This window comes from Daphnia pulicaria, chromosome 1 (genome assembly GCF_021234035.1).
Source record: "Daphnia pulicaria isolate SC F1-1A chromosome 1, SC_F0-13Bv2, whole genome shotgun sequence".
NCBI lineage: Eukaryota > Metazoa > Arthropoda > Branchiopoda > Diplostraca > Daphniidae > Daphnia > Daphnia pulicaria.
This window is the reverse complement of record NC_060913.1, coordinates 37,622,753-37,694,841: the sequence shown is the minus strand read 5'-3', so window position 1 is coordinate 37,694,841 and position 72,089 is coordinate 37,622,753. Positions and strand designations below refer to the sequence as shown.

The 72,089-nt window shown below is 39.5% G+C and overlaps 2 protein-coding genes and 3 long non-coding RNA genes across 6 annotated transcripts; 2 read left to right on the top strand and 3 right to left on the bottom strand.

Annotated features, from left to right (window-relative positions):
- Positions 1-44,366: 44,366 nt before the first annotated feature.
- On the bottom strand, positions 44,367-45,290 carry LOC124323945. Its single transcript, XM_046784357.1, has 4 exons — positions 44,948-45,290; positions 44,781-44,879; positions 44,648-44,716; positions 44,367-44,563 (listed from the first exon to the last, which is right to left on the bottom strand). Exons 1-4 carry the CDS (start codon positions 45,159-45,161, stop codon positions 44,367-44,369), a joined length of 579 nt encoding a protein of 192 aa, XP_046640313.1. The 5' UTR covers positions 45,162-45,290.
- Positions 45,291-46,160: 870 nt separating this feature from the next.
- Positions 46,161-48,474, bottom strand: LOC124326227. Of its 2 annotated transcripts, XR_006915522.1 has the most exons (4): positions 47,036-48,474; positions 46,746-46,911; positions 46,572-46,644; positions 46,161-46,512 (listed from the first exon to the last, which is right to left on the bottom strand). It is a non-coding gene; the product is annotated as an uncharacterized LOC124326227 (long non-coding RNA). The 2 variants fall into 2 exon arrangements; XR_006915521.1 differs by having other exon boundaries at positions 46,746-48,474.
- Positions 48,475-51,571: 3,097 nt separating this feature from the next.
- Positions 51,572-51,995, bottom strand: LOC124321011. Its single transcript, XR_006914247.1, has 2 exons — positions 51,942-51,995; positions 51,572-51,866 (listed from the first exon to the last, which is right to left on the bottom strand). It is a non-coding gene; the product is annotated as an uncharacterized LOC124321011 (long non-coding RNA).
- Positions 51,996-53,931: 1,936 nt separating this feature from the next.
- On the top strand, positions 53,932-55,052 carry LOC124321298. The gene is made up of 2 exons (XR_006914240.1): positions 53,932-54,107; positions 54,776-55,052. It is a non-coding gene; the product is annotated as an uncharacterized LOC124321298 (long non-coding RNA).
- A 942-nt stretch (positions 55,053-55,994) lies between these two features.
- LOC124323929 lies at positions 55,995-67,593 on the top strand. Its single transcript, XM_046784356.1, has 4 exons — positions 55,995-58,296; positions 58,414-61,899; positions 61,942-62,164; positions 66,966-67,593. Exons 1-4 carry the CDS (start codon positions 55,995-55,997, stop codon positions 67,591-67,593), a joined length of 6,639 nt encoding a protein of 2,212 aa, XP_046640312.1.
- The last annotated feature ends 4,496 nt before the right edge of the window (positions 67,594-72,089 follow it).

The following is a 72,089-nucleotide window of genomic DNA, read 5'->3' as shown; positions in this document are numbered from 1 at the left end:
GTAGAGTACCCTGCACAAAAAAACGAAAGGCAATTTTTTATGTAAAAGACATCTAGTGGCAAATAAATATATTAACTTCGTACGATCCACAAATGCGAATGGTTATGCAACCAATGCGCCGAGGCTCCTTGGAGAGGTTTTCGGAGGGCTTTTTGTTGTAAAATGTTGTTGTGTAGTAGAGGTGTTTTCGATGCCGAGTTCTTGGTTGTTGGTATTGAATGCAAGTTTGTACAAAATGAATGACTTGATTGAATTGTAAGTTCTATGTAATGGAAATCGATCGTTCGAATCGATATTTCTGGTTACAGGTTGCCACAGGTGGCTGCTGTAGTTAATTAGTTTAATTAGACGCGGTAGGGGAGACCGAGTACGTAGTAGGCCTTTTTTCCACACCCGCTCTCCCAGCTCCTGCACATCGTAATTTTCATTGAAATTTTAAAAAATTTCTAGTTTAGAGTAACCCTTCTTATCTTATCTAAAAAGTAACGTGAAAACATATTAGAAAATGAAAAATTCTTGTACAAAATACGTTTTATTGTGACACTTTAAAATTGGGGCAAGTTTGCATTGCATTTTTACACAGTACTTGGGACGTATTATTACACATACATATGATTGTTCCTCTTTTCACAAATCGAATCACAAAACCAAAATTTTTAAAAATATATATCGAATAGAATTTTTTGTGAAATAACACATGCACCACACCAAATCCTAAGTAAAATTGCTTTTTTAAATTTTGACTGGTCGAAACAGCGTTGAAATCCACGTTACAGTGCTGCGTCAATAGTTTGCGAAATCGAATAATTCTTGTTGCATGCATCGCACTTCAGAGCACTTGCTTCACTGGCAGGGACCAAGCACTGGCCGGTGGCGCATCTTAAACAACACTGTTTTCGCTGTCGATTTTAAGCTGGCCAGCACAATTGACATCTAAGCCGGTCGTTATAGTGTTAGTTCTAAGGGAAAAAAAGATTATTTATTATTGAGAGTATTTGCTTGTGTTTTTTTTCATCGGTAGTCGCTTTTTTACCTGGCGCTGGAACCTCACAGTTAATTGAACTTGACCCGGCCGACAGGCTCTGAGCTGCTTTCAGTTGAGTTTCAATTTGTTGATGTCGGTGAAGCCAAATCAGATTATGAGAATTTTGATTCAAACGGAACAGCTCTTCGATGATCCAAAAATGACCAATGGGAATTCACCACGGTTTTTCAATGGAGCATTAGCCTCACAATCCAAACCCGACGAGATACTCGATAGCGATGTTCAAGCACCGCTCGAAGTTGAGTGCTCCGGCCACTGGGCGACTAGCTCAAGTTTCAAATCAATTTTTTCCGTCTGGAATTTGGTTTTTGTAGATTTCTCCTCCGCGACCTCATGTGAACTTTCATCGAGTTCCGTTTCAGCTTCTTCGTTGTCTGTGGCCGTCATGTTAAATATGGATTGAGAAACGTCGTTGATAGGAAGCTGGTCACAATTAGCCTCGTTGAATTCAACTTTTGCCATCGAATTGCAAAAGCTCTTCGATTGCTTTATGGTCAATGATGTAATTTTTCTTCATGGCGGCGATTTTGGCTTTTTGTATGATATTCTTATTTGTATATTGTTTCGTCCTTGCTGAACTCGGAGGGGAACTTCACTCGGCTGCAGAGAAAGACTCACGAACCAGCGGAGTATCCAATCGATTTGAGTAGATATGACCAGTGATGGACGTTCCTCCGACTTTAGCTGTAAGCTACCAAGTGGCCAGAGTTGTGGAACGGACGAGTGCCGAGTGTCATGTTTCGTAATTGCTCCGGTAACTGACCGAACCAGTTTCCATATGCGATTGCTAATTTAAGAAGGGCGTTCGTTTCAGACAATCATAAAATTTTTTCTTGCAAATTCTCAAAAAAGGCTTGCAGTCGCAATCCGAAAATCCATCAGGTGTACAAGACGACCGGTGCTTTTCTATTCCTCGTGGAGACAGAAGCAATTTTGCAAATCGGTTTCTTTCACTGTGGAAATTTTCAGAGACGTCGTATTGGCGCACCAACTGAGGATGAAGCACATCAGCGTCGCTATTCTTCCCCGTTGGTTGCTACAGTTTTTCGAAAAAAAGCCGTTGGAAGAGAAGTAGATTGAACCAGCGTTGATTAGGAGATGCGCAAAAACTGGTCGCACACACAACAAACTACGTCGCGTTCATGTACTGCAGCGTGAAACAAGCGCATAATCTCATCCAGCTGTTCTTTGGTTTCCGGTTCGGGTAATCCAGCTAAATCTAGTTCTTCGAGTTCTTCTGATGATTGATTTGATGATGTTCCCCTGTAATAAAGTAAACGGACATGTGTTAGCTATTGGAAGTAAGTATTCATCATAATAATGCATTTCTAATTGCAAAAAGGAAACGTGAGCGAAATCCAAATATTAGTAAAACTATCCGATAAAAGAAAAGATTACCTATCATGAACAGCGGAGAGTTGGGCAAAGGATTCTGTTTATCAACAGAAGGAACTCTAGTCGTCCCAAGAGGAACTGTAGATTTGGAAGATAGAATGGGTTTCACAATTTTTGGCTGAATTGTTACATTTGGTAATTCCAAAGGAGTCTCTTCTGGCTCCCTTTCCACTCTACAGAAATACATTAACAAATAGATGCATTACACATTTTTACTTCTTTTTCTGTAAACTTTACTCTGTCTTACCTTCTATCACCAAACAAATCGGTAATAGAAATGTCACTACAGTGTTTTTTAGCAGTGCGATTATTACCACCCAGACTTCTTTTCCCACTATGACTCTGCTCTGAACCATACCTGGACATTGCTTCATATTCAATAGATTCCTTGTCTGATTTTTCAGCTAAAGTAGGTGCAACAGTTTTCCTTTGATTCGGTATATTGACTGAAGGCTTCTCTTCATTGTATAAAGGTGCACACACTCTGCGTTGTTGGCCAAATGTAGCTATTTTATTTTTATGATCAACCTGAAATTCACATAATAAGCTAGATGAAAATAAGTTTATATTGAAGATTTCAGCTTTCATAACTAAAACGACATAAATTTTCCATGAATACCTTTTAACAGGCTGAAAAGTGTCAATATTTGGCAACTGTTGATCTATCGATTCACTTCCCAACATTGAACAGAATGGTAACCTGTGTGGTTCAATAAAAATTTCCTTATGTTTAGTGCACTGCAGAAGTAACAAGTAACAACTCAATACCTTTTAACAGGCTGCAAAGTGTCGAGATTTGTGATCTATCGATTCACTTCCCAACATTGAACAGAATGGTAACTTGTGTGGTTAAAAAAAAAGTGTATTATGTGTAGTGGGCTCTTCCCTAGCAAGACAGGTTTTCTAATACCGAAAAAAGAAAGGTATAGGGTTGTAGATCTCGTTAAGCTGATCATTTTAACATAGGGTTTAGGGTGTGCAAAGGAGCGGAAGTGCCCGTAAAACGCGTGTGATATTGTGATAGTGTGATGTTATGCCACTATGTTGTGCTGTAGCAAAAGAGTGTGGGGCACTAAACTAGACACTAAACTAGACTTTTACCTTGGATTGCAGGATTCGATAATATTTTTATTTGAAAATTTTATAAAAATGATCTGCTATCATGCCTGGAGGACTTGAAATGGTAAGGAACGGATTCTTTTATGGTAAATTAATTTTTATTTTGTGGATTTCTTTTTCTTACCAAATATTTTTTATTTTATTTTTTTGGTGTTTCATCATCCCGTTTGTTGCGTTTTCATTGGCATTTCGTTTTCTCAAGCGGGAGGTTGGAGTAGAATACTTTGATGACATGGTAAAGATTTTAAGCCTAGTTTATTGATTTATCATAGCCAAAAATATGTTTATTTCTTTTAGAGTGTGGAAGTCCCAATTTTAACGGTGGAAGACCTCCACTCCAGCACTCAGTCTCAGAAAAAAACATTTTGTATCTGGAATCCCATTTGGCCAAACTGAGGAAGCAACCAACAGGGAAAAAGAAAATAAATATTCCGATGATTACTATCAATGCAACTCAAATTACCGATGTCCTGCGTTCATTAAAAGACGATGGATGTGAGTGTGCTACAAGGGCTATAACAACGGCCCAAGAAATCGCAGGTAAAATCAATTATATACAGCAACTAAAATGAAAAAAGCTGAAGAATCTTTCATTTGAAAAAGATGTGGCCCAAATAAATGCATCAACTTCTGCGGTCATTCGCGTGCTTAAAAAGCACAATATTCATCCACGTAGGGCGGCCAGAAAATTATATTTATCTCCAGCGCATGCAGAGCAGTGCTTATTTGTTTCCCTCAATTACGTGAACATGCCTGCAGAATGGTGGGAAGATGTCATTTTTTCCGACGAAAAATCATTCTGGTATTATAAGCAATGATTTCATAATGAATTTCCCATTTGATATATTTCATTTTCCCGTCTATTATTTGTAAGTTCGGATGAATGCGGACGCGTATTTGTCTATCGAGAAAACGGAACGCGCTTCAACGAAAATCATGTTCAGGTCAAAGATAGAAGTAGAAGAAAAACTGTGCCTGTTTGGGCTTGGTTTTCCGCAAGTGGAGCTGGGGATTTTGTCCGCATTAATGGAAAGCTGGATAGTGAAAAATATCTTGCTATCATTGGAGATATTCTGCTTCCGTCAATCCAGTTAAGATTCCCGGGAAGGCGACTCAAATTCATCCATGACCGATCCCCAATCCATCAGGCTATCAAAATAAGGGAGTTGTTTGCAGACCATGAAAGAGAAATAGAATTGCTCCCTTGGCCAGCTAAAGGAGCTGACATGAACCCCATTGAAAACCTTTGGGGGGATATAGTCAAAGATTCCGTGTTCTTCCGTCCACGTTCAGCGGATGAAGTGTTTGATCGTTCATTAGGGATATGGAATGGGTATAGTAGAAACCCCACCTATTGGCACAAATTGGCACATAATATGGTCAAAAGACTTGCCTGTAATCGAAAATAATGGTTTCTGAACCAAATATTAGAAAAACGATTACGTGAATAAAATTCATTTCTACCTGTGCTATATAACGTCTTAGTGTATTTAAATTTCCCAGTAATAACACACTATGGATAAAATGCTATATTAAAAAAAATTATGAAATCCCATTGTATTATTCCAGCACTATACGTCAGCACAACAATAAGAAATGATTAAAAATTTTTACGGTTTCTTCATCACATCATCTGTCAATCATGCTGAGTGGAGAAACTAAAGGGGAGGTGCTGACCCGATAGACCGCTACTCGGCGTCATTGGGGTAATCTGACTGCCATCTGGAGTCCTGTCTAAACCAGAAAACGGGAGGGTCAAACCAGGGTAACGGTAAACACCTTTTTGGGGTGGTAAATAAAACAACAAAGTCGATTCGAATCAATCAAACTTTGTCAAAAAATGTGAGAGAACATTTAATTATTATGCCATTATGAACGGAAGACGAATTTCCTGACTGTGATATGGATCTACGGGGAGGCGATGGATCGGCCGGCTGTGGAGGGACGCGAGGAGCAGTTAATTTGCTTCTCGATTGCTGGAACATGCTAAGCACCTGGAGGCAATCGCCATGGCCAATTGCACTTGAAGCTCGAAAAATACACTGCCGAAACCTACCCTTTGGATGCCTTGCTGTTGTTTTTGCTGTTGCTGCTGTTGTTGCTGCTGCAACATCATCATGTGTGACGGTGATCCGGTAATACTGGTATTACTCGAACTGATGGACACTCCTGCAAGGGGAATGGCACCGGGTAGATGCTGGGCACCCTGGTGGCGCACAAACTGGTCCACTCTGTCCAACTGCGGTAGGTCCAGCAGCCTTTGCATTTGAATCCTGTCGACGGGACCCATGTGACTGATATGGTTGAAATTGGACAGCGCCGAGATCATCTTTGAATGGCAATTGTTGTTCCTTGAGGACAACAAAATAAACAGGAAATAACATCCAGTGTCGGCCGGAGAGAAACAAAACAACTGCTGTCAATTCTTTACGCTGGTTTCGACGTTCAGTTGTTCTCGCGGACAGAGAATCGCCTCCGCGTCCATGGCTGATTGCTTCCCGCCCGGCTTTGACCTCCCAAAGTCACTTCGCTCTAAGGGACATCAACGAAGTCGCAAACTATTGAATGGATCAAATTAGAATTTCGTTTCGACGAAGATAGAGTGCAAGTGGATCCTGGGTTGAAACCTTTGTTGATGTTGCGCAAGTAGACGACGTAAGGCTGTTCGGTGGCGAAGGAGGCCGACAGGAGGCCATTTTGGTTGAGTTAGAGGCAGCGCTTCAAATTGAGTGTCTGGACCCAGTCACCGGTGAAACAGTCGATGACATCGACGTGAGTCTCAGAGTAAATCAGCAAATGGCCGTCGTAGTTGACTGGTTGTTGCTCAAAAAAACAAAATCAAAAATAAAATACACGTCGTTAGAAATGAGCTGTTGGAAACGGCTGGATGAAAAAAATCGTACCGATGGCCAAAGGCCATGGATGGATACATGATCTCCTTCTCACGCGATTTGCGCCCCTGGATGTCGACGTAAATGGCCAGCGTGGAAAAGCCCAGAAAGAATTCTTGGCTGTTGATTTCGACGGCCTACAGGGCGTACAGCGGGTGGTGGGCAATGAACGAGATGCTGGGATGCTCCGATTGGACGAGCGACATCGGATGCTGGTCGCCCATCAGATTGTAACTGGCGAAGCCCGATGGGTAGCCCACAACGAGCCGCCCGTCCGATATCACGATGAGGCACTGGGCTGGCGTCGATAACAGGATATCCCGTAGTCTCTTACCACGCGCCTTGGTCCGTGTGATCTCAGACAACAGAACCTGGGCGACGACACGTTTCAAAAAAAGTTTAAATATGAAAAAAACTCAAAACTAAATGGGCGGGCCGCGGATAAAAACCAACCTGTCGCTGATGTGATGAGATGATGGCTGAAGTGATGACCAACCTGTCACATCATCTCACAACTACAGTGGGCCTAATAGGCAAGAAGAAGGAACGGACAAAGAAGTGTTGCATACTGCAACTGCTTTTTTTGTCATGGTATGATAGTAGCCTTGTGAAATGGAAGCCTAATAAAAACAAAAGAATATTTTGTTACTTCAGTGATTGGTTGTTTACATGGTTAGTCGTAATCATACTTAAACAATTTCAAGCTTATTGTAATTGTAACGGTCTCTTCATCAAATTTTATTCCTATACCATCTGACAAGTGCAGTAATAGGAGTGAAGGAACGGACACAGAAGTGTTGCACTACAAGTGGCTTTTGTTGTCACTGTGTGACAGTGGATTTAGGAATGGAAGAGCCTAACAAAAACAAGAATACCTTGTTAATTAAGTGATTATGTTGGAAGTAGTAATCATACTTACACCATTTTCAAAATATGCACATCAATCATTCCTTCTGTATGGAAGTAATAATAATTCTTAATAATAATACTTATTTTCAACTCTCCTGCATAGCAAGGTCAATTCAGGCGAACTTCAAAAAATATTGCAAACACTAAAACGAAAGAAATAAAATCAAATTATTCTATAATTAAAGAATATTGATAACACCGACACACTAAGATTTGTAGCAGTCTACAAAGTCCGTAGCTAAATTTCAAGTTCTCACCGATGTGGCTGTCTAACAAAATGTCTTCGATTACGTTTACACAAGAGTAACAGATAACACCAAACAACGCAAACAACACCACAAAATCAAATCGAAACTGGAGGCCGTAACCATGGCCTACTCTATGGTTAAGGCCTGTAGACCTGTATCTACTGCAATGAAGGCGAGAGGTGTGTCCAAATTCCCTAGCCTTGCCCGGGCAAGAGCCAATGAGGAGAAAAATCGGATGCCGTCTTGTTGTTGGCAGTTGTTGCTGTTGTTGTTGGAGTTGCTGCTTCTGCAACAACAACTTCTGCAGGTGATTTGTGGCAACGACGTTGAGATGAGCGTTTCGAGTTGCGGTGCAGACGCGTATTGAAACTGTTTGTGCGTGACGTCATCACGGCGGAGGCGGAGGTGGTGGTGGACTGACTGGCGAAGGTCACACGGAGACTGGCCTTCGCCCCGTCTTGGCCGATCAGCTCAATCAAACCGCCGTCCATCACCCGGTTGGCGTCAAGCAGCTGGACCAGCTCGGTTAGCAAATCTAAAGCGTCCGACGTTGATGAAGCGGATTCAGATTCCAGCAGCACGTCTTCTTCTCCAGACGATCGGACGGCCTTGCTGACCTCATCGTCCAGCAAACTGTGCAGAAAGTGGTTCTTGGCCGAGTCCAGGGCTCGCCCGTCACTCTGCAACTCCTGGTTGACGACACCGTGTCCTTTTTTCGAGATGACTTCGTTGGTCACATTCTTCGGGAACTAGTTTTTGCTGTTGCCGGTGTCCGACGGAGATGATCGCTGTACGCCACCGTAGACGGACGTGTGCAGGAATGATTTCCTTTGCTGGACCGGCTGTTTGCTCACGGAGTCAGCAGCAACAGTTGCGTTGTTCACTTTGTTGTTGTTGACTATCAAGCCGAGTACTCGACGCTACTCGTCTTGTGGTTGGACACTGTCATCGTCGAATGGCCAGAACTGTCGGCTTCCAGGCCGGCAAAACTGCTCACGCTGTCCAAGCCACTTACCTCCGTGTCGTAACGCCACGGATGGGAACTTTTATGATTCCCGCCAGTCGACGAAACGCCAGGCAACAGGTGAGGCTGCTGTGTTTTCGGTTGGCCTTCGCCAGAAGCAGGAGGCGTGGCTTCCGGGCGACTTCCAGATGTGGCCGCCGACGTCTTTGTCGACTCGATCAAATGCTTTTTTTTTCAGTTTACTTCACTTAAAGTTTTTAATTACTTTATTTGGGGTAATTTTGTTTGGAGAGAAACACTTTTTTTTTTTTTTTTTTTTTTTTTTTTTAATTTTCACGATCCAAGTTGTTGCTAGTTGGAAGGCCGACCACTGCTAACCCAGCCAGACACCGTGAACACGCCACCTGTCGCGACAAGAAAAAAAGTTACTAATTAAAAAGCGCAACGTAATACGCATCAAACATCCAAAAAATGTCTGCACCCTAAAAATAAGAGGAGATTTGTGATATTTTACTTATATATACGTTGTCCTTTTGCGAAGATTATTTATTGGCCTGAAAAGCCGTCAGGCCGTTTACCGAATTTTCTTCAAACAAATTAAGTAATCTTTTCAATTATTCCTTAACAGATGGCAATCCTTCTAAAACGATATAAAAAAACGAGAAGTGAAATAGAACTTATATTGAAACAAATGAATTCTATTGTCGCTTTTACACCTCTTGGGTGTGCAGAAATGTTATGTGAAACATTTGGATTCTATTTCTGAAATTCACAAAACATGTCAAGTGGTTTTCGCAGGGAATACGAGGTAGATGTTTATGAATTTATTTAAAATACAGTAACTGTTATTTCTTTTAAATTAAGAATATTATGAAAAAAGAATATATGAAACGAGATGCGCAAATTTGTTTTGAAAAATTAGCTATTGCAAGCGCGGTAGATGCCTTTTATAGGAAAAAAGCGAAATTTCTACAATTGAAAGAAAAATAAAAATTGCTGAAAGTATCCTCGGTAATTTCTTAATTTAATTAAACAAAATTATAACCAGTAATAAAAAATTTTCATAATAGATGACATCACGAAAACTAATCCAGATGAATTTCATTCTGGTGGGCAAGTAGTGCATCACAAAATGTATGGAAGTTTTTACTATAGCGAGAAATCGTATTGTCAATTCTGTGACAATTATTACGATACTACTTCAGCTTTGAGCAAACACATCAAAATCAATCACCCAATGGAATTTTTAAGAGCTGTTTCAAAATACTATTCCATTGCGACAAAATTTGCTACTCCAAACGTCCAAGCAGCTTTGCACTTAATGAAAACTAGCGTTTTGGGGTTAGAAAAATTCGAAGTCTTATTGGATCCAGTATTGCTGGTATGACTTTTAATTTTAATTTTTATAAAGAAAATGCTAACGCTTTTTTCCTAGCATATCCTAAATCAGCACGTTCGCAAAATCGCAGAGCGCAACGACGCGGAGCGCAACGACGCCGAGCACAAAGACGCGGCAAAACTTTCCGGAACGTCAAACTATTCGCCCAATGCCTCCTCGTCACGACAGTCCTCGTTGTCCGGCTATTCACAATTTCGCCAACTTCTGCCCGTCAACTCGTCGGCGTGCAACGACGCGGAGCGAAACCATGTGGCGCAACTATCCGGAATGTCAAACTATTTGCCCTATGCCTCCTCGTCACGACAGTTGTCGTCGCCTGGCCATTCGAAATTTCGCCAACTACTGCCCAGCAACTCGTCGACGTGCAACGACGCCGAGCGCAACGACGCCCAGTGAAACGACGCCCAGCGCAACTCGTCGGCGCGCAACGACGTTTAGCTCAACTCGACAGCGCGAAACGACGCCCAGCGAAATGACGCGGCGTGCAACTGGTCGGCTTGCAACGACACCCAGCGAAACGACGCGGCGCGCAACTGGTCGGCTTGCAACGACACCCAGCGAAACGATGCCCAGCGCAACTTGTCAGCGCGCAACGACGCCCAGCGCAATGATACCCAGCGCAACGACGCCCAGCGAAACGACGCCAAGCGAAAGCAATCGAAGATAACAACATTTTTCTCGAATTCAAATTCGGCAAAATTCCAGGTGCCGCAGTTACCATATCAGTTTCGGCGGCCGCCCAATTTTCAAGCGCCCAGTTACTCTCATTTGAACGAGAGGATTAATATACTAGAACGGGAACTATTCAAAGAAAAACGCTTGCGGTTGGAATTAGAAGAAAATTTACGAAAAAATCTGATACCAATTCAAAACCAACACATGGAATTGGTATGTGGTTCAAATAAAAACATCAACGATTTCCTCAAACGATCAAAGGATCAAGAAAAGTTTCCATACTATCTGACGAATAGTAATGGTAATTTACGTTGCCACTGTGACGGAAATCCACTTGCTTTCTTTGTGGATAACAAGAATTACTGGATGTTCGCTAAAAGGACAAGCAAAGCTGGAAAAATGTTGTTTATTCATCCCAAATGCCCTGATATAATCTTCTTGTTCAATGTAATTTCAATCTACAATCTCTAATCAAATTGTAATCTAACTGCGCTGAAGCTTTTCATCTTCCTCTGCTGCCTAGTGTCCTTTGTGAAAAGTTTGAAATCTTCTCCTGTTTGGAGAAGAACTCCTATTAGTTATAACCTCGTCTATAAATGTGTCCGGATCTATATAGGCTTGATCATAGGCGGTCTACTCTAGCAGATGGACCGGCGCTCCGCCTTGTGTATTTCCTTTTTTTTTCATTCCTGCTGTTCATTTGTATCATGTCGTTCAATCTGCGCGTTTTCATGTTCTCCGATGCGGTTGGACGAGATAGCTAGAGTAGAGAACATCGAGCTGCCGGACAGACACGCTTCCTCCATTTATTAAATGGAGTTGTTTCCCCGGGTCCAATTTCTCCGCCCACGTTACACGAAAGCCCAAGAAAAAGAATATAATATAGATCCATAAAATATTTTTTGTTTTCTGACCATAAAAAAAACAAACAAACAAACATCTTTAAAAGAAGTTTTGCTCATATATGTGTAAGCAAAATCATTCTTCTTAGTAAACAGTTTGAACGGGAAGTGTAACATCCTGCGGTGTAGAGAAAAAGAAATGTTGACAAACAACAAGACACTAGTCCAAATCAAATGCGAATGATTCATTAAGTCAACAAGCTATGGTTTTATTGTAATCATATGTATGTAGAACCATGTAGATTTAGTTTAGTTTTCGGTCGCTTTTTTTGCCACTCCTGCATTTTAAAATCACAGAAACTTGATAATTTCTTCACAACTATTCTTAATTAATACTATTAAGTTTCAAAATGTACTTAAATGATAGCAATTGTAGCAAAAATGAAAATATGTTCATGCATTTCCAAAGGAAATAGCATGTAGTCAACTTTCACACACGTGTGGTAGCGCTATTCCGCTACAAATTTTTAGTAAAATGAGTGGAGCCCCCTCTTATTGGAAATTGAACATGGAGACTGGAAACGATATCTCCATACCCATGGTCTAGCTAACACTTTGCCTGAATTTCTTTGCAACGGAATTTCAGTAGAAACGGCCAAGTCGATTTCATTCAATCTGGCAACTGAGCCGAGAGTAAGGGAATCGAGAACAAAATGAAAGCCAGTTGCAGACGACGCGCCTTGCTCACTCTCGCTGCCAACGACTGCATGGTTAAGAGCTCTCCCCACTTTTCTCCTTCTCCTAAATGCTCTTGCATAGTAAGACTTGAGCTCACTATGCATGTTCCGTGCTCATAACTAGTCTTGCTACTCCCTTGGCCACTTTTTCTTTAATCTGTTATAATGATAATGTATTAATTCTTTAATGTTAACAAATAATTACCTTGGAACATATTTCACAAATGTAGTCGGATTCAGTAGATTGATGAACAGATGTTGCATGACGACTTCTATTTGCGTTCTCAACGATATTATTAGAACATTCAATTTGGTCAAACTTTGCAAGTTAGAAGGTGTCTAGGGAGCTCACTCTCCACAGCAATCAGCTTCCTTTAACGGCCTTTTTTACGAAAATTTGCCACATATTGTGGCTCCTTAAACTTCCGGATTTCTCAAAAGTCTGAAATGATTAAACAAATTGTTACAGAGAGATCTGCGATATACTAAGAACGCGTCAGTCACTTACTGTATAAATTACAAATAGTTACCTTGGACCATGTTTCGCTAGTAAATATGGCAGATTGTTGAACAGATGTTATCCCGTTTTGTCATCCAGAGATATATATATAGTTATATCACCTCAATCTCTGTCTGACTTCCAGCCTTATATAAACATAAAAATGTTTTAAATCAGAAAATGAATTTTGTCAAACCTTGCATGTGTATTTGTGTTTCGGCGCAGTTGTGACATCCATCATCCTTATTCGACTGTCTTTCTTTGGGAAAATTATGCACTTTATGGCTCCTTAAACTAGCGGACGACTGGAAGGTTTAAAATGATTTGAAAAAAAAATTGTAAGAGAGAAATCTAGAATTATAGGTTATGTTAGGTGTAATTATATTTAACAAATCTTTGCGCCTTTCGATTGCAAAATGACGGAATGAGTTGGGACATGGGAGTTGCTTATCTTCAGAAAAGAAAATAGCCTAAGTAAATCCTTATTACTGGATAAAACATACTTTTTGCGTCAATATTTTCCCCTGTTTTCCTGTTTTTTCTTCCATCTGTTTGCCAGCCGATAACTGAAAATCCTCGTTCTGATGGGCCTGATGAAGCCGGAATGACCAATAAACTCAGTGCAAGTTTTTGAAGACAGGGGAATAAGTTTCTGTTGTTCTTTTATTAAAAAAAATTGAATCGTTGCATAGATTTGGTTGATTTCTTGACGTTGCTGATTGATTTGAATCCCGCACTTTGCTTTTCTTAGCATTTTTTACCTTCAACTTATTTAACATAGTTAGTATACTCTATTTTATTGCGGGGCTTTTCAAATCATTTATTAGGTTTGTTGTGTTTTTCCCACTAATCAATGTCTTGCAGTTTTCTTTCTTGTATTAGTTCTTTTTTCATTGTACTTTACACAAAGAAGTTGTGTATTTTTTTTTATAATTAAAGGGCAGCACTCGGATATCGAGAAGAACGATTTTTCAGAATTAACCACTGAATTAACAAGAAATCGTGAAATAACTTTTGGTCAAAAACACGGGAAAGCGTAAACAACGTACACGAAACAGGTGAAACATTCACGATCTATATTAGACTGAATCGAAAAGATGGGTAAAAATCCGTGGACCGACAAAACATTCAGCGCTCATATTTTCAACAAGGTGAATGTTAGCTTACATTAATACGACGAATTAATGACTAATTAACGGGCGCAAACAGAGAAGGCTGGACAATACACAACTCATAGAATCCAATCGGAACTGAACAATATACTACCTCGGCCGCCGCCTTGTACACAATGCACACTCTAACACGGCACCATATCCAATCATTGTTAAAATAATAATTTAATTAGCTTTGATAAATGTGGTGGTGGTCAATGTCGCTGTCATGTCATGTCATGTCATGACATGATAGGTGGAGACGGGTGGTAGTTGGCTAGTTTCCCTGGGGGGCTGCTGTGGATTTTGTGGTCTTGGAATATACAGTAATTCCAATAACCCCTCATCCGGAAACTGTTAACCGTGATCATACTGGCATAGATCGCCGTACGGGAAGTCACGATTCAATGCGAAATTAGGGCACTGAAACCGCTCGAGAGGGATGAGAGGGAAGACAATGGCTGGGGCAGGTGCTACGACAGGCGGTAAAACCAATACGGGAGCCACGACAGGGGTAGTAGGACGTCTCGGTTGCAACGGTGATCGACTTCGATCAGCCCTGTGTATTAGCACCCAAAATCGGAATATTTTACAACAAAATTCAACATTTACAACCATTTATAGAATGAACACCAGCAGTTGAATTAGAAGGAATTGTAGCATTGCTTGTAACAGGACCAGCCACACTTATTGGTATTGAAGAATCTGGAAAAAATTAATTTTAGATTTTACTCGCGTATAAATTTCAAGTCAAATGCAACACTTACAACAATTTGTGGAATGAACACCAGTCCTGATCGAATTGGTGAGGCCAAGCACACAATTTATTAGAGATCCAAATATCAGGGACTATCCCTAGTTCGGTGGTTGATTTAAAGAGCACTATGGCAAACTTTCCAGTCTTTGAAAAAAACGTGGTTGATATAGACCAAAAAAATTATTTGTTAGATTTAGACAACTACTATAACAAATATGATAATCAATGTGTAATAACACTTACGTCACTTGACCGACTATCATCATTTTAAAAATATTAAAAACAAACATTGAACAGGGACACAAACACAACGACGCACAATTCATAACGAATACGTTGACCATTTTGGTGTTGCCAAGTCAATATATTTCAAGTTGCTAAATTTATCAATTGCGTCTTTTCAAATTTTTTTGGAAATTTGAAATTTTTTTATTTTTACGATCCACTAAATATTTCGTAAATATTTGGCACATATAAACACAAATTAATTGTTGTGAAAAGAATTGCATAACGGAAAATACACTGACCAATTTATTATGAATTGAAAGTAGAATAAATAATTGGAGCCACAAAAAACTCAGTAGTTGTTGCTAGGCCAGTTTGAAGCTCAATAAATTCATCTACGAACAATTCATCAACGAAATCAAACGTGTATATAGACAATTGAAAAATTCAGTAAATGTCAGTGTTGTTTGTTGGGTTTTTTTTCAGACCATGTTCAGTTTTAGCTGGTTTCAATTCATTAAATTATATGGTTGTAGCGTTTCTATCTCGTAATTCCTCGTAAGTTATAAATAGTGTTTCGTCTTAATGTCACACCTTTCATAAACAATTACTTAAGTACGGTTTAGGAAACGGCGCAGTGTTTCATTATTTGTTGAAGAAATTGCAGAAAGAAACGAACTGTTTTAGGAACACGTGAAATTAGATCGACAGAAATGTGAATTAAAAGAATAAGTGTTGCCAACAATATTCAGAGGTAAAACATGTAAAATGCATTATGCTGTTCAATGTATTGATATCTATCTTCTTTTGTAGGAACACCTACTGAGAAATTGACAAGCAAAATCCCATAATAGAAAACAGCCAACTCTTCGATTACCTATCACTAACATCAATTATACAACTCACTACAAACAGTACAGTAAGGAAAACAACAAACATAAAACTGTAAAATACAGTCACACTAGCACTTATTGCGAGCAAGAACAATATATTGAAAACGGTACCACTACTCGTCACTCAGAGAAACCAAATAAAGCTCAATCTTGAAAGATTCTGGAAGCAATGTCATTACAAAATCATTCACTACCACTAGCTTACATAGAAGTGAAATTACCTTCATGTTTCTGGCTCAAGAAACAAGCAAATGGAAATGCGTACAGTTTCTACTTTTTCGAAGTACAGGAGAAGGATTACAGCATGGCCTTTTTAAGAATGTCAACGTTAATTGGGTTACAGACTTTCAAAAAAGTTTCTGTTTCAGTTCACTCTAAAACTGTCCCAGATTTTGATGGAGCAAGTATGCCATGTATACAACTGAAATGGGATATTGAAGAAATACTTATAAGTATTGACAAATAAAGATTGTGTCCTGGTATTAAGAACGATTTTAATAATCCAAGTTTCAATAATCTTTTTTTTTTCTTTAATAGGGAAAACTTGTGTTCAAAACCATTGTCATGAAAGCAAGATGTAAGGATAAGAAGTTAAGGGACATGCATGATATGAGGTTTAATGGCTTTTAGAATATTTGCTGATAAGAGTGAAAAGTTCTGCTACCTACGATAACCCAAGGATTAACAACATACTACCATTACCATGCAAAAATACAATTAGAAAAATGAATTGTCTTTCATCTGAATTTAGGTTAAACGATTTTGCAATTAATTGCATAAAGAAACATTTCAGAAACTTATTGCCACTACATATGAGATTTGGTTCGTTGATGTTGGACGAAATGGCCATCCTATAAGACATACGATTTGAAAAAAACGATTTCCAATTTAAAGGATTTTCCTACCTAGATTCTAGCCCTGATGAAGCCGAGGACGACGAAAATAATTTGTCAGCTCTCTTCGTGATCGGTGGATACAACCCATCTCAGTGTTCGCTTAAAAAAGTGCAGCTAAAGGCAAAGAGCTACATCATGATGAAAACATTAATTTTGCTAGAAAAAGTGGATGTGAGAGTTGTAACTACGATATGTGAAGGGTACAGCCAAATAATTCACTCTGGAAGTTATTGGGAATATCAGGATGCAACACTGACTACGTGACCATGAAAAACTCCATCAGGCGTCCGATTTCTGATACAGATATTTATTTTATGAGAGACGTACCGCACTTGTTTAAGTGTATTCGAAATCGTATTTTAAATTATGGCGATACTGATACTAAATTATATTATGTTAATTCCTTATAAAAATGCCACTGCGTGTCGGCCTTCGAGATTTTATTGTTGTGAGGGTCGTTCGTATTAAAAAAAAGGTGAGATCAGTGGCGCTAGTTTTTTTGTTTTGTTTTGTTTTTAAACGGGGGAAACTCCGCGTGGCGCTAGTTGCTTTTGCTGTATGTTCGTAATAGGTTGTATCGTAGGATTCGTAGCTCTGTTATCGATAGTGTAGGACTGTAGGTGTGTATTGGAGCCATTTTTGTGAGATGATGTTTTTCGGTTTGTTGTGTGAATGGTAGGGATTAAAGATTTGCTGTCATTTTTTGTGTGGAATGTTTGATGTATGTATTAGGTAATCCGTGTAATTTTTTGTTTTTGGCTGTGGAGACAGGATGAGGAATAATTGAAAGTTGTTATTGGGACAATTAATTGCAATTTCATTTTACATTTTTTTATTTCTTTTTTATGTTTGATAACATATTTTTTTAAATGTTTGACAACATATTTCTTGATTTTGAAGATTGAAACACTAGTATGGGAATACTTTTAGTGAGACAATTTTAAAGAAGAAGGTATTAAAAACATTTCATTTTTTTACTATTGACTTCTCCTCTGCTTTTTGTTCCATCTATAGATGGATTGGAAATGCCTGGAGGTGTTGAGAATAGTTTTTATCTGTTGCAAGGAGTAGAGAGTTGCAAGTTTGCCATTTTCAGTTCATTATTCTTATTCACATTAGTTACCTCTATTTTTCCTCCTTTAGCCACTGCGAGGGAGGTTTTTTCCTTAAAATTCTTTACCATTGCGTCCTTTACTACCAGGTTGTAGGCTGTGCTGGGCTTCAGATCGTGGAATTGTTCTATGTCTTCATTCCAAACATCAAAAATTTCCTATTTTTTAATAATGAAATGTAATATTTCTTTTGTTTCTTTTGTCAGGATATATTTACTGTTTTTCCACATTCCATTGATTCATCGTACACCAAAACTTATTTTTTCTTTGCCTTGTCTGATCCTATGGGTAGGAGTGTGGCATCATGGATAATACAATCAATATCTGAATGAGGTAATATATTTGTTATTTTATAAGGCTAACTGGTAATTCATATTATTTCTTTACCTATGATGCTGTGTTGTGGTAGTTGGACGGCCTCAGCTAGTGGAGTTATTCGAAAGTGGAAATTCGGGATGGTCGTGTCCTCGGGAAGTTCGATTATCTAGTTGAATTAATAGTAATTGTAATTTTAAGGAGTTTTAGGAATTGTGTTTTTATTTACCGTTGAGTTTCCTCTGAACTTCAGTTCACACGAATGGAATAAGATGTTTGTTTTTGGTCCGTATCTTGAGTTCACAGTACAGCTCGTAATTTGGTAGATCGCTCCTTCTACGATTCTGTTGGCGATGGTTTCGAAGAGGTTGGAAAACACTGTAGCTTTGATAGTTCCCGTGCTGTCTTTCAAAATGATTTCGATCAGCGGATCTCCTTTTCCTGTTTGCTTTACTGCGCCTTTTCTGATTACGCGAGCTTTAATTGTCCATCTAGGTGTATTTTAACAAGAAATCGCTCATTAATTTAGAGTGCATATTCAAAAACATTTTTTACAAGTGAGAGGATACTTTACCCTTCTTTTCCTGGTGTTAGGTCGCCGATTTTGCAAATGTTTCGGGATGAAGTGTCTTTCTGCAGTTGTAGGTCATTTTCTGCAGTATCTAGTTCTTTAAGTTCGAACGGGGTTTCGGAGGCGTCACTGCTTTCCGGTTGAGAAATTTTTAATTGTGCCTTTTTCGCGTGTTCCAACTCGAGTAGTTGAAACGGCCTTTCTTCAGATTCATTGCCGTTCATTTTGAATCCTGGTAAGAGACTGCTGTGTTTCTGTTTGTGCATGTTGATTCCTTGTCTTTCTTATTGCAACGTTTTCTTTCGACGACAAATCAACGTAACTATTAATAGGAAAATCAACGTAACTATTAATAGGACGTATCTAAAACGACGAGTCCTTTTTTTGTGACTTAAAAAACATTCAGATTTTTTAAAAATAGAAGAATGGATGACGTTTTCGTTGGTTAATCCTTTTAGGTTTCCACGCGTGTGTGAAAATAGTGTCCTTGTGATTGTTTTAGTGGTAACGTTTTTGGGGGTTGTTTTGGCAATCAATTTCATAATGTTATGAATATGTACAAAAGGCGATTCAAATGACCAAGAGAAATTTAATAATTTTACGAATATGAATTCATGGAATCTACATTGTTTCGTGTAGTGTCAAAACGAAGAATTGTCATCCATTATTAACTCATTTTCATCACAAATAATTAAGTTTATCCACCGAGTACCACAAGATCATGTTATTGATAGGTCACATGCAACGAATTAACTAGTTTTGTGAAAGTAGAATTTGTTTTTGTGGAGTAGAACAAAACACTTCTGATTTAAATGAAGTAATATCAATAGACATAGTTTACAGGTGTTTATGTTGAAAATATATGCAATGTGTCGAGATAAGGAAATTTAGCTTTCCTTAAATTATCGATGAGTCGTCTCATGATTTTGATTCCCATTTACGTCATTTTGGAATGTTCTGAAATATATGGAAGAAGACAATGAAATGTTCAGTTTTTGATTTATTACTTTGTTCTTTTATTAACTTGCTTTTACCTACGTTCATTTCATCTGCTTTTCCGTTTTTTAAAGATCCCGGTGTCGGTAGGTGTTTGGTTGGTTTGCTTTCTTTTACTAGGTCGGTTTGTCGTTTCGCTTTGGGAAGGTATGTCATGGTCGTCATACTTTTCGATTAGTTTGGGGTTCCATAGGCCGTTGGTGGAGTATCCTTTGAGCCATTTTAACAATTCTAATGGTGGGTGTAGGGATAGTAGGTGATCGAAATCTTTTTGTCCTTGGTGAAGGGGCATAAATTTTAAGTCAATTGAGCGTCGCACTCGAGACACCGCTACATAGAAAGTTGCGAAAGTTACTTGTGGCTGGAATGGTCTTTTGTTTAAATCTACAATTAGTTTGTCACAAGTTTGCCCCTGAATTTTGTGGAACGTTATGGCAAACCCTAGTTCAATACCGTGAATTTTTTTTGCTTTTAATTTAAAAGGTTTTTTTAAGGGGACCTCAATTGAATATTCTTTGCTTTCACTGGTCATAGCTATGGGTATGATTATTTCATCGGGTATTACGGTTAACCCAATGAAATCATTTGGGTCGGCATTTTTTACTTTCACTAAAATATAAAGAGGATTGTATTTTAGTCTCACGTCGTTTCCGCTTCCGTCGGTGAGCCGATTGATAATGTCTGACATGTCTTCCTCGGGATCAAGGATGAGTGAGTGTAAGGTGACGGGTGTGCCATTAGTCAATCCACGACGAGGGTTGATATTTTCTGTTAGAAAGGCTGGTGCACCCGCGACGAAGACGCCTGTAAATTGCTTGTAATTTTGGTAGATGTAATTCGTGTGGTATGTCGTCAGGCTGTTGGCGATAATCCCATCGATTGGTTTATCCCACAGAATTCTAGGGCAATTCTTCATTGCAGCCATCGCCTTTGATTGTTGTTCATTGATTCGCCATCTCTCTTCATTGCTGGTTACCACCACTGTTGCTTCCGTCCAACTTTGGTCCTTTAGCACATCTTCTTCTCCCAGGGTTTTTATGCTCTTTAGCCAATTTTTTGTAGGCATTGTGGATTTGTCCGATGCCATTCTTAGTGTTTTAATGAATTCCGTGTGAATCAAATCTTCAGCGGCTCGCATCTGCTCCGTGAGTTCGATTTTTTCGAACGTTGTGAATAAATGAATACCGTTGCATCTTGGACCAGACACGGGATTGCTTCGATTCATATATATTTTTTCTGCTTGCCATTTCAATATTGCAGAATAAAGTGTCTCTGCTGGTCGCACAGGGGGTAACTGGAAAAAATCACCCATTGCAATGACCGCTAAACTTCCATAGAGGTCGTCGTTATCCATGATGTGCCTCATTCTATTTTCTATGTGGCCAAACATAACCGGTCCCAAATTAGATATTTCGTCAATTAACAGTAGAGCGAGAGTATTATGTTGGACTCGATTCTGAAGCATAGATAGGTTGGTCGGTGAAGGTTTCTCTAGGTAGGTATCTTTGCGGTGCGTGATTGGAATGCCACAGAAATTGTGTGCTGTCCTTCCGTTTGGTAAATTACTTGCTGCAATTCCTGTTGGTGCGATACAACCAATCGTGAATCGGTACTCCAGAGCTAGCTCATTGATGCATTTTGCCAAGAAGGATTTACCGGTTCCGGGTCCGCCGTGTACCATTAGGCGTATTGGTTTCGGTTTCGTTCCGCATCCGTCTCGGTACTTTCGAAGTTCTTGAAAATAATGTTGAATCCGCATCCATATCGCTTTTTGTGACTTGTTTAATTTTTCTGATAGCGGTCAACTTCTTTCATTTGCGATGTCGTTGATTTTTGTGGACGTCACATTTGTAGTGGATGTGTCATCTGCTGTACTGACGGCAGAGCTGTCTTCTTTTCTTAGATTGTCCATAATTGTACCTAGTATTTTTTCGTCCTCAATACTGTTTTTACAGATGAGTTTTTTGGCTCTTCTTTTATCTAGTGTCCCGCCTTTTTTATCAGTAACTGATTCAAAAATCTTTTTCAAAGCTTTGCTTGTTTCGTGATAGTACTGTAAAGCCCGATTTGTAGTCTCCAAAGATTCTTCGTCCATCATCGTTTCTTTACGCATAATATCAATGGCTTCCTGAGCTACTTTTGCGGCATTGATTTCTTCTTGATTTTTTGCACTATTCTCGTTTGACCAATCATCATTTGGTGTTGAATTTTTTAGTTTGTCGATGCCGCCTGCATCCTTCCAAACGGTGGCACAGCGGCAACGATATTTTTGTGCAGCCATACGATCCGACGCTAATATTCGAAGTCCATGTGCTGCATTGGTGATCCATTTTGCGCGGATGATGTTCAAAAATGACGGTCCAGATGGCTCACCTATTCCTTCCAGTTCGTACATGTATTGGTAAAGTGCTTGCCATGTTGTCCGTCCGGGTAATGTTCCACCGTCTCGCGTTGGTACAGTCCATGGTTTGTAAAGAACAAGAATATACTCTGCGAATTTTTGTGCTAGCCTTTTCCATTCTTTAGTGAGAAGTTTAGGTTTGGCTACGGGCATGTTTGGTGGTTTCCCTACTAGCATAGGGATTTTGGATTTCGAACGAAGTTTTTGTTGATGAGTTCCTAAATGAAGTTCGAAAGCAAAGAAAGAATGCATTTTGACTTATTAACTAATATTGTGAAAAAAATTATAATTTTTTGAAATTCATACCGTGTAATGGGTGACTAGTAGCGAATGGGAACGTTGCGTTCGGATGTCGGCCCGCGCCGCGTGTTCTGTTAGCAGTTGTGTTCTTGGAAGTTGTTTTTTCTTTTATAGGTACAATGTTGACTAGAGCAACGTACTCGTATAAAGACAACATGCCAAGTTTCTCTCCTCTATATGCGTAGTGCACATGTTGTGGAACTGCTTTAATTTTTGGGGGGGCTTACGTATATTTCCGCTGTGGAAATTATACGCTCTTCCGTTTCGTCTCCCTGAGTTACTTTTTCTAAGACAATCGGTTCTGTTTCGTCGGCGTCGTAAGGATCATCATTATCTTTCAACGTCGTTTCCAAGTCTTGAATTGTGTGTGATTCGTTTGTTGTTTCGGAAGCGGAACTATCAGTTTCCCATTTCTCCTCATCGGAAAACACGTCCACTTCTAATACATCATCGTTTTCTATTGAAGTGCTGAAGATATTCTCGTGGTTGCACTTGATGTTTTCGGCTACATCTTCAAACTGGCTTTCGTCAGAAATGTTGGGTAAAGGTGGAGTTTCCGGATGCTCTCTGACGTATTTGATAGAAGCAGTAACGTATGCAATCCAAAAACTATCAGTACACGTCTCACTTGGCATGCCAAGGAGGGCGGCAGCAGCCATGGGTGCTGAAATCTCAACGGCGCCATTTAGCTTGTTGATAATTTTGTTCAAATAGTGTATGGCTGTACGAAGAGTTGAACTTTGATCGTCTGCTACGGAAGGATGATGCTGGATGGCTTGCCTGGCATGATATAATAGAGACAAGGAGTGAGCTAGTTCAGCAGGTGGTTTCGTGACATATTTTATCAAATAACTCAATGCAGCTTTAGCTTGAGCATCGCTGCCCAACACGCTGACATTGGTGTTGCATCCAAGCAGAGTTGATATGAGGGGGTTAAATTCGACAACCATTCCATTTTTCTTTGGGAGAGTCGTATTCAACCATTGCTTTTCCTCTTCAGATAATGTGGCGTAGAGTTGTTGATCTGTATCTGTTAAGTCTAAATCTTGAACTTTTCCTGATTCTCTTCTTTTGAATCCGTACATAATTAGCCTAGCATCACGTGTAGCAATTGGTGTCCGTGAAAAATTACGTTTAAAACTGGAACTTAATTGGGGAGGTTCAATATTCGGCAGGATTTCGTAACTGCTCTCCAGTTTTGTTTTCTTTTTTGTAGTTTTTCTCTCCCAATTTGAATTTGATTTTATAATGCTTTCATCTTCCGGTTTCTCCAAGACATTTTTTCTATATCCTTTGATTTGTTTGCAGCCAGTTTCGTCTTCAATTTCCATAGGTCTACCCAACCGACAGCTGCATAATCCCGTTTTCCCTTTCGTGCAGGTCGCACTGTGTTGATGGACGTTACAGAAATCCACTACACGCTCAACATCCATTTGAAAGAGTTGGGGATACTTAGTTGGGTGATGTGGTGGGAACAATGATGCGTGTGGCACTGTGTCGTTTTTGAGATCACGGAGGAGATGACGGAAATGAGTGATGGGCTGCAATTCAGCGTTAACAATGCTGTCTAATGCTTCAGCTATGGCATCCGCCAACAAATGAATCCCACCAGCTGTTTGTAATAAAGTAGGTGGCAATCCACCCCAAAATACAATGTGCATATGAAGGGATCCGCGGGCTTGTTCCTCAGTACAGCCAAAAGCAGCTACGGGTACACCGAATGCTCCGGACAATTTTCCAGTAAGGGGAATGTTTTTTTTCTTGGATGAATTGTCGGGTTGCAAGCCCATTATGATTGAAAAAACATTGTTCACTGTTTGGCAAAACATTTCTGCGGCAGCAACCGGACCACTCGCCAAAATTTTCCGCAAATTCGACTGACTGATAGGTACAGTTTTAAAGTGATGTTGCTTTTCTCGCAGAGCATTAATGAATCCACTATCTGTAGCAGGGAACGTGAAATTGTTTGCCAATGGTAGTGCCATCCGTAAAATTAGAGTTCCATTAGTGTCGTCAGGGGCAAACGTAAAGAAAACACTGGGAGTTCCGTAAAACCGAGTCATATTGTACAAACGGGAGACGGATGCCTTTCTTTGTGCTGCCGTGTACGGTATCTCGCTATTACACATAGTGATGAAAGGATTAATGCTGCTTAGAATTGCCTTGGATTCTGCTTCATTGGGATGATTTTTTGCGTATTTCAATTTCTTGAGGAAAGAAGGATCCGACACCAAAGTCGCAAATTTGCCAATGCACTCGGGGTCAGATTTCACTCTTGCGGCAATGATTCTTGTGGCTGAATGTCGTTGGTGTTGATCGAATCGCAGGAAAATGAATTCAGAGGCATGCTGCGAAATGACCGTGGAATTGCATCAAGAGATGAACCACACTATTCCTGGGAAGTGATGAACGCGTTCCAAGACCTTTTCCCAGCGGAAACAAATGGGGGAATGCTGTGTAGATAAGTGTGTCGTTCTCTTGAAATTCATTGAACGGTTTCTCACTTTGAATAAACTCGACCGGATTCGATTGGAAATCATTCCGATTGTCTTCATTTTTCTCACTTTCCTCAGCTAATCCATGCATAGAAGTTATCAAACCTATTGTAACAAAAAGAGGTTATATTATTACGCATGTCCTTTGAATGTGAGCGAGTATAACAATTTTCTGTGGAAAAGTAATGTTTTGCCAAACAATGTTTACCATCTAAGATAGTTGAAGAAGTAGTCGGTAAACCAGTGTTCGGTCTGCAAGCTCTCGTCACCAATGACGTCGATGTAGAATTTATGGCTTCGTTAAATAAGAATTCTTGATCAACATGCTTTTGTACACTTGCAACGTACTCATGTTTCTCTTCATTTGGTTCTCCTTCGCCGGATTCTTTGCCTATGATGCGGTCAATGAATATCTCAGTTTTGCCGGTAATTACTGTGGCATGACTGAGTAGCACCTTCGGTATATCTTCCAATTTCTTTCTAATTTCTGGTGTATCATGAATGAGGATATCTTTATAATACGGATTGAGTGTTTTCAAGGCGTGCAACCAATCGTAAACGACATCAGCTCTAATCAAAATGTCTCGGAAACGATGACTAGAAGGATGAGGAACCAGTGCGTCCCATTGTTGACGTGTGCCTACAAACGACACGGACAGACTCTTTTCTAGTTCATCATGTCGCGGAAACACCTCAGCGTTCTTGGGTCGCAAACATCTTCTTAATTCTTTTTCTAGTCGTTTACCTTCTTGTGGGAACACTATTGCGTGGCCAATTTTTCCGGATTGTCGTTCTTCAGCGTACTGTCCAGATAATTTTATCACGGAAACCAATAATCGGCCACGGCTTATGACATATTGTTCAGCTATCGTCAATGGTTGTAATGTTGGCACGCGACTGCTATTTCCGTAATCCACCCCGGCAGCAATAGAATTTTTCGGTATTTTTTAAAATTTCACTGTTGCAATGTAGCACTCGTGGCACAGTGTAACCAATTCGGTTACGTTTCCATGTTCATCTATTTCCGATGTCACCAACTCAGGGTGCAAATGAAACTTCTGGCCGTTTGTGGCTTTGTAGAAACTGATCACCTGACTGCAACGTTTAAAGATATTACAATATTGAAATTGAAAACATTATATGAAAATACGAAAATGAATACCGATATTGTTGAGGGTAGAATTTGTACGTATTCTGTTGATATTTGAAGGCAAGTAACGTCGTTCAATGATACTATATGATGGCGTTCTTCTCCCGTTTGGTAGCTCTTCATACCACACGATGCACATGCCACTAAATCTGCAGTCAAGTTCCAATGATGTTGAAACTCCTCGAAAATGTGACCGTGATCGGCAGTTGTTACATTGTTGCATAATTCCGTCATCAGATTTCTAATATAACTTGGCATTTTCTCCTCTTCACTAAGTGGAGTACCTTGGTCAACCATACCCCATTCGCGTATAAGTTGCGAGCTGTCCAAGAAACGTCCAAGGCCAGAATTCGTTGCCAACGCCATCAAGGCACACGTTGGATCTTGTTCAGCATGGACGAGCATGTCTTTAGACGGCATATGTTTCATAGCTAACGAAAACTGTTCTACATTTAGCTGACCCGTTGAATTACCATTGCTATCGAATTTGGATTTCGAGGACTTTCTCTGTGATCTTCTCTTATCTACTCCTGCATAAGGCTGAAATTGGGAAAACACATTAATAATTAAAATTAATGTTATTTTCAAAATAAAAGTAAATTTTATAATTACCACAAATGGTTGTTCGTTCGTGTTAAAGCAATTAGTAGTACTAACTTCTTTCTTCCTTGCAGTAGTATTTAAAACAACACTTTTGTTTCCAATTTCATGCATTGGACAAATATTTCCTTGAGCAACTGCTACTAGGTTAGTTTAGTTGAAATGTATGTTATTACACATGTTACAAAAATGTAATTACTACATATACCTTTAGTAACACTGCGAGTCGTCATACGATGGTTGTTCACATGAATAGGATTAACAACGGTTATTTTTTCTGTTGGTAATAATGTTGGTACTGACGAATCATTTGAAACATATGCCTAAAATCAAAACATAAATTGCATTGACATTACTTTCGACACTATAAATATATTTTTTATTAACGATATAATTTACCTCTCCACTCTGATGATATTGATTGCAATGTTTCTTGAACTTGATTTCTATATGACGGTTTCTTCCCCTTGAAAAAGTTAAATTGCATGCTTAAAGAATATAGGCCTATCCCATATTTATTTTATCATATTTATGTAATGAAATACCTTTAACTGATCAACAGGAAGGGAAACAGATGCATCATTCCTTTCCTTCTTTCTTTTGGTCAGAATCCATCCTTTTCTCTTTATTTTTATATTGGTAGTAGCACTACGAGTCCTCATATGATGTGTTTTAATACAGACAGGGTTAACATTTGTTTCTTCTGTTGATTACAACACTGGCGTAGTATGCTGTGTATCCTTAATTGATGAATTCTTGGCCTTGCAAAGTTAGAAATTGGATGTATAAGTTTAATCGATTATCTATCCTATTGACATTATAAGCTACCTTGGATTGTTCATAGCAAGGCGAACTAGACACATCATGTAAAAATCCCTGAACTGACACCTCATCTGAAGAACAAACCTATTAATTACAAAAAGCAAGGTTACACTAAATCTAATAAAAACATAATAAGAATTAAAAATTGTGATAGTGAATTTTTTTTTTAATTCTTCCTTCAGCATTACTATTCACTGGTGATTCTATAGACTTGAAAAAGATTCTTTTACTATATACCTCCGATTGTCCAAAATGAAATAAATCCAAATCATCTATTGATTTTTCCATAATACTAATAGCGATAATAACACCGACTATTCGGCTAAATGATTCGTAAGTACTGCGAAACTAGCAGGCGTAATTAATTGTCCTGTTCTTTTTTTGTGATGTAATATCCTGCATTGCCAGATCACGAAATAGTCCGTATCACACTCTGTCAAAGAAACTCCTCCCATTTCACGAAACTCCTCCCATTTCACACATATAAATATTCTTGTAAAATCAACCAAATCAGATGTTGAGATAAAATCTAGCACATTATTTGAATAATTTGATGGGGAATCGGAAGGAATTCACGCAACAACAAACAAACTTGGAATATGAGTCGCAGCTTTAAAAAACGTTTTTTCCCGCCCCTTTTGCACCTTCAACAATTCGTAACTAATTAACAACTTAACTTATCGTTATGAACTTTTGCGCGTTAGTTGGACAAACGTCTAAGGAATCGAATAAAGTTAACGCCAAGGGCTCACATCAATTCATGCGAGCCACACCTGTGCCACAGTTTGTAAACTGTTATTCAGCCAATCACAGAGCGCCATTGATTCCCTTGGGTTTAAATAATAGTTTTTGGCCCTGTGTTCCTCCCCGCCCATTTATGCCACTAAAAGCCTTCTAGATTTTCAATCAAGTTGAAAATCTCTCAGGGATTAATATTTACAGTTGTTTTAATTCATTTTCAATTTCCATTGTTTTGCAGGTTTCTGGTAAACGGCGGTTCAATATTCGCATCTTCTGAAATTGTTTTAGCATAATTCTGTGAGGGGAAGCACAGGACTCAGTGTTCTTCCAAACCTTAAGCTAGTTTATCTAAGCTCTTATAGCTTCCAGAAAATGAGTGTAAAGCTGGCAGTTCAGGTATGAATTAATGTTTTCATAACCATAATTCACCAGTAGCTTCTTTAATATAAGGATGTATTTTCCAGATTTTGTAAAATGCTGTCACCGACGGTCTCAAGCATTACCGTTCAGACGGGAATACAAACTTAGCTAATATCAGTTTAAAGACACTGAAGCATTGGAAGAACTCGTGAGTCTTTTAAATAACTCATTTGACGTCACGAATTCTAGATGTAAAGTGAATGCGACAACAAAAGAAAATTGGTCCAACAGGAATTGACAAATGACCCAATTCTCAGTAAGTTTTAAGTTACGTTTTGCTTGAATTTTTTTAAATAAATGAACTTGTCCCTTGAATAATTATATCTGATCAGACAGAGATGGCTAATAGTAGGTCTGCTATTTTTACTTGTAGTGAAGAAGATTAAAAATTTAAAATGTAGTGAAACTACTCAAAGAAGAAGAGGAAGATTTTACTAAGGTTAACGAAGCAGCAAATTTTCAGACATCAGCTTACGATTCCCTCTCAGCCGATCTATTAGATTCTTCAATTATTTTCTTACTCACTTGGGGTGAAATCATTTTTATTTTGTTGCATAGCTATCACTGACAATTTATTTTCCTCAGGTAAGCCTCACACACATTGAACTTGATTGCTAGTGTTCATAGAGAACTCTCAAATTTTGATAATAAGTCATTTCCAAAACGAAATGCCCTTCATCAAACTTTTTCCTAAATGACTGCTCCTTGGAAAAAAATTGGCAGATCAATCAGTGCATCAGCTGAAACAGTCAAAGAAGTATTTGGTATTACCCTTCCAACAACGTGTCTCACTCGATGGAACTCTCTGTATGATAGTCTGTCTTCCATTTTCAAACACTACAAGAGCCTGGACGCAGCAAGCACTGTATTTCGTTCACGGCATTCCAGTTCTTACGAAAGACGGCTTGGACGCGATTAGATTCTATTTTAGATATTTTTCAAGGAGCTGTTTTCTCGGAATAGGAGTTGTTCTGCCTTTTCTTGCAAAGCTCAAGAAGCAGTTCAACCATATACGTGGTAAAATACTGTCAAGAATTCAGGATAGGTATGAAAGGTGTAACATTTTCTGTGTACTTTATATATTTACAGAATTTTCCTTTTGAATTTCAGGTTCGGTCATCTGTTTATTCATAACACCTATCTTGTTGCAGCTTGCACACATCCGTTTTTTTACTAATTGGATTGAAGACTTAAACAAAAAAAGATCTCTAAACAAAAAGAAGATGTCGTTACCGAGCTAAAGTTAATATTAAGTGATGCCAAATCACACTATTTGAAAAAAGTGCTAGTTCTACAGAGGAATTTTGAAGTTTCACATCAAATAACACCACATTGAAGCCAAACGAGGTAGATTAATTTTTTTTCGACAAAGATGTGAGCATGGAGATGCTTAAAAGGTATCCTCATATCAAGAACATTTTTATAAAACACAATACTGCCATTTCAACTAGGGATCCCCTAGAGCGCCTCTTTAGTCAGGCTGCCCTCATACTTACAGTTAGACGGAACAAATTATCTGATAGCTTTCTAGAAATTTTAATTCTTTAAAAAATTGCCATTGGTGTATAATATATTTATGTTCGAAAATGTATAAATAAAATGGTGATGTATTGATTATGTATCGTCAGACGTTTGACGTTTTTGGAAAAGTGGTTTACGTTGAAGTTTTTTTGACGTAGTACGTATGAGCTTGTATGACGTATGACTTATACGTATTTCAATATTTTAAAGTAAGAATATTAATAACTTCTTTGAATTCCTTTAAGACACTTTCACATTCATAAAAATGTATTGAGGAAACAGAATTATCTGTGTGTGGACAATTGTCAAAAATTGAGCAAAAAGATGAAACTTTGAATGATTCAGTTCCAGAAAATTATTGTTTTGATAGAAACACATCATCACTTACGGGACAGCTCGTTTGAAACATGGGGTTTTGGGTGGGGAAGTAACCAAGAAAGTAACGTAACAATGTAATGTGGAAGTGTAGCAAATGTCTCAATGTAACGTAATATTGTTGACGTGTTCGTTATGCATTACTTTACCACATCACTTTGCAACATACGTAACAGTTCTACAATACAATGTTTCCTCAAAACCACATATGTTTCAATCGATCTGTCCCGTAAGATTGTAAAACTAGAGTAGCGTAATATTATAGTGTAATGTGATAACGTTATGTAGTACTGCTGTGATGCAACAAAAGGTTGTAGATACAAACGACACTTTTCGACAGCGATTTCTGTTGGAATTCGTGTTCAAGCGACCGGACATTTTGTATGTTTGGCAACTCTGTTGTTCTCTCTCTCTCGACTGTGCTCATGACTGGATTATTGTCGTCTTCTATTCTAGCGTGTCCAGGCAATAAAGAAGCTGTGTAAAGAAGCTAGTTTGACTAGTGTTAATTGAATTAATTGTATTAGAATTATTAGGAGAAGTTTACTGTGTTGAAACTGCACAAAGTATATCAGGTAAGCACCAGTATTATTATGTGATTATATTGAGTGTCTTTTGGGCCACAGATGTGATCATGAATCACACGGCATACACTGAGCTCTCCTCTCTGTTTCCAACAATTTCGGCGCCTACTACCTGAATAGCTTGCGTAAGACGGAGTAATACAAATGCTTCACTTGCACAAAAAAGTATTTAAGGAGTGGAAATGAGAGGTAATTATTACAAGCCAATCCCAAACCATCTAGTCCCTGCTGTCATTATCTCGAGAGTTTATTAAGGTATGGAAATCACTTGCTTGCATTTAGTCCATACAGCCCAGCGATCTGTACTTACCTAATACTTCTGGAAAAAATGTCGGGATTCGACCCGAAAATGACCCCAGAGCCATTCAACTTTTCAGCAAAACCCTAGAAAAAATATTCGACTGATTCAAGAAATCGCCAAATAGATTGGCCTACAATCAAGAAAAAGTGGAATTTTTTCCTCCCAATTTTCTGGTGGTAATAAAATTCAGAACCTCGATAGCAAAATTTTTCCCATATTTTACAGGAAATTGTTCAAAATCGTGTAAGTGTCCTCACCCTCCTGATTTCGTTCGACATGCTTGTGGTTTTTTGTAATAATCCTGGATGAAGTTTTTCCGCTATTGAACTATCGAGACCAGAAAGAGTTGGAGGAATAATGCATCTTGAATGTCGCTACAACAAAAAAGACACGCCCACTCTACTGCACGCTGCAATTTCGTATACCCACTTACTACTGAAAAGCATGAACCTGTTTCTTAAACTTTAGACCCAAACGTTACCGATAATTATGGAAGACACAGGAAATGTTATTCCGATCAAATCGCACTAACTAGTATTTCAAACACTGGTGGACGCGGGAGGTCATCTAGAAGCGACAACGTCAGGTGAAACAGTCATCAGCATTCTGAAGAATGCTACATGCGAAGATGATTGTAGGCTTTCCAATTTCGATTTTGTAATCAATGGCATCTTTCCGCTATCCTGGTACTTCGCTCGAGTTATCTGGCAGAATGGAATTCCATTCCACGACGATCGACTTCCATTCACGCTCCAGACTTTCGTCTCTTTTCACAGCAGCGCACGCAGTAAAATGAAGAAATCAAAAATCGTTTTTTTCTTCAACTAATTTTTTTGTTTATCTATTAGGACAATCTGGAACCCAAGATAAACAGTAATTCCACATCTCAATAAAATCATCATTTTGATTGATTTATAACTGTGAATTTCTTTTTGAATAGTTGGTCTACTTCTCAATGTCTTCGTTTTGAAATTTTTTTTGTGTTGCATTTCAAAATCTTGTTTCGTTGATTAGTTGGACATGGAAGTTGGAAGTTTCAGTCTGAATGTGGTTTTTTAGTAGTGTGCAAAATTATCAATACAAAATTAGTTTTTTTTAGTCAAGGATATTTTTTTATTACTTTTTTAAGTACTTTACAATTTGTTTGTGTGTAGATTGTTGAACAATGTATCATTCAAAAATTCCTCTAAATCTTTATCAAGGCCTATATTTTAGGTGCTTTTGTTGGTTTTTTCTGTTACGTTTATAAATTCTTTAAAAATATTCTTGGTTATGTTGGACGTATCCAAGGTTGGACAAATCAATTTATTATAAAACTAATAGGAATTAATTATTTTAAAAAATATAATTATGTGTAGAATTTCAATGCTCATTTCGGAATATAATTTTGGTTTTATAGGTCTACGTTTTATATTTTTGAAGTAATCTTCAATAATAAAAAATGTGGCTTTCTATAGAAGAATTGTTTTAAACATTATTTTGGTTCACAGAACAAGTCGAGAATTTAACACCAAATTAATATTTAATTTACGTACGTACGTACGCCCATTTTGGACAGGAAACAAGGGGGAAAATAACACTGGAATACGGAGCAAAAGCCTGCCTGGGAAAAAGCCCTTTTTTTAGCGGCGTCGCCCCAAATTGTCCAGTTTAACACCCCTTATTTTGATCTCAAAATTTAAGCAACTTATTACTTGAATTTAAAAAATATTTTAAGACAAAAAAACATTATACAAATTGATGTAATGGTGGACGAGCTCTTGGACTTGGGTTTTAGATACGTGCTGACGGAGAAATTCAACCAAGATTGCATATAAGTAGAATATTTACGTCATTTCTTTGGGGTGCAAGCTAAAAATAATTGTTTTAAAAATTTAAATTTTTTAGAAATTTTTTGGGATTATTCGCACTTGCGGAGGGTTATGCAACATACCAACTGTTCCATCATTTCTTCAGCTTTTTCGAATGCTGACACTATACTACCCCACCAAAACTATTATTGGATCAAATGTGGATGGAGTGGAGTGGATATTTCTGCTTTCATCCTACAAGGACCGGCTCAAAAGTTTGTATAAAAATAATCAGAAAGCTTTCGCCACCAAAAGAGCCGAAATTAAAATAAATTTTCTTAAAGGGGATTGTAATAGAGCTAGGACCCAAGGAAGAAGAAAAAGATGACTCCACGGAAGTGAGCGACAACATAGTATATTACATAGTGGGCTACTTGGTCTATTCCTTTGGGAGAAAAAAATGGTGTGCTTATTGCGTTAAGACTATGGCAGCAGAAAACGGAAGTAGCTTGCACGAAAATATTACCACACAAACTCTGACGAAATTGAAATCAAAGTTTTTGCTAAAATGGGCGTCATTAGATATGCTCAACCTTTTGACGATTGTTGAAAAAACAATGATAAATTTTGTTAAAGAGGGAATTATTTTTTTGCATGATGGTTTTAAAGCCTTTTTAAGGGGCTTTATTTACGATAAGGTTCCTCGGGTGGAATGCCATGATGGCAATAAGTTCATGACAGAAATAATTTTCAAAAATATCAATGTTGCGTTTCAAATGTATCGCCAAAAGAAAAAGCATGGAGAAAACGGAGAAAAAAAGCGATGCACACACACCCAAGTGAAATTGTCAAAACCTAATGTTTCCAGTCGTTCAATGATTGCAATAAAATGTGAAAAACCTCCACATTTTTTTCTTCAAAGCCCCGTTTCGGGCAATGAAACGGCAATTTTCATTTCGACGTCAAAACGTCAACGACAACTTTTAAGTTTTTAACACGCCGAAGATGTAAGCTTAACAATACAAGGAAAAAACAAAAAAATAACTCAAACGTATTACCGGGAGTTGACAGCAGACAGTGAAATAATCCAGCAGGTGCAAAAATTGTAATCCATCAGCGAAATATGAGAAATTTGAGTAGAACTACACTAACTACACCATACTACACTCACACACTACACCATAGGACGCGCTTGGTGGGAAAAATGGCGCGACTAAAATAATTACGATCGAAAGCAAGCAATACCCGGCCCCTGATTCCAACTTCGACCACCAGGGACCCAAATCAAAACAAAAGTTTTCTGCTGTTTTTTTTCAAGAACTGTCAATGATTTGTGGCAGTCCAGCTCCAACATACATGAATACAGGCTGGCCATGCTTGTGGCATTCCAGTTCCAAATACATGCTGGCCATGCTTTGGGGAATTCCAAGGTCCAACATAATACAAGAATAAAACAAACACGAAAGACTCAGAAGGGAAGGAGGAAACGGGTATACTGATTTAAGTAGACGTAAACCGGCTGGCACGACAACAGAGAAGACAATACTAAAAAAGAAAGAGAGAAGGTAACAGAGCCAAGCTGGCGACGTCGTCATGTCGATTGACGTTAAGAATTGCACATATGACGACCTGTTTCGAAAGAAATAGAGAGAGTGGAAAAGAGGGAGATCAGCTGAGGGACGCAAATGACCAGGAAAAACGATAAGCGTTTTTTTTTAAGTAAGCCTCCTCTGGTCTTTTCTTTTTCTTGCCAATATCATGCCTTAGTATTGAGTTATCATAAAATAACAACACGTCTTAGCTGCACCGATATTTTACGCCATGTTGCACAAGCACCTAGAGATAAAGAATAACGCATCCCTACACAAATAACCATGCCATTTGTGTCGAAAACGCTTTTTCCAACAAGCAAATAGTGTTCGTGGAGAGGGTAACGCGACTTACTTCTAGCATTAAAACTTTACGATATTATGCAACGTAAGAGGAAATAGTCTGCAAGATTTATTAAACATTGTTTATTCACAATGGATTTGAAAATAAAAAAAGTGACTGAAGCTTACCCCTCCCCCGTGTTTTTGAACGCACTTTTTCGGAATCCGCCATGTTTGTTGCAAATCCTATTTCCCCCTTTGCATTTATTATATGGGAAAATTGTGTCTGGCAAGACTGTTCAATCTAAGTTAACAGTTATCAAACTAACGGATAGATCAAAATCTATACGAGTGGTATTGAGTATTATGACGTCTTCTAACTGGTTTAAAGGAAGAAATAATTTTCTGTCCACCAGAATCCGAAAGTGATGCGAATGTTTCTATCGAGATATGGTTTTATAAATTTTTCGAAGGAATGATTTAATAATAAATTAATGGCGTTTATGTCCTGCAAAACGTGGGTTTCCAAGCTGAATCATCTAAATAAATTATGAAAAAGATGTAGGAATTATAACGAAGAAAGACAAATATTAAGGACAAAATCCGCAATAAATACCAGAAGCGTTTTTTTGAATCTTTTTCTGAACTGAAAATCCGGTCTCGCCATTTGAAATACTATTTTGTTTTTTCGAAAACCGTTAGTTCCATAATACTTGTTTTGGAATTTTTTGGATTGGATCTTTTATTCTGTTCATTGTCAAGAGAAATCACGAAATGGTTTTTACTATGAGTAGAATTTTTCTCGTCGTCAGTTCCCTTTTATGTTGTTCCCTTCTTAGCTAAATATTTTCGAGACTTTTTTGAAACATTTCTAAAAGCATTTGGAAAGGGCTTGATACCCGAACCAGGTTCCAAAATACAAAATTGACCTTCCAAGAATTAGATGATTAATGTGCAAATAATTACTTCTATTAGGATGAGTACTTCTAGACAAGGCCCAAAGTTTCGATAGGTCCATTTTTTCGCTAGCTATATTACGTTATTCGAACTTCTATCAATATTAGATCCTTATCAATAATAGAGGCAAACATTGATACCATTACAAAATTAGTTGAAGAAATCACAAATCACACATTAAAAACTGCATTGCTCAAATGAGAGAGATGAGATCTCTTCGGGAGGTTCCTAGGATTTCGTTCTTAGGATTCAAGCCTGTCGTTGCTCTCCAGCTGATTTTTTTCAAGGTGTTAAGAACCTTATTTACCTCATTTTCAGCTTCTTCATAAAAAAACTCCACATAAAAAAATAAATAATTTTGAAAATAAACTACAGCCCTCACGACGATAGGTAAGAAAAATTCGACAGAACTTACCAGGGAATTCCGAGGTGAGATCCATTATTTCATATTCTACAAAAGACAGCTCAAGCTCAGTGTTCCTGCGCTCTCTAAACTTAATCAAAAACCTTTCCTTAACCATTTAATATAAACTGCTGAGCATTAATGCTTAAAAAAGTCTTGGTTTGCCTGATTTTCACGAGTCGACATCTTGCGCCCCTGTAAACAAATATTGTTTTATACCACTATTGCAATAAAATAAATCTAAACGAATGATTACTTTTTTTTACCTCAGACAAATTCTCCATACTGCTTTGAGATATGTTGTTGTTAGACGGGTTCTATAATTAAAAAGAAAATATAGTCACAGCTAAAAGCAATCATTCAAATTTTAGATACTTTAATAATCCTGATCCTGAATTCTAATCCTGAATTCTCAAGAGTTTCTTGAGATGTGTCATCAGGATGAGACAGCATTGGGACACGAGTTGAGCTTATCTTCTTTAAATAAAACAAATTAGATTCAAAACTCATTCCAATAAAAGAAATAATAAATATATACCCAAGTTCTGTGTTTTTCTGGTTTCTTCTCGTCTCCACTCCATCCCTGTTCCCATCATCTGTAACAGCTACGAAATCAGGATTTTTCAATCTAAACTGCTCTATCAGAGAGTCAGCTTCCTCAGGAGCATTACTTTTCTTAGCTTATCAAATCTGCTTTAAGTTTAAAACAAGAAATAAAATTACTACCATATAATTTAAGAACCACTTCTGGGTAGCTGGACCATCCGTCAGTGGTCCCTTTTTCTTAAGGAAAATTTACGTTGTCCACTACTTAATCATCGTGCAACATATTCATCGAATAGGACGCTCTTTCCAAAATATCAAAGCGTACTTTAGTTTAATTTTTTCTATAATAAATAGAAATTAGAGCTTAGACAGACTTACTATTTTTGACAAACTTGACAGGTTACGTAACGACACCTTTGCCATATCGAGTTCAGATACAACTTACCACGTCCTTTCTCTGCCATGCTTGGGCAGTGTTTTTGACATATTTTCTAGCTCCAAAAGCAGAGTCCTTCACAGATTCATAATAGATTTTGGAATTCTTCGATCAAATCCAACATTCAATCCAATCTCTTGCATCATTTATGAGTTAATTGATAAGTCATTTACCTTTCACTTTTTTCTTTATATCGTATGCTCAAAGGTTTATATGATCGCTTATATTTCAACCATGCTAGACTAGAAGTTTTTACTTTTTGACATATGTTTTACATTATTCCTTCGTATAGATTTAAATTTCTTCATAACATTCATCTTTGAAAACTTTAAATGGACCCGAAGTTTTCAGTCCTATCATCGTTAATTTTTTCAAGAAAAGAAATCAGAAAACAATCCCACCCCAGTCAGTGTTGAGAAACTGGAACTCGACAACATCATCTTGAAAAATAGGGAAAGCATCACTTTCATCCAGGTATATAATAATTTTTATGTTTACGAGGTAAAATGTAAGCTAAGTAACTTTTTATGTTCATAGGATTCTCGTCTGCTACTACTGTCAGAACAAGTCAAGAACAAGACGAACCCATATTTGTGTATACCATTTTGTGAATTCTTCATTCACTCACTCAATTTTGGTCTCATCTTACTGGTATTCATCCCGTGCATTCCGTGTTATACTTTTTTATTTTTCTCTGCACTTGTAAATTCATTTGAATTGTACCCTTGGCCCAACCATCAACATGAGTCAGGGCGACGGTCTTGACCTCCCTGAAAGGCTCGTAAACCAAAGCCAAATAATCTTGTGTTTTCTGCTTGCAAGCGTAAAAAGTGAAGAAAGATTCCAAGTTCTGTACGAAAACCTGCTTTCATGAATTTCAAAAGGCAAATAGCAAGCAAGCATCTTTCATCCTCAGTGGTCTCACCCATACCAGTAGTGACCCTGAGTTTTCCCAACTCCAAACCACCAAGTCTAAACGCCTACTGTCTGCCGATTCCAGCAAAGAGGAGTCTATGTCAGACTGAAAGAATGTCCGGTTTGATGACTACACCAGCCTCACTGATGACTCTGAGCTCTCCGAACTTGAATCTCTTACCAAAGAGGCCTTCAGCAAGAAACTATGAACGGCTATCCAATTTCCCAAACCAAGCATGAGCGTTTCTCCCAACTGGAATCCGATCTTCTGGACGTCAAACTTGCCTTCGTGGATGCGATGACCTTTCGGTTCTTTGATCAGTGTTCTGCCTTGGCCTCTTATCAACCTGCCGATCCGGTCCTCTCCGGCAAACCCATGTACTTGCAAGCCGTCAGAGGCCAGCAAGCTCCAGTCGTCGTAGCCAGCTTTACAACAAGTGCCATGCCTCCTGACTGCATCTCTCTGGCTGGGATGGAGAGGCTCCTTGACTCCAGCGCGGGCGTCTTGATTCCAGTGTCAGTCAGAAAAAAGGACAACATCATATTTGTCCGGCTAAAAGACCCAGCTGACCTTGACCGTACCAACTCTATACTGTAATCCAAAGTTATCCCAGACAGCGTAAATATTTATAACTCTGTATACCGTCCTACCATAATAAGCCTAACTCATCCAAGGGCCACGTCAAAATGCCTTTTAATTGCATAGAGTCCCGAGACCTTGCCGTCCTTAAAGGTTAGGTTGATTTTCACACAAACACCACCCGTATGGTCGGTTTTTGAAAGTTGATAATGAAAAACAATAATTTGGGCAACACGTTCATTACGTGACATTTGACTGGCATGGCATCGATGGGCACTGTAGCGGTCGGCCGAGAAGCGAAAATTCCCACCACTTGCAGGGAAGTTGGGAATCCAGGTCAGTTGCATTTGCAATTTCCGAAGGATCCTTGGTTCCTGCCTCACACGTATGTGAAAGAAATGAATCATTGAAATGTTGTTTAAAAAAAAACCACAAAAAGAGGTAAGAAATATTTAAAAGAATTTAAACTATACAACTCACTAAAGTCAGTTATTCTGTCAGTTAGTCTTTCACTCTGTTTCAGTGATTGCAGAAGATTGTCGAAAAGATCTGTTAGCAATTTATGGGAAACGCTGAACCTTCTGGCGTAGAGAAAAGCCAACGTCATGCTTTTCCATTTTGTCTCGTCTCCCAACAGTGGTAAACATGTTTAGTGTTTCGAATGGTCATTGGCACTTGGTTTTTGCATATACTGCAGATCGCCTTTTCCAAGTTCGTGATGTAGGCGACGTTCCGTTGGCATAGACGGCAATTAGGCCCATTCATTATTGGCAACGGCTTGTTTATCACCACGTGTGGGGACTGCAGAATTGTAAGTAGACCGCAAATCGTAGATACTCACCAGTAATTCCCACAAAATCGTCTGCTTTAGTCAAATTAGTTTATGGAGACAGATTTGATGACATCACATCTGGCTACACGGCACCCATTCCCCCAACCTAAATGTGCCCAACAGAGAGGCTCGCGCCCGCTCAGTTTTCTTTTGTCTCACGTGTAGCGAAGATATTCTCTCTCTCTACGTTTCAATACAGATCTGATTCAGTCAATCACATCCGTTTATTTCACTTCATCGCAAGAGACAGCGAAACAGAGAAAGATGCCCGTCATTTTCGCAAGTCACTTACCAAGGAAGAGTTTCCACCATCTGTTGTAGCGACTTTTTCTCCTATTTTTTGTAAAAGCACTGACCCGTCAACGAATAATATGCCCTCTACCACAGGGATTCCTCGAATGGGCATTTCTCCTGCATGTGATGACTTGAGAGAGACTTAAATGCCACGTTTCCCAAGCCGGGAAAGTTTTTTGGCTCCGCTCTGACAACGAACTGGTCATCACCGGTAGGCTCACTCTGCAACGACGTTTCGTCTTCCAAGAGTAGGCAACCTCGTGGAAAAGGAAAAAATAGAAATGCGTCAAAGACCTGGATAAGGGGGGAAATTTTCAATGAAAATTTTGTCTCCTACTTACGGAGGCAGCGCTCTGCCAGTCATTCTGCGTCTTCGCTCTGCAGAAACCGGAGAAATTTTAATTGCTCACTCGGTAGTCGTTGCAAAAGTCATCAATGTTTTCGTTGCAGAAAGAAAAGTTTTCCCCGTCTGTTGTAGTCTCGGTAGTCTGAGTCTCTCTGTGTATTGCCACGTTGAGGCCACGTAGCGGTAGACTTTATAACACCGTCGGTCGGTATGGTGGCGTTAAAGTAGAAATTTGGTTGCATCATGTGTTTATTTTTTCGAATATTGGCTTCCAAGTTGCCGCTAACGATAAATATTTTTTTATTTATATTATTAACTCCTGATTACTACGGTTTAAGAATGGTTCTAGTTTTTTTAATTGGTTGGGTCCATTTTTTTATTTTTTTTAACACTTTGCTTGATTTTGGATTTTTCTTTTTTTATTCGAGCTTATACTCGGTCTTCAGTAACTTACCTCGACCTCCCTTGTTGTGAGGGTGACCTTGGACGCTCTTTGCCCCCTACTCAATGCTAGAGCCACTGCGGCAGCTTTAAAAGCCACCAACTCAAGTGACTCCGGTTCCTCGAATTCCTGTGCTGGTTGAGGAACTTGGTCCCTTTAGAAGTAAAAAAAATGGACGAAACTGAGGATTCAACCAGTGACATTATTGGTTGAGTTCCACCTGCAGTTTATTGGCGGTATCCCAAGGCTTATACTCGGAGGTCCTAATAAAGTGGACGGCACTTGCCCGTTGAAACCACAAGGTATGAAACGAGAAAGCCCAAACCAAAAAAAAATCCACCTTCACAGCATTAAAAACGACCCGCACATCCTCCTTTAACAATAATAGGTAACAATTAGACTCACAAAGATAGAAACACGCAAGCCGCATTGCTCGTAGAAATCCCAGTAGGTCATGCAATGTGAAGCCAAGATATGACCACAGACTTCCCTGTGACCCGCCGTACACGGCGGAGTATCGATCTTTCTACCTTCCTCTCTTATATCCACCACGTTGTAGGAACAGACAAGCCCTCCTGGCTGCCGGCAGAAACCCGGTCGTTATCGAAGATAAGGTCACCCCTACCATCCAAACGAATGATTCGGGTGTACGTAGTATCCTCAATAACTTCCCTCTCATTAACCCTGCAATTATACACATAGAAAAAAGAAAAAATACGGATCACTTGTAACACACGTCTAAATTCAGTGATGAAAATTAGTTTACATTTTAACAGAATGTTAAATACTCATACTTCATTATTACATCTAGATTTTTGAACCAACCACAGACGAGTTATTTGATGAAGACCGCGCAATCCAATTTGAAACTAAAAATTATTTAGGTTTAGTTGATGTCGCATAAAAAAGCCTACCATGTCTTTGCTTTCCTTTTTATGCATTACGTTGTCAATGTTCTTTTTATTAAAAACACAAAAAACTGATACAAAATCAGAAATCCTACTATTTATTTAGAAAAAAATGGACGTAGCTCCATTAGACGCCAAAGTTAAAACAGTTTTAATACACTCTAAGTTTTTATCTCCTACTTTTTCCCTACTTTATATATGGTAGAGGCGAAAAAGTAGGAAAAAGGTAGGAAATTCCTTCTACTTTCACGAAGTAGGAAACTATTTTATTCCTTCTACTTTTGAAAGTAAGGAAAGGTAGGAAATTTTATTCCTTCCACTTTTGAAAGTTTGAAGGTTTCTACTTTTTAGTCTAGTTTTTTAGGATATGGTAGTACTGTCTACCACAAACAGAAAAAGGAGAAATCAGAAGAACCGAATTGTAAACAATGGATCCCATATTTGAGTCAGACTCCTGGTATTTTTGTCAAATACTTGACGATTGGTGCGAACATTTTGCATTAATTATTTGGAAACAAAAAGAGAATAAATTTGAATCTCGATTCAACTGTATTGATGTGAATAAAATCTTTAATCATCAAATGCTGCTGGATCCGAAAATCTACGGAGAAATAGATGCAAATGTGGTTGATTGGAAGGGATACAATTTATCCTTTTTTAAACAAACTTTGGTTGGGCGAGTATTAACTACAGAAGGTAAAATATTACCAATAAAAATTATTTGTTATGATTTATAATGTTGTTTGTATTGCAGATAACATGGAGTTACTGAGAATTTTGGGGCAGACAGAAATATACAGAAGTGAACGATTATTTTATTCTAAATTTTGATAAATTTGATTTTGTGGTCGCCAAAAAATTTTCGGTGACAAAAATAAAGCCTCATAAAAAAACTTCACAACGTTATTTCTTTTTTTATGCATCCTGTTTCTTTGTTCAAAGATGGAAGTCGATTGGATTTCACTCCTTATTCCATTGCAGTAAGTAAAAGTACATATGGCTGCACATTTCAAGTCATCTGTAAAAGTTTTTTTTCTGTTTTAGATCTGATTGTTCTGCCTAGAGCTCTGCCTAGAAACCGTGCATTTGGCAGTTTCACATTTGTCGTTCTCAATTTGAATCCTGTCTCCTGCCAAGAGACTTGTAATTGTGACTTTCTACTCGCTTCAGTGAACATTCCATTGGATGTTACTCCTCATTCCATTGCAGTAAGTTAAAGTACATGGCTGAACATTTGAAGTTATGTGTAATGTTTTTTTTTTATTTTTTTTTTCAGATTCTACACAGCAGCGGTAAACCACTTAAAGTCAGTAAGATTAAAACACTTAAAGGTGCGGAAAATACTTAACAGGTTTTCTAACTTAAATTTTTTTCTCCACTTAAAATATTAAATTACTTAATTTTACGTAACCTACTTGATGCATTTAAGTAACTTTATATTACTTAATTTACACATAAATTTCTCACTTAAAATTCAGTTCGATATTAAAACAAAAGCAAAAAAGCAAAATATTGTTCCGTAAATTGTATATTAAACAAACAAAAAGTTACAATTATTAAGATTTTGAAAAGAATTGATTAAATTTGGAAAAAAAGTTTGAAAAATGAATTGAATTACTTGAACGGGGTAAAGTCGAAATGCATGTACGGTCTAACAGTTCTAACAGGCCATAGTTGGCGGGATAACAGATATTGAAACAATATAAACACTTAGAATTAACATGAAAATTTTAAAATCTTCACAACGTGCATCGACTTAAAAAACAACTCCCTCGTCACAACAGATTAGGATACTTGGATAAATTACTTGGTTATTGTCAGCGTCTGTGAAGATTTTCAGGTGTGGGTAGATTCCTTTCTGTCGCGGTACGTCGACGTTAGTTCCCACCCACGAGCAATGAGAAAAAAAATTTTAAATATGAAGTGTAAAAATTTCTAGCAAGCGTACTCAACGGAAGTAATTCCATGAAAGTTGCCGATTTTCTGGCCCCTCTTTGTGTAGAACAGCTATTGTTTAGTGCTAGACAGACTTCCACAGAGGTCCAACTAGCATCGTACATTTCTGAAGAAACGATCTGTAGATAAAGCCGCCCGACTTGCACAACTGAAAGAAATTTTTCCTTAAATTGGTCTGCAAGAAGATCAGCAAGTTTGAAGCCATCCCGTAAAACCTGGATATTTATATTGCTAGACAGACTTGTAATTACTTTGAACGATCAATAAATTTAAATTTGAATATTACCAAATTGATGTGATTGTAAAATGGAATTGAAGCAATGATTTGCACTAAAGATGGGTTTACAAGAGCCCCAAACTGCTTCCGCCTGTCCGCAAACTCGTTAATGTAATTAACGTCCATTGTTGTCTGATGCTGCCCAGGAGTTGGCTGATGACCATCAATTTGTGTTAAAACATCAGCCAAACTTACATCTTGCTCTGGAAGGCGCTCCATGAAGAAACGTTTCTTCTGGTTCCTTTTTAATTTCAACCTAGAGGAATGTTTGGCATACCCTCTCTTGTTACCAAGATATTTTCCTATTCTTGATTTTTATTGATTTCCAAAAAGACAAAAAGGGTTTTAATGAAAAGATGCATCGAGATTTAAAAGCATAAGAAATAAAAATTATACCCAAGGAACAACCGTCTTCTTTTGAGATCTCCTAATGCGATCCTCAAATTCAGGATACTGCTCCACCATTAGCTGTCCGTAGAGGTTGAGAGTCGCTTTAGACGGACGGATGTTAGACGGTAAAATGTGTGCAGAGGTTCACTGTGATGTTTCACGAAATCCACATAATGGTTTAGAAGCTTCCCAGTGGCCTTGGCAGCTTTGAGCAACTCTGACAGCTCTGGGAGAGGGACATGACCCTGTACTTCAGGGATAACTACTACATCTGCCAAAGTGAAAAATTGTTAGCTTTTCGAGTCGCACTAAACAAATTTAACTTAAAATTACACGGTAGCACTCAATAAATCACTAAAAGATTCTTCATCTTCATCTGACACAACAAACTCCAAGATATTCTTGGTTGTTGCCAGCAATCCAACTAAGAAATGAAAAGACACAAATAGTGAAACAACAATGAATAAAATAGCAAAAAACTTTAGTACTTGTTGTCGGTGGCTGTAAATCCACAAACTTTGAAGTTGAAATGTTAGCGTCAAGATTGCTGTGTAAGGGCTGCAGGGCAGACTGTATTGCTGGCAAAACTAGAAATCAAAGACTTTAAGAATACAAGCCAAATACTATCATAGTTATTGAATAACTTGGAACTTACTTGGATGTTGTCGGAGCTTGACAACTAGATTGAGCTCTTTGTGTGACAAAACAACTTGGCTATCCATCTCTCCCAGTTCGTCGAAGTATGGATCGTGTTGAAACAAAATTAGATCGGACATTTGGGTTGAACAATTTCCTCCTAGGTCTTGAATAGAGTTATCGAGAATCATTTCTCGATGTAGCTCTTTTTTTATGAACAGCAGGTCAGGCATTTCTTTTTCTGAAAAAGCTGGTAATACTACACACTTTTTTACGTGGGGGGTTAGAAAGAGAATTATAAGACACACAAATTTTACGAACAGATGTCATTGTAACAAACAAATTTTAAGTACCTGAATGCGAAAATGAAACTAGCACTTTTTATATCCATCTCAGTCTTTGTTGTGGGTGGCGGCGTCCATTAATTTCGGGGCGTTATAAAACAATGTTGACAGATTTCAAATCAAATTCTGATTTTATACGACACCGTTTCCGTTAAATCGAACATGAATCAAACAGTTATACACTTATACTTAAACTTATTTGTCCTATTAGTAAAATGGCTAACCATGTAAGGTGCAACATGTGTCCGTATAGAATTAATCTTGAAAAGAAACAAAATGTATTGGATCACATAAAAAACAACCACAGCCTTACGAGCCCGTTTTATGTGCAGTGCCCAATTGAAGAATGCAATTTAGTGTTTGCAAAGTACGCTACTTTTCGACGACATTATTATTCAATACATAATGAGAAAAGAAAACACCAAGGAATTGATCCAATAGTCATGCCGTCTTTTGACGAAAATTTATTGCCATTGCATGAAATAAGTAAGTGCGGACAGATAATTGAGTCTTTAGGCTATTTAGTTATAAAGTAATGCGTGTAATTTACGCTTCTCTAATCAGTTAACGAATAGCTGATATATCGAATGCTGATAGTGATAATAACGTTACGATTTACCACGACGCACAAACTCTAGAACCATTGGATATTCCAGTCGGCGGAAACAATAAAAAAACTGATGATGAATGGAAGTCAGGAATCCTATTGACAGGGAATCAACGATATTTCATGACATTCGAAGCTCTTTCTTTTTTTGATAATTCTATGGAGGAATACGCAGAAAGAAAATTAAACCAACTTAAGGTATATGATTAACATTGTATAATGTATGCAATATATTTGAAATATTGAATGTTACATGCATTTTTTTATGTTTACAGGAAAAGCTATCAAAAATCTTACCTCTTCCTATCCTTGAATCACTAGAGTACATATCTGTAATGCAAGAATCAGAAAAAAACTCAAAATTATGAAGCAACAATTACTCGTCATGCACTTGAACAGTCAGGGTCAAGAAATTTCCCTACTGTAAACCCACTAAAGGTATCATTAACTGAGAAAAGTCGACGTTTTACGTGGAATGGAAAGAAAAGTAAGAGAACAAAAGGCATAGGATTTCGAAAAAACATAGCTGAGTTGGAAAAGAAAGGCTACATTGTTCCTTTCCTAGAGGCTTTGAAGCAATTTCTGTCCATCAGAGTGGTCCATGAAGCAGTTGTTAAACTTTTGAATCCTATTCTAAAGAAACAAATGGCCATTATTCTGATGTCAGTGATGGAAGTTATGTAAGATCAAACCCTGTTCTCTAGGAAGGTAGAGGAGAAGTACTCCTCTTTCAAATCGATGCAGATGATAATGAACTATCCAACCCTTTAGGGAGCAAAAAGGGAAAACACAAAGTATAAATTTTTTTCTCGTAACTAATGAATTATTACCATAGTGAAAGTCTTTTAAGTTATACGATAGGTTACCTTGTTTTATTGGACTTGTTTGAACCTTCCTCCAGAATGGCGTTCACAATTGAAGTCTGTTCAACTTCTTGGTGTCATTAATTCAAAGTTATTGATAGAAGTTGGATTACAACAATTCCTTCAACCAATTATTGATGATTTGCTCAAACTCCAATTTGGTGTTCACCTACAGACAAGAAATGAAGGTGAATTTTGTTGGCGACAAGCCAGCTTCAAACTGGGTGGCAGGATTTAAGGAATCTGCCTCAGCCAAAAAGCCATGTCGTTTTTGCTATATTGAAAATACTGACATGGAAAATTTATTGTTCCATGAGGAGTAAGGAATCACACACAAAAGATCTTGAAGATGTTTTGAAAACTGGAATCACCAAACAATGCAGACGAAATCTGTCAATGAAAACCGGAGTTGTCGGAGAATCAATATTTTCACAGCTAAGTTATTTTGACGTGACGAAATGTTTTGTTTCCGATAATATGCATTTACTGGACGAGGGAATTGAAAACTTAGAAGTTCGTAAAATGTTCAACAAACTCTTAACCAACGAAATGGTTGATTTAGATAAAATTAATGCTAAGCTTTCTAATGTGATTCAACAACGGGAATTTACAAGGCCTCCTCCGTTACGCAAAGATGAAATTTTGACCTTAACCAAATTATCAATGTCTACTTCGGAAATGGCTGCTTTAACTTTAATTCTCCCACTTTTTTTAAGCGAATATGTTTCAAGCACCGACAATGCATATTTCGCGAATTTTTTTCTGCTGCTTGAAATTTTTTCAAGCCTGCAATGCTATTCCTTTGCCGAAAAAGACTTGTTAGAGTTAGAAATGAAGATTAAAATCCACAATAGCACTTTTGTGAGTCTTTATCCAAAAGAAGACTCAGGATCAGCTATAACACCAAAATTGCATGCTCTGCTGCACATGACGGAACAAATAAGAATGTTTGGCCCACCCAGATATTCAGCCTGCTACAGGTATGAGTAAAAAAATGCCCCATTCAAAAAAGTAATGAAAAGAAATTGTAATTTTTGTAATATCCCGTTCAGCCTTGCTTCTCGTCACCAAAAAATGTTAGCGCTTAGCATATCTATTGATGGAGAGAATAACTTTTTGGGGGGCGGGATTAAACTGTTCCATAATAAGCATTTGAAGGAAATAGATATTAAAGAAACAAAATGGGAAGAATTGTTACAAAATAATGGCATAAAAACCGTATATTTAGCAAAAAAATTCCAAATTGCAGGAAGAACTTGCGCAACTAACACCGTATTTCTTAGGGAAATGTCTCCTAATAAACTAACCCCCCCTTCGTTTTGGAGAGTTGCAGAAATAACATCAAGTGAAAATAAAAAAGGTACTGGAATGGTCATGGAGCTTCTGGAAACCTGTTATTTTGAACAAGATAGGTTTTCCTATATCCTTAGGCCGAAAAAAACTTTTGTTTACATTACAGCGGAAACAGCACTCGTTTTGAAAGTACCTTTCCAGTCGTTTGAGATTGATGGTTTTTTTCACGTTGTTCCTAATTACTACCATATTCTGTAATGTGTATTATTGAGTGATGATGCATGCAACAATATATATTATTTCAAATGAATTTGATTATAAGTCCCATGCAATCCCTTAAACACTTAAAAAGTCAACAACTTAATGGCTGTATCTCACTTAAACTGTAGTTTCGTTACTCAAAGCCTTAAAATTTTGAAACCACTTAATGTTTTTCTTACTTAATCAGTCATTTTCTCACTTAAAATATTTAAGTAACACAAATTGTTAGTTTTAAGTGGGGAAATAGTGCGTTAAGTAGGGAAATAAGGTTTAAGTGGGAAAAATAGGACACTGAAATTTTTTAGTGTTATTATCTTCCTTAAAGACTTAAATTTAAGTGGTTTGCCGCTGCTGTGTATGCTAATGAATAATTAACAATGGCATCAGTCAACGTAATTTCGATCGCGTTAGTCAGCTAAGTGCTGAAGATTTGGAGGAGTTCCTCATTTCCATTAACTTCGATAAAAACATTGCTGCTAAACTGAAAGGTTAGTGTAGCTATCTAACGTCATCGTCCCTTATTTCGATCGTGTTATTCAAATCACAATGGAAGGTTATTCTTGTTTTCTTTGCATTGAAAAAAAAACATGCACAGATTTTTTTTGTGGGAAGTTTTAACAGCTTTGCATGTCACCTAAGAAACATTCGCAACTTTTCTACGTCTCACAATAATAGTGAAAACCGTATATTAGTTTGTAGGAAGAAATCATGTCAGGCTTCTTTTTTTTCCTTTCGTCATTTTCTACGACACGTAATGAATTGTATACCAAATTGGAGGGGTACTTTAAGACATGAAGACGTTGCCATTCCAAATCAAAGTACATGTAATGATAGAGAAAATTCTATTCACATAATTGAGCCAAATCGGATGCAAGTTGATGATTTGCTAAATCCTCAACTTGCAGATGATGTTACTGAGATGCAAGATGATTTCACAATAGATGACGGTATAAATTGGGAAAAGGTAGCAAGAACTTTTGGAACATTTATGCTAAAATTAAAGGCAGAACATGTTGTTACAAACGCCGCATTAGATTTCATCGCCAATAATTTAGAAACTGTTTTAGAAGATGTGATTCCAGACATGTGAAAAAATGTGAAATCAATTCTAAAACAATTTAACACGAAAGAAAAACGACTTGGGTATTACAAACGAAATTTTGGGTTTGTCGAACCCGAAACTGTTTTTCTTACACAAAGTGACACCTGTGTTGTGCGAATTGATTGTCAAGGGGAATCCATTCAAAAGAGGAAGACGGAATCTTTTCAATATATTTCCTTAAGAAGTACCCTGAGTACTTTACTTAGTAACGATGAATTTCGTTCTAAATTTTATGGAGAAGTTGAAACCAATGGGTTCATGGAAGTCCACAGAGACACAAGAAATTTTAAAAATAATCTTTTTTTTCTTAAATTTCCAAATGCAACCAGATTTCAACTCTTTTTTGATGAAACAGAAGTCACCAAACCATTAGGAAGCAAGACCAAACAACACGAGTTAGGAATGTTTTGTTATCGCATAGAAAATTAACCTCAAAACGAGAACTCGCGACTTTGTAACATTCATCCGTTCGCCGTGAGTCACAGCAAGGATCTCAAGAATAGTGAATTCAAATGCATCGTAGATTAACTTTACACGGAAATGTCACTCTTAGAATCAGATCAAGGAATGTTACTTAATGTTAGAGACATGCCAGGATTGCGGGTGCACGGTACCATATCTTGCATTAGTGGCGACACAAAAGGGATTCATGAGTTATTTGCTTTTTCAGGTCCCTCATCAAATAAATTTTGTCGTCTATGTCTTATCAATAGAAATCAGATAAAGGACGTTTCAAGAACTAGTGACTTAGAAATGAGAACAAAAAGAAATTACGAGGAACATGTTAAGCAAGCGAAATCGACAAATGGCGCATCCATCCCTCTAACAGGAATAAATTTAATTGTCAATTTAATAGAAGTATTTCATTTCATTCAGGTGAACATTTGATTCGTGACTGTATGCATGATTTTCTCGAAAGAGTTGTACAGTTTATAATTATGTTAGTTCTCCGTTATTTTGCGACTAGCGATACGTACAGGTTATCGGCTCAGGAAATTATTAGTCGGTTAAAAAGATTTGGGTATAGCTACTACGACCAAAAAAATAAACCTTCACCTAGGTTTACCGATCCCTTGCTCCGTCAGGAGAAAAATTATAGTATGAAACAGCGAGCTGCTCAAAATTGGTGTCTTATCTCTATTTTGCCATTACTACTAGGTGATTTGATTTATGTAAATGATCGTTATTTTCAATTAATTTTAATTCTGAATAGAATCATGAACATTATCTTCTTACAAACAATCGCCCTTGAGCATACCGTTGTCCTCAAAGAACAGCACATCAAAGAAATCTTTATCCTTTTCAATGAATTATTTCCCGATGTGAATCCTATAAATAAATTTCATCATATGGTGCATTACCCAGCCATTATAAGAGAAAATGGTCCACCTATGAGATATCGGTGTATGCGATACGAAGCGTACCATTACGCAAACGGGTTGCTCACGTAAATTGTAATTTTAAAAATATAGCAAAAAGTGTAGCATTTCATCTACAATTAGTTGCATGTACAAATATTTTAAATGGCAATCTCTTCCACTCAAATGATTTCATTTGTGGTCCAGTTGACAAAAAACGAATCAACTATAAGTTCCCCAAAGGTTTTCAATTGCGAAAATGGATAAAATTTAAAGGAAGAGAATTTCGGCCTCAGTGTGTCCTTTTTTTACTAACCCAAATTCGGTGTAGTAAAGAAAATTGCCGTTAAAGATCGGGCGCTCATATTTTTGGTTCGATCCTGTGTTACTGTATCATTTGTTGATCATTATAATTCTTTTGAAATTGAGTATGATTCAAGCGATCAGCTCGTCGCTGTAAATCTAGATGATTTGCCCAATTGTGAACCATTTTGGATTTTGCAGAATTTCGTCGACGATAGACGATTGTTTATATGTCCAAGGCATTGTGCGTAATACAGTTTGAGTCCCTTTTGTATACCGTCTTTTAATAATATCTTAATAAATCGAAGCTTTAAAACTTTCCATTGGTCACGCAGCGAAACTTCAAAAGCTTATGAATAGCTTTAATATTGAAAATGTCAATGCTTAACCTCCGAATCCCAGTGGTTCACAGAAACCTGGGGACAGTAATGGAAATGATTTACAAGATGCCTCAGTGCCGCTAGTCGAGAACAATCAGAACAAATTAATTGTTACTTCCGGTCAAGAAAAGGTATATGTAAATGAGCAATGCAGCATTTTATAACAATTTCTTTGAACTCGTTTTTTTTATTAGGTCAACCTAATTTGAAATATTTTCTATCTTGAAAGATAGCGCGGAGGGACGGAAGATAACAAATTCCTACTTGGAGCGGAATGAAGCTATTTTGGAATTAGATGAACGGAGGTTGCTGGTACGCATTTGTGTTAGTCATATGTGTATGCTAACAGGGAAAGAGGATCTATATCCCTCCGCCGCTTTGAAGGAGGAGCTTGCAAAGGCGATCGTTGAAGCGTTCCGATGTCTGGCTATGTTAGGATAAAGTATACATACAAGAGTTTAACAGCTTACTTGTGCTATATTTGTGTAGAGAATGAACATACCAAAATTGACACATAGATCCAGCTAAGCTTTCCAACACTTACATATGACAGAACGCACAAAGGAATCAGGGCAACATGGCTGTATCAAGTCGAAGCCTCTTCTCACCACATGAGATGGAAATTGCTATTTCAACAGGCTATTCCAGTAGACTCGTTTAATTAAAAAAACTACACACATCTTTGCAATCCAAAATTAACCAACGGATTTATCGATACGAGACTGAAATCAATGAGAACATCAGCAAGATCTACCAAACGGAAAGTTGATATCGAAGATAAAGGGAAGTCTACCAATCCCAAAAAGACCAGTGGTCGTAAACCTGAACTTAAAGAAGATGACACTGATACAACTTCTACTTACATTGAAGATGAAGCTATATTTAAAGTAATTTCAGTTATCTATTTCGTATATATTAATTAACTACATGTCATTTTCTTGTCCTTTATAGGTTGATTGGTTAAAGACCCACATTCTGTCTCCTGGAATAAACAATGAAACAATAAAACAACACACGGAATCTACATACAGATACAGACAGTCACAGATTACTGCAGGGAATTGGACAACTTCCCAAATATTAGCGGAATATCCACGTTTCCGTGACTACCCACTTTTGTTAAATATGCCATATGTTAAGAAACATTTCATCATTATTCTGAAAAATTGATTCCTTTAGGTATTCTACGATTTCTTGACTGCTTACACCAAAGCTGAGAGTTTTGAGGAAAACTTTATGGGGAAATTTTCTCCATTGATAATGAGCGCCGCTGAAAAGGGAAATATTGTAATTCCAGATACCGATGATGGTAATTTCACAAATATTTGCTTATTTTTAACCTTGTTCTCAATCTTTAACATATAATTCCTGCTTTAGAATGCCTAAAGCTTCTCATATTGCTGTTAAAAATCGTCCCCAACCTTTAAAGGATTAAAGCGATGTCTAAAGATGTAATAATTGAACGGGTCATCTGCTTCATAAATGTAATTTCTTTAAAAGTAGTTTTTTAACTTTTTGTTCATGAATGTTGTTTTTTATGAATAAGGCCAATGATGACATTTTGGAAATTGCTAAAGAACACAAGCCCCATCTGCTTCTGTCACCCTTTATTTGCTGCGTGGGAAGTATCCAACATCCTGCAAGTTTTTCCGTCGTTTCAGAAGGAGAAGTTATCCATGCTGGCAAAACATCAATTGAGGCTTTTAAGACTCTCTATGCTTCATTCCATATGTTCGGAATACCATATCCCTCCATCTTTTCTACTTTTTTCTTTTTTTTTGACAGTAACCTTTTCCGTGTGCATCCGGGGAAAATTCGTCCTAGTGTTGCGGACTTACATGTTCTGTAAAATCCTAATGTACATCCCAGCTCTTAGCTGTACTTTAGAAGCCAGTTCCCTTTACAATTTAACTGTTGTATTTCATGCTAAGTATGTATGAGTAACCAACTCAGATTTTGTTTTTAAATGGTTATCAATCTCAATACATTTTTAGCTATTCTGCTGTTTTGGAACTGGAACAAATAACGAGTATCGATCTATTCATCCCTTTATTTTGATCGATTTATTTATATCGATTTATTTCATTGTCAAGAAAAAGTAGGCAGTACTACCAAAAAGTTGTGGAAATAGTATTAAAAAAGTAGAATCAAGGTAGTATAAAAATACTCCTACCAATGCTCTACTTTTGGGGAATTTTTTAAATGGTAGAAAAATAGTAGATACTCTACTTTTGACTACCTTTTCGCGACTTTATTGCAATTGTAGACGTTATGTCCACAAGGTAAAAAGCCCTACCAAAAAGAACTATGGCCATTTCGCTACCGAAAAAGTAGCCGAAAGTAGACAAAAGTAGGAACAAAAACCTTAGAGTGTGTTGGGAACGAAAGGCATCCCCAACGGCCGACGACGAGATCCGGCCGGACGACCCGGATTCCAGCTCACCTACGAGAATTCGATCTTCGGGGCCCCCGATAGGTGGCCCCTTGTTACCCGCCTGACTGCGTAAATTCTTTGTGCCCCTTCCCCCCCCCTGGTGTCAATGTAATGTTCCAGAGGGGGTCGGGCCCTCTCTGTCTTAATCTATCCATCAATCGAGTCAGTCTCAATAAAAGTCAGGTGAACAATCTCAATTCTGTGTCATCTCTAATTTATTTCATCTAAGATTCGGTAAGAGAACTTTGACACACTTCCCTGCCGAACATGGTCCTTCGTAACCTAACTTTCTGAACCAAAAAATTTTTTGTGAAACTGACTAAACGAGAACGCTTCCCAGCAAAGTGTTCGGGTCTCTTTGGCAACAAAAGACCCACTGACTCTCTCTCATCTACAAACTGTGCTTCCCTATCAATTCAAACTGTCCCTATCTAGTAAAATTTCAATCAATTTAGTTAAGTGTGTATGTGTGTGTGAATTCCGACATTTCGTCTAGCCGTCATCGCCATTTTTTTAAGAAACCGCGTGGCGGCCTGGGGCGTCAGAAAATCTGAGCGCCTCACACACACACACACACACACACTCAACCGTAATCTTTCTCATTATCTTAGAAGTAAAAGCATTTCACTCTTCTTTTTTGAATTTTCTTAGATCGTAAAAGCATTGATATTAATTAACTCACTCTCTTCCTTTCTTTTTTTTTTGATTATTCTAAAAGCAAAAACATTTGAAACTCTTTCTTCCTCTTAAATTAAAATTAAAATCAGATCGTAGAATAATTAATCTCCCTGCTCTTCTTGCGTTGATAAATTTTTCTTTTTTTTGTCTCTGGCTCTACTTTTTCCACATTTATTTTTCACAACTTAACCTCTCTCGTTCTTTCTTTCAACGCTCCACTTTAGCGGAGCTCCAAAAGCGGGCTCCTTTTTCCATCAAAATTAGGCCCGAGCAGAAACGAAAGCGGAACCAGCTCCGCCTGGAAGGGAAGATTCCCCCATGGACGGGCCCGATTCGTGAACCACTCCGAAAAAACACGAGAGAAGGACGACGGGAGGAATACAGGAACCGTCCGATCGTTCCATGCGCCGTCGTGTCCAACGACCCGGTCCTTCCAGTTCCAACACCGGAACAAGACGCAGCCAATCGACGCCGGGTTTTTGAGCGATTAGACGCTGCCGCCCCTACTCCGAAATACGTCCCGACGCCGGCCGAGTGGGATGAAATCAAGAAAAAACTAACAGAAAGGCCCGTTCAAGACTTCCGTATCACAAAGGGGCTGTTTACCGGCCCCAGACAGCATCGGACGATCGAGCCAGCCCAAGCAGCCGCCGAAGTGGAAGAGGAGGGAGCCGTTGGCGGAACAGAGGAAACAGAAGAAGAAAAATTTGGAGGTGATTTCAGCGACGACGACACTCTGCAGGTGCTCTGCGACAGCCTGTCACTAGAAGAGCAGACACCAGCCCCTATCCCGCCAACACCAATACAAGCAGAGCCAACACGGCAAGGCCGCTCAAGAGGGAGGGGGCTGCTGATGTACACGCGGGAGAGTCTCGAAGAAGCCTTCAAGGAGAGACCAAGGGAGCGATCCAAATCCAGGATCGCCTGGATCAGAAAACTAGAAGAGCAATAAGAAATTAAATTTCTCATCACTGTATTCTTAGGGATGTCGTATTTTCGATAAATACAGGATGCACCACTCTTCAATTATCCCACTCTAACCTTTTCTAATTTCAAAAAAAAAAACATTCTTACATCAACCGGGAGACAAGCCAAAGGCCGACCTCCATAATAAAAACTTTTTTTTCCTCTCAACAAACAGGAACGCAGCATTCCAAAGGCGATTAGGTGAACGAGGGTCGAGCCAAAACTTAGCCGACCCGCCGCTCGTCACGCCATCTATTGAGAGGAAGGAGAGACGAAAAACTTTCACTCTCCAACAACACCGGCAGAGGCGCTGCAGTCAAACTTGAAGCAGCCACTCTCCAACAACACCGCAAGAGGCGCTGCAGTCAAACTTGAAGCAGACACCTCAAGCAACCAAACAAACAAACAGGCTCAACAATTAAAAATTAAACAAAAACAAACTAATCTAAATCCCTTTCTCTTTCAAAAACAATCAAGATGGCTACTCCGACAAACGAAGCCTCACGGAGAGGCATGAAAGGACATGTCACTCGCTGGATCAATAACATCCAGCAGTACGACAACGTGCAGATGGATCGCACAATCCTCAACCTAGTGCTGGGAGCTGAATCCAACTTACGCAACATGTACAGCAAATACAAGCGACTCTCAGAGGGGGTCGCCAAAGACATGGAGCAAGCAGGAGCGACCCAAGAACAATTTCAAGCGGAAATCGACAGCCAAATCCAAGTTGAAGAGGATGTCGGTGACGCACTCATGATCGCAAAACGAAAAAGAGAAGAATTCAAAGAAATGCAAGACGCTGAAGAAAGAAAACGGCATGATCAGACGCTACTGCTCATGCTCCAGACGCAACAAGCAGCAGCGGATGCCACCAGGGCCCAGGAAAAAGCCGATCAAGATGCAGCCAGGGCCCAGGAAAAGGCCGATCAAGACGCTGCCAGGGCCCAAGAAAAAATCGACGAAGACGCTGCAAGAGCTCAGGAAAGAGCAATCCGGCAACAAGAAAATCTAGATCAACAGAACTTGTTCCGACAACTGATTGCCGCCATTCCAGCAGCAGCTGCACCAGGAGCGCCAGCAGCTGCAGCAGCAGTTGCGTCAACTAAACTGCCAAAACGTCAAATCAAGCCGTTCAAAGGGGACGTGCTCGAATGGACAGCCTTCTGGGAAGGTTACAACGCAGCCGTCCACGAATCGGCCATTCCGGCGGTTCAAAAATTTGGATACCTTAAAGATTACTTGAAAGGTGAAGCACAACTGTGCGTGGAGAACCTGGAGCTGACAGACGCCAACTACACCGTCGCAATCACCCTCCTGAAGGCAAGGTATGGCAAAACGGACGTCCTAATCGAGGCCCACACACAGAAATTGGACACGCTGCAACCAGTAAAAGACGTAGCTGATACCGCGGCACTCAGGTGCTTCCAGCTGACTATCCAGTCACACATCAATGCGTTGGAGACACTGGGAGTAGCAAGAGCCAGCCACGGGTGTCTCCTTGGATCAAGAATTTTGCGCTCGATCCCACTCAAACTTCAAGCAGAGTGGGCCAAATCAGCAACGAACAAGGTAACTGACATTGATCAAGTACTAAAATTTATCGAAGAGCAAGTTGAAGTCGCAGAGCGACTCAGCCGTCTGAGAGCTTCAACACAAAAGCCAGCCCAAAATTCTCAACAGCCGGCCAAATCAACATCACCTACTACACCGACAGCCTCTCAGCTCGGAGTCAGCAGCAAGCCGACTCCACAATCAAAACATTCAAGCAAAACAAGAAGAAATGGCAGTCCACCACCAAGGAGAGAGGCGACAGCATCATCCCCAAGAAAGCCAATGCTGCCATGCGTGTTCTGCAAGGAGATGCATTGGGCTATCAATTGCCCAATGGAGCTGAAAGAAAAGAAGGCAGTCATCACCAACGAAAAAAGATGCTCTAATTGTTTTGGTCATCACGAGACCACTGTTTGTTTTAATCCACACAGGTGCCAACGATGCAGAGCCAAGCACCACACATCCTTGTGTGCCGAGAAAGATACCAGATTCGGATCCTCAACTATAATTCCAAGCAAACCGGTCGCTGGGAGCAGCTCAACAACAGCGTGTGCAAGCTCCTTTGGTGAAGTTATCCTAAAAACAGCAACCGTTTACATTACAGGCACGAATGGAAAACAAATCCGAGCGATTCTCTTCCTCGACGATGGCAGCCATAGGACATGGATTAAAAGGCAAATTTCGAAAGAGCTTCAACTGAAAATCATCCAGGTGGAACAGATCGCGACCAGGGCCTTCCGGCAGACAGAAGCCCCTCCAGCAGAAACTCACAATGTGGTCGAGATGACGGTGCGGGGCACCTGGCCAGGAGCCCCAACGGTGCGTATTGAAGCTCTAGAAGCAACCGACAAAGTCGGAAGCACCGGCCCGTACCAAACCACAGAATTTGCAAGAAAGCTGTGGCTGGAGAATGAAAATTTGGCAGACGACCGATTCGAACGTGAAGGTGGAGACGAGGACGTTGGAATTCTTGTTGGAATGGACCAGATGTTCAACATCATGTTCAACGAACCAGCAACTATCAGCCCGTGCGGACTCAGAGCCTACACGTCCAAACTTGGGAAAGTCATCGGCGGTCCATCGCAAGAAAAATCATCGAAACAAAATCAAACAATTGTCAGTCAACTTCTAATCAATTCAAATCGCTCTCTACCACAGATCACATCACAGCCATCGAAATCCATCCAATCAAACAAGTCGGAAAGCAGGGAGACAGGAAATTCCAGTCTCCTTCCACCACCAGAAAATTCTAAACAGATCTGCTTTTACGACACAACAAAAGAAAACAAAAGGTTTGAAATGGAGAAATTGAATTTTGATCTCTCATTATTTTGGCGTCTAGAGAATTTTGCCAATCTGAACGACTGTGTTGCTGTGGAGAAGGACGATCAATTCCGCTCCTTCTGCAACGAAATCACGCGATTCGAAGACGGCAGGTATTGCACGCCAATTCCATGGACGACTGACAGATGGAGACTGGAAATCAACCACCAGATGGCAGCTACAAGATTAAGAAGCATGCTGTTCAAACTACGCAAATCTCCAGTCGACTTGGCCAACTACACCAAAGAAATCAATCAACTGATAACAAACGGATTCGTAGAAGAGGCTGATTTCAATTACGATGGCCTCCACACCTATCTACCGCATCATCCAGTCTACCGGACGGACAAGGCTACCACAAAAATCCGCCCAGTTTTCGACGGCGCCGCAAGATCCAAATACGGGCCGAGCCTCAACGATGTCTTGGAGACCGGACCGAATCTAAATCCTGATCTCCTCTCGGTCTTAATGCGCTTCCGGATGAACCGGATCGCCTGGATTGCGGATATTGAAAAAGCCTTTCTCAACATCGCGCTGCAGCCCGAAGACGCCGAAGCGGTCAGATTTTTATGGCCGAAGGAGCCGAAAAATCCCGACTCCGATTTCATCGCGTACAAATGGAAACGAGTTCCATTCGGGCTAAGTTCAAGTCCATTTCTTTTGAGAGTCACCATTAATAAACATTTGCTCTCAGTCAAACCCAGATTTCAGAAGACAGTTGAACAAATTGAAGAGCAGCTTTACGTAGACGACTACCTCGGAGGAGCAGACATCGTGCCAACAGCAATAACCACAGTGGAAGAAACCGTCACGTTATTTTCAGAGGCCCAACTCAACATGAGGAGCTGGGCAACAAACAACAAAGAGCTCCGTGACTTTCTCACCGAAAAAGAAATGTCGATCCAGATAGTCGGAATCCTTTCTCCCACAATTGACGGCCAGCACAAGGCACTGGGTCTTAGATGGGACACGAGCTCCGATTCATTTAAATTTGACCCTACATCTATAATGGAAGCAGCCGTGGAGATTGGAGAAAAAATCACCAAAAGAAAAATTCTTAGCATCTCAGCAAGGATATTCGACCCAATTGGTTTTCTAGCTCCCACAGTTTTACTCTTAAAAATAATCTATCAAAAACTTTGGGAAGGAGACATAGGTTGGGACGATGACGCCACACCCGAAGTGAAAAACACCTGGAGCAGCATCATGAAAGGACTGAAGGATCTACATAATTTGGAGATCCCACGATGGATCGGCTATTCGAAACCTTCCATCGTCTCCGCAGAAATTCACGTGTTCGGCGATGCATCAGAGGCAGCCTACGGAGCAGTAGCCTACGCACGGCTCCAACTGGAGAACGGAACTCCTTACACCATCCTCATAGCAAGCAAAACGAGAGTGGCGCCTCTTCCAAAAAAGAAAGTAACGTTACCCAGACTCGAACTACTAAGCTCTTTGTTAGCAATCCGTTTAGGAGAGAAAATTCGAACCTCCCTTCACACCGAGTCGTGGAAAACGATTTACTGGACAGATTCCCTCGTCACACTCGGATGGATTAGAGGAGATCCTTATCGTTGGAGACCGTTCGTACGAAATCAAGTAGAAACAATAAGAAAATTTTCAAACGCGGAGTGGTGGAGACATTGCCCCGGATTGGAGAATCCAGCCGATCTCGCTTCGCGGGGAGCGCCAGCGCATGCGCTGGTAGATTCGAAACTTTGGTGGCACGGACCAGCCTGGCTAACAGAAGAAGAAAGCGAATGGCCGAATTCTCCAGAAAACCATTCCACCGAAACTCAAGAGAAAATCGAGGAAGAGGAGACGAAGAAAACGGCGACCGTCTCCTTTGCAGCGATCGAAACCGCCCAGCCAATTGAATGGCACCTCGAAAAGATCTCTACATGGACAAAACTACTCTTCAGAACAGCTTGGATCAACAGAGCGCTCAACCGTATGAGGAAAAGAACGCGCGGTCCAGGACTCGAACTAAAAGAAATAATCACAGTCGCCGGAACAGAAATCACAATCGACAAGATAGTCACCGAAGAGCTGAACGAAGCGGAGCTAGCCATCTGCAGACAGCTCCAAGTCGAACGCTATCCCAAAGCCTTTTGGGCACTCCAGCGCGGACTGGAGATTCACCCAAAGGAGAAAATCGCATCGCTCCGACCGGTCTGGGACAATCGAGATCGACTCATCCGAGTCACTGGAAGAGTAGCGCTCGCCCTCAGGGATCGAGACATTCAACCACCGATCCTTCTCCCAGCAAATCACCCGGTCGTAACTATGTTGATAACTAACAAACATGTATTCAATTCACACACAGGAGTAAAAACAACACTGTCAGAACTAAAAGAGAAATACTGGATCGTGAAAGGACGCCAACAAGTGAGAAACGTTTGGTACACCTGTGTGAAGTGCCAGAAGCTGACTTCACCTCCTTTCCGACAAATAGCAGCGCCGCTACCAGCCAACCGACTCCGCGATGCCAGGGCATTTGAAATAACCGGAACCGATTTCGCTGGCCCGCTGTACTACAAGAACGCGACTCCGAAAAGGAAATCCAAGTCGACGCCATCCGTCGAACAAGTCATTCCGGAACCTCCACCAGAAGAAGAGAACCCGGATGCAGCGGAGCTTCCCACCGAAGAAGCTCCCGAAGAAGAAGACGATGGCGACCAACTGGATCCAGCGCAACCAGTCAACAAAAAGCAACCGAAAAGTTACGTGGTCATCTTTACTTGTGCCGTGACGAGAGCGATTCATCTGGAGTTAACCAAAGACATGACGGCTCGCTCCTTTCTGTTAGCTTTCCGTCGATTCTCCGCCAGAAGAGGCCCAGTGTCAGTGATGTACAGTGACAACGCCCAAACATTCCGTTGTGTGTCTCGATTTCTTAAAAACATTCGATCCGACCCATCCGTTCACGACCTCCTCGCCATGAGAAGAACCAGCTGGATCTTCTCCGTTAGCCTCGCTCCATGGTGGGGCGGATTTTGGGAGAGAATGGTGAGGATCACGAAAGATCTCTTGAGACGATCCAACGGGCGCGCATGTCTCGCGTATGACGAACTGGAAGTGAGTTTAATCGAAACAGAAAGTGTGATTAACGCGAGACCGTTGAACTACATTGGAGAAGGAGCGGACGATCCGCTCCCGATCACTCCGAATCAGTTTCTCAATAATCGTCGTTCAACTTGTGCTACGTCGGAGCCAGCAGTCAATCTATTGGCTCCCGATTCAACAAGTGAACTACTCAAGAAAATGGATCAGAACAGGCGTGATTACGTCAGTGACTTGTGCTCGCGGTTCGTCTCCGATTACCTGATGCAGCTGGATAATTTTCACGCAAAAGGATCGTCAGGCAGAAAAATCCGCGTCGGAGAAGTCGTCGTAATCCACGACAAACTTTCCAAACGGCTCATGTGGGAGACGGGAGTAGTTAAAGAATTACTCCCCAGCTGCGACGGCCTAGTCCGATCCGCAATAGTTAAATTCCCAAACGGTAAATTATTAACCCGAGCCATTCAATGTTTATATCCCGTAGAATTGAGAGAAGATCAACCGGAAGATGTGGAGATCGCAGACGGTGCGTTGAATCCGGAGCCAGCTGAAGCAACTGCTCCGCAAATTCCAAATCCACCCGATCCGGCTCCACTCCCATTGCTCCCGATCGATCCAGCTGCCGTCGAAGAAGAAAATCCTGTGGCCAATCCGGCCGCAACTGACGTCGGCGAGGTCGAGTCCCAAGGCATGGGCTCTGGTGGGGAGTATGTTGGGAACGAAAGGCATCCCCAACGGCCGACGACGAGATCCGGCCGGACGACCCGGATTCCAGCTCACCTACGAGAATTCGATCTTCGGGGCCCCCGATAGGTGGCCCCTTGTTACCCGCCTGACTGCGTAAATTCTTTGTGCCCCTTCCCCCCCCCCCTGGTGTCAATGTAATGTTCCAGAGGGGGTCGGGCCCTCTCTGTCTTAATCTATCCATCAATCGAGTCAGTCTCAATAAAAGTCAGGTGAACAATCTCAATTCTGTGTCATCTCTAATTTATTTCATCTAAGATTCGGTAAGAGAACTTTGACACACTTCCCTGCCGAACAGAGTGTATGCTATTTTTCCATTCTAAATTATTTGGATTTAATTTCACAAGAACGTACTTAATTTGATTATGTTCAAGGTAATTGTTTGAAAAAAGAAGTAGCCAATTAATGTAACAAGCTGTAGATAAATTAAAATTTAAAAACACGTAAGTGTTTGGTTAATCGTTACAACTTATTTTTTTTTTGAATTTCGAATAACCTAGTACACTAAACACACTACACTTTTAAAGTGAGAGTGGCATAGAATTTGTGAAATTAGAAACTGCTCTAGACGTGAAACTGGGTTTTCTATCCCACACAACCGTTGAAAAAGAGCGAACTTCAATTGGCTTTTAACAGTTTTCCGATAAGGACCATGACTCCCATTACTCAAGGAGTTGTCAGACATCGTTCAGCATAGTTTACTCCTACGAAAATAAAACTAAAAATAAATTCAAACTAAATTTTTTTGATGTATCTTGCAGTCTCATTAGTTCTTGAAATTTCTGAATCTTAACCGTTTAGAAAAGAAGAAATAACAATTAAATGTTACTGTATATACAAAATTCTTTAATTTTTTTCTTCAGTCTTGAGCATAATTGCAAAGTCCGCTTCGGATCTAGGTCCGTTTTGCTGCATCAATAACGTTTCTTTTAATCCCATACTAATTTGGAATCAAAAATTTTACTTAGCTTTTTACAAACGCACGAGAGAATCAAAATCGAATGATTAAATGGATATGATAAATTGGGAAAATCAAAGTAAAAACCGCGAAGAACCGTAAGAAGAAATTCCTCTCTAAATAATAAAAAAAAGTCACAAAAAATTCAAATTATTGCTGACATTGCCAGTTTTACGTTTTTTTTAAAGCAAAGCTATGGGGTCATTCCACGCGAAATCTGACGATCGATGGTGCCTTCAAAATTGGGATTCCTTTCATTTTGGGGGGTTGGGTAAAGATGGGCCAAAAAAATTGATTCTGAAATTTTCAAAATTATTGCTTTAACGAGTAACCTGAGCCCCGGTCAAATCCAGGGAACTTTGGTCTAGCGTAAAGTCGGACTCTTGCTATTCGCTTTTCTGTAGCTTAATCATCTGCCCGTAATAGATTTTATCGTGGGAAATCTGCCCAGTACCTTACTTGAAGATTTCGTCATCGAGACATCTGGTATATATAATAAAAGCTTTTGGGGGAGGAGCCTGTGTTGACACATTGTTGACACAGACACAGGCTCCTCCCCCAAAAATGTCCGTGACATGAATAAGCCCCTCCCCCAAAAGCTTGTTCTTTTATTATACATGGATAGTTTGGGAGATATTTTAATTTTAATTTCTTTTATTGTTTTTGTTTGTTGCCTTTAACTGAAAAAAAATGCATTTTTCGATTTTTCTTTAATTGTGACTTTATTTGTTATTAGAATTTTATGAAACCTAAACCAATCGACGTAAAATTAAATTTTGCGTCGATCTAACAAATTTTTTTTTATTTAAAAAAAAATATATTTATGGAGTAGTTGGACATCCTGCGTTGCGCATTCTCCGCAAATTCGAAAATCTCATTTGTGTCCAACTTGATCTGTGTCGCCTACAGCGTCTTATGGAAAAACCAACTTCTTCCCGTTAAAAAAGTTGTTTTCTTACCTATAACTTTGATTTCCCCCCTTTTCTTCCTAACAGTGAATACTTTATTCATTTCTCTATTACCTAATTTTTATTTCTATCCCCAATTCCATCTGGTTAATTTTTAATTAATTTTTGTTTGTGACTGGTTTTTTTGTTGTCTCCTGTAGCAGAAGAATTTCGTTCGTAGCGTGGTCGATTCTGTCTAGAAACGTCTGCTACAGCGACGGAAGTAAAAGAAAGGGAAAGAAAATGCATCTTTTTTTTGGTGCCGCCAGATCCATTGTGCATGCCTCTAAACACAAATTTTGTGTACAGCTTAACAAAACAAATGTTTGCCTTTGCCCAAAAATTTTGTTTCCTATACCTAAACATATATTGAAGGAAAAATCTCCAAACCACAAAATGTTTGCAACTTAGAAAACCCCATTTTTCTCAGAGGAGTTTTAGTTCGCAAAATTTGCCAATTTTTTTCTTTTTCTTTCTTTTCTTTTCTCTTTTTTTTAATGTGTCATGAATCATGACTTTAGGCCTACCGAAAAATAAAATTCTTAAAATCAAAATACGCATTTTGTTGTGTAATTAATAAACTTGAAGTAAACAGAATGCTGTTTGAGATCATATACAAATAAGCCATTTAAAATAACGGTAACGACAGAGTAGCCTAACAAATAAGGGCTACACGCAAACCGGAGAGTTTTAAGAAAATTTACTCCAATTTACAGAACTTACTGTATCTGAACAGGTTTGCATTTAGATGATTTAATGCAATTATAAGGGTCACCACGGAGTAACAAATGAGAACTCCGTGCAAGGGAAAAACAACAGAGAAAATTAGGAGAGCTCTAAGAAAATTCATTTTAAAATTAAAGAGCATTGACACGCATTGACAGCCTTAATCAATTTTGATTAAACCATCTCAAAAAAAGGAACTAATAACCATTATAATTTGCAGCAGTCATCCACGATATAGCTATCAGTGCCATTAGTCGTTATAAACTTATAATATGGGACAGGAATATTCAATATAACACCGCATCAAGCACCGCATGTAAACAGGCTAACCCCTAACGGTTTCGTCTCTGTTTTAGAAATCGCACAGAAAATTATACGTACGGAAAGCTGAAAATAAATTTTAAAAGTGTATCAACGCCAGCAGCCGCAGCAGGTAAGGCCGCAGGAAAACAAAACGTCTGATTATAAAATTTAAATTGGTCAGTCAAGTCTCGAAAAGTGTCGTGTTGTGTCAGGTATGGGAATCAAAGCTGTTCTTCATTATTTGACCTCAGACATAAAATAGCGAGAATAAAATGTATCTTTTTCCGAACCTTTTTCCGCCTTTTTCGATAAAGCGAAACAATATAAAAACTCAACAAGCGAGAATCAAATTTATGAACGCAAGGACTGTATATACATCAGTCGGAAACGAACGAAAGCCAAATAATTTTTAAATAATCTCACAAATAACAACTTTATAGAGCAAATGTAGGTAAACTTAATATGAATCGCTTCATTTACATTCGCTTGACTATAAAAAAATATTGAAGCGATATGCTGTTGGAAATTTGTTGTTACAAAATCATTTGTGTCGTCGAATGTCAGTTGAACTACTGTCTCAAATTAGGCTACTTATACGCTCCAAGCTGAACAGCATCATCCAGCGTTTAGGCTATCATCTTCCGTGGAGATATTTTTTTAGCTCATATTAATATTGCTGCTGAAGGAGGAAGTAATAAGTCAAACTCTTTCGTTTTTATGCTGAGCGAGTTATGTCATATATGATGGGAACTGAAGGATGGGAATAAGCAAAAACAGACCATCTTGCTTGATGCTCGCTTATTTGCTACATACATATATTCAAGAAATGTAACTCTGTCCCGATGCCATAAAATTCCACCAGAATTTTTATTTTTATTTTACACAGAAGAAATAAATGATAATTCTCCTCTATAGGCAGCAATTCTCAGTCTATTATTAGCAGCTCAACTCGATTCAATGTTATAAAAATACATCTTGACTTTGTTGTTGGTTTTTCGTCATCGCCGTGCAAGTTTAGCTAATAGCCTTGTGCTTGCCTTCAAAAATAATGCCTAACATTCATCTCTTTCTAAATCGCTGATGCTTGTATAATATTCCCCAGGGTCAGTCATTGAATATCCCATCCACTCTAAAACGTCTGTCTCAAAAGCAGACAACAACGCTCGCAACAACGCCATTCTTTCGTTCTCTTTAATCGATACTATATTATTTCACTTGGTCAGCATCTCCATTTCATCCGTTATTTCCTTTAATAATTCTGTTGCTTCTTAGTCGTGTTGTTCTTTATTCAGGAGAGGTTGCGTGTAGTCGTCGTCCTCCCACTTATAGTTGCGCCAGATTTGATTCAACAGCTGGCGAATTTGTTGTTATAGTGTATGTAGTATCTGATTTTCTGTTATATAAGAAATGAATCAAGTTGGCAAAATTAGCGAATCAGCGAAACATGTGTTAATGCCTTCCGCAGTCTTTCGACCGACAGCAGAGAACTGGTGCATTTCTAAATGTGACACAAAGAAAGTTTATTTTGAGTGGAACATTCAGAAGTTTTTGCTTGTAACTGCCGAGGGTCAAGATGGAAAATCAGTTGAATTTCAAGAAAAGAAACATCCTTCTAGGATATGGTGTTTATCATTCGATAGCAGCGAAGGTGACGTTATTTTCTCTGTGTCCCAGCCGTCCCGTCATTATACACAGACCAATCCTACCGAGTGGAAATATTAGGAATTCTGAATATTGAAGAAGGGCAAACAATTTGCAATCGGGAAGTTTTCGTGCCAAAAAAACTGATTGGAATTATGAGGTTTATAATATTTCCAAAGAATTAATAAGGACACGCAATATTTTGCTAAAGGACGGCAGTCTAATCGTTAGCTGCGAGATTGAGTATATAACTAAGGAAGAATCCGTATCAAATATAGACATTACTACTACTTGCGCTCAGCCATTTAATTGCAACGATGAAATGGCCACCAGCACACTGGAACGATTATTTGAAGACGGGCAATTAAGCGACGTTACTTTGAGCGTCCATGGGCGCCAATTTCAAGCTCACAAATGTATTTTGTCATCCAGCAGCAAAGTGTTTGAGACCGAGTTCAAGTATAATGTATCGAATCAAGTTGTGATTGAAGACATTCAACCTGGAGTATTTCACCAACTTCTCCGTTTCATTTACACCGGTCGCTTGACTTCAGCAACGATGGAAACAATGGCTGCCAGACTGTTTGCGGCTGCCGACAAATATTTGCTGGATCAACTGAAATCCGAATGCGAGTCTCATTTGCGTCATCAAATGTCGGCTGAGAATTGCATGGAATTGCTTCTGCTCATCATCGACCAGATCCACCCAGCGGATAATTTGAAGCAAAGTGCGGTGGATTTCTTCCGGCGTTATCCACGTGAAGTGATGGCGACCGACGGATGGAAAAAGACGAGACAACAAAATCCAAATCATTAATTCTAATATGGAATTTGTTGTAGACATTGTCTATTGTCCATACACGTCGCATTGTTTTATCTATATGTATAATGATAATACAAACAAAATCATTAATATTTCAGGCTTTTTTTTTTTGAAATAATAACAGCCTGTTATTATTTCGGTCGTCGCTTGTATTTTGATGTACATTCGCAGAGTTTGCGTCTCATTTGAAATATAAAGAACGGAAACGTCTTATTTAAGTCTATCTTAGTTTTTTTTTTCTTATTAATTGGACACTTCCGATTCTCCTAACTGCATTTGCTTGATTTGCTTATCCTAGTGTTTGTCAACACCGTCCAGCTAATAATAGTCTAGCGCAGCTACAAAGTATTTAGGCCTAATTTAATAATTCTTTGGTTGCTCTTTTAAAACGATATACGTGAGGGTATACGATTCCACTTCTCGACATTTCTTTAACATATCGTTTAACCAGTAGCATTCTCTGTTGCTTCCTATAAAGTTTGTTCTTATTCAAGAGAGGTTATGGCATCTCTCTTGTCATCGTCGCATCCTCCTTTATATACTACGTTCTCCTCTTTTTTTAAATTTTGCCAAATTTGATTTAATTGCTGGCGGTTTCGTTGGTTGGTTGGTTGGTTATAGATGGGTGCATTGCTGTCGACATGGAGTCGCAGCACTGGTCTTCTGTAGGAACGAAGACCTTCCGCACCGTCGGTTGTTTTGCTGGAGTGTTAAGGCGTAGGAAGGCGTTGCCGGTCTGGCAACGTTGAAGAGGTTCTTTCCGGGAATTTCTTTTTGGCAGCTGTGTAATGTGGGAGGGAGGGAGAGATGGAGAAGGACTAGAGTTGGCTGTTCTTATGTGTTCCTTTCGTCTGTTTTGGATACCAAGGATTATTTGTTTTCTACTTGTGGCGGTTTTCAGGTAATTATTGCTTTGTGTAGGTGTTGTTTGTGTGTGTGTGTTGAGGGTGGGTTATTGCATCGTTTCACTTGTTTTGAGTCTGATATTTGATGGGGATGGGTATGGAGGCTGATTTGTTTATTTCTTGTGATGTGTGGCTGTTGTGGGGGATTATTATTAGTTGATGATTGTGGATGTGTGTTTCGGTGTGTAGTTTGTGTAAAATTGTGTGCATTGGCTAACCTGTATCAGTTTGTTTTGATTGTAGGTGCTGTGTGTTGGGGCTTGGTAGGGTATTACGTTTAACAATTTTAAGGAGGTACACTTGATTAATTCTGTTTCTTCCCTTTAGATGTCTTTTGATGTTGGTCCTTGATGTGATGCTCATTGGTCAGCGTGAGTTTGATGGATGGCCAACAGTTGATCACATGACCCTGTTGGTTTCTTGATTTGGAGTATAGAGGTGAGTTGCGAGTTATTCTTTTTCATTTTTTTAAGCAGGGAGTGTGTGGTAGGATATTCCACCCCGTCCGGTCTGGTTGAAGGCTAACAACCGAAAACAAAGCCTGGTCCCCATTCTTATCCTGTGATGCTCGTTGGCATGTTGAAATCCTGCCCTCGTTGGTTTTTGTACACCGTCAATTAGACTATGCTTGTTAGGGAGGTTTTCGTTAGGAATTTTGCTGTTAAGTCACGTATTTTGAACTGGGTTTTGGCGTCGATTGATGTGTTTAGTCCCAGCATAGTTTCGTAGTTGAATTCAAGTTGGTTGGCGAGGAACATCTGGCGAAGTTTGTGGCGAAATGGTTCGTTTTTTGGACAGGAAATTAGTATGTGCTGGGGGTTTTCGATCGCTTCACATCCGTACCTACAGCTGGGGTCCGCTTCCGGATTTATTCTGTGGTGGAACGAATTGAGGTAGTGATGTCCGGATCGTAGTCTATGGAGGCAGACTGCTACTTTGCGGTCGTTGTGTTGGTGCCATGGAATTGTTTTGAGGGAGGTTTTCATTGCGATGGTTTTTTTCTTGCACAGTTTAAGTGATTGGATGTGGCTGTTGCCCCAGTGCTTCTTGTAGATAGCGATCTTTTCGTTGGGGGATAGGCTGTTGTTCAACTGAGTTCCCGAATCGTTAGTGCATTGGCTGGACGCTAGTTTATCGGCTTGTTCGTTCCCCTCTATACCGGTGTGGCTGGGTACCCAGCCTAGGGTAGTTTGCGTGCCGCTCGACTTAAGGCTGTATAGGAGTTCCCGGATCTCTGGTATTGCTTCGTTTGTGGGTTGATTGCTTGAGATGATTGCTTTAATGGCGGCGCTCGAATCGCTGAATATTGTGGCGGCTGTTGGGCAGTGGTCCAGGTCGTATATGGTCTTGAGTGCTTGTTTGATGGCTTGTAGTTCTGCGGAGAATATGCTGGATTCGGTTTTCAGGGTCCAGGCCTTCTCTATGTTTAGTTCTGGGATCACTACTGCACATGTGGTAGTACTGGGGTTTGTTGATTTCGAGCCGTCGGTGTAGCTTAGGAGGGTTCCGATTGGTAGTAATTGTATGAGGGAGTTGAAGAGGAGTTTTGTGTGGTTTTTGTCTGCCATTGATGCTTTTTTGGTGCCTGGGAACCACACTGTTTTGCAGGGGGGTTGTGTGCTTGGGGGAGGGTACCTGTAATGCATAGGCCAGGGTGGTATGGCCGGAAACGCGTCGATGCCCAGCTGTTGGATCAGCACCATTTGTTCTGCTAGGCAGGGAGTGCTTCTTGTAGGGTAGGTTCCTGGGTTCTGGAAGATTGCTAGGGCTGTGTCATATGTTGGGTTGAACGGTTTGTGTCCTAAGTTGATGATATACTTGCTGGTGAGCCAGCTCTTCCTGTCAGCTAGTGGTTCCGTGCCAGATTCTGCATAGAGGATTTGGGTTGGGGTGGACTGTTTGGAGCCGAGGATCGTCCTGAGTATTGCTCTGCAGACAACGTTTATTTTTTCGATGTTGGTTCTGCTGGCATTGCCATAGGCAATTAGACCGTAGTCGACTTTGCTTCGGACTAGGCTTTTGTAAAGTAGGGTGAGTGTCTTGACCGGTGGACCTAGCTTGGCGTTGGCTATGATTGTGAATAGTTTTTTCAGGTTCATGCAGTGGGTCCGTACATGGTCTATGTGGGTTTTCCAGAGTAGCTTTTGATCGAGCCAAACGCCGAGGAACTTATGCGTTGCTTGTGAGGCGATCCTGTGTCCGTTGATGAAGAGTAGGGGGTCTGCGCCGGGTTTGTAGGATCGGTTGAAGACTACGACGGAGGATTTATCCGGGGAGAAATTGAGCTTCCACCTCCTGCCCCATTGGTAGATCTTGTTGAGGGCTGGTTGGATAGTCACTTCCGCGTCTGCCGGGAGCTTGGTTTTGGCGTATATGGTCACATCATCGGCGAATATGCGAGTTTTTACAGGGAGAGGGTGGGTCGGGAAGTCGATTAGCATTATGTTGAAGAGGATTGGACTTAATACCGCTCCTTGGGGGACTCCATTCTCTACTGTTTTGTGGTCAGATGTTTGGTCACCTATTCGGACGCACATTGACCTGTCTGTGAGGAACTCCTTGATCCAGGCTAGGGTTTGGCCCGTGATTCCGAGTTTTGCTATTTTGTAGAGGAGTCCTTGGGTCCATACCGAGTCGTATGCCTTGGAGATATCCAAAAATACCGCGACGGTGGATTGCTTTCTGCTGAAGCCTAGTTTTATGTCCGTTTCTAGTTGTACGATGTGGTCGGTAGTGCTGCATCCCCTTCTGAACCCGGCCTGTTCCTTGTTGATTTTGTTCTTGGACTCGAGGAACCAGTGTAGGCGGTTTGCGATTACTCTTTCCATGGTCTTGCAAAGGCATGAAGTGAGTGAGATTGGGCGGTACGATGAAGGGTCCTCTGCTTTCTTGCCGGGTTTTAGGAGGGGTAGCACGATTGATTCCTTCCATTGCGCTGGGACATGGGATTTCGTAAATAGGGTGTTGAATAGGTGTAGTAGGTGGGTCCTGTTTTTCGGTGACAGGTTGTTGAGCATGGCATTGTTGACTAGGTCGGTTCCTACCGCTTTACTTTTGGATTTGGGGAGGGATCTCTCGAGTTCTTCCGGTGTGATTGGATCGTTCAGGATGTTGTGGGTGGTGGATGTTATGTTGCTGTTGATGGTGGTGTAGAAGTGGTCGTTAGTTGGTAGATTGGCTGGGTACACACTGCTGAATCGGTCGAGGAATAGGTCGGCCTTTTCCTTCGGGCTGTTTATCGTTGTGTTGTTGTTTGAGATCAGGGGGCCGTCTGGTGAGAGGTTAGATCCTTTTCCTAGCATGCTTTTGGTGAAAGTCCAGAGGCGGGGTTGGTCTTGCGGGCCGAGGTTCGAGATGAAGGAGGACCAGGCTTCCTTTTTTGCCTTGATGATGTGCCTCTTTTTCAGGGCCTCGGCTTTTTTCCATTCCGTTCTGAGGTGTAGCGATGTAGGTGATTTGCACCAGTTTTTGAGTGCAATTCGTGCGTTCTTCACTAGTGTGTTGCATTCTGCATTCCACCAGGGCCGCGATGGTTCTGAGTTTCTTGCCCGTGATGGGTTTGATTTTTTGAAGCATTTTTCGTTT

Coding starts and splice junctions, on each gene's coding strand:
- LOC124323945 (XM_046784357.1), bottom strand. CDS start 45,161: ATGCCTGACCTGCTGTTCATAAAAAAAGAGCTACATCGAGAAATGATT. Junction 44,717..44,780: donor TTTACAGCCACCGACAACAA/GTACTAAAGTTT, acceptor TTCATTTCTTAG/TTGGATTGCTGGCAACAACC. Junction 44,564..44,647: donor TGAAGATGAAGAATCTTTTA/GTGATTTATTGA, acceptor TCACTTTGGCAG/ATGTAGTAGTTATCCCTGAA.
- LOC124323929 (XM_046784356.1), top strand. CDS start 55,995: ATGGCTACTCCGACAAACGAAGCCTCACGGAGAGGCATGAAAGGACAT. Junction 58,297..58,413: donor CAGGGAGACAGGAAATTCCA/GTCTCCTTCCAC, acceptor TTTGGCGTCTAG/AGAATTTTGCCAATCTGAAC. Junction 61,900..61,941: donor AATAGTTAAATTCCCAAACG/GTAAATTATTAA, acceptor TATATCCCGTAG/AATTGAGAGAAGATCAACCG.